The 72,089-nt window shown below is 45.0% G+C and overlaps 2 protein-coding genes and 1 long non-coding RNA gene across 4 annotated transcripts; 1 reads left to right on the forward strand and 2 right to left on the reverse strand.

Annotated features, from left to right (window-relative positions):
- The first annotated feature begins 13,181 nt into the window (after positions 1-13,181).
- LOC123136275 (polynucleotide 5'-hydroxyl-kinase NOL9) lies at positions 13,182-19,238 on the forward strand. The gene is made up of 9 exons (XM_044555618.1): positions 13,182-13,527; positions 14,739-14,836; positions 14,925-14,958; positions 15,431-15,600; positions 15,817-15,997; positions 16,086-16,266; positions 17,333-17,444; positions 17,527-17,654; positions 18,822-19,238. Exons 1-9 carry the CDS (start codon positions 13,328-13,330, stop codon positions 18,867-18,869), a joined length of 1,152 nt encoding a protein of 383 aa, XP_044411553.1. The 5' UTR covers positions 13,182-13,327; the 3' UTR covers positions 18,870-19,238.
- Positions 19,239-20,754: 1,516 nt separating this feature from the next.
- LOC123136276 (uncharacterized) lies at positions 20,755-21,722 on the reverse strand. The gene is made up of 2 exons (XR_006466736.1): positions 21,139-21,722; positions 20,755-21,062 (listed from the first exon to the last, which is right to left on the reverse strand). It is a non-coding gene; the product is annotated as an uncharacterized lncRNA (long non-coding RNA).
- Positions 21,723-22,129: 407 nt separating this feature from the next.
- LOC123136277 (uncharacterized) lies at positions 22,130-24,349 on the reverse strand. 2 transcript variants are annotated; one of them, XR_006466737.1, is made up of 5 exons: positions 24,199-24,349; positions 24,081-24,157; positions 23,939-24,006; positions 23,507-23,777; positions 22,130-22,418 (listed from the first exon to the last, which is right to left on the reverse strand). XR_006466737.1 is itself a non-coding variant. In XM_044555619.1 (5 exons), exons 1-4 carry the CDS (start codon positions 24,297-24,299, stop codon positions 23,559-23,561), a joined length of 465 nt encoding a protein of 154 aa, XP_044411554.1. In that variant the 5' UTR covers positions 24,300-24,345; the 3' UTR covers positions 22,130-22,418; positions 23,511-23,558. The 2 variants fall into 2 exon arrangements, 1 of the variants encoding a protein (XP_044411554.1); XM_044555619.1 differs by having other exon boundaries at positions 23,511-23,777; positions 24,199-24,345.
- Between the last annotated feature and the right edge of the window lie 47,740 nt (positions 24,350-72,089).

The following is a 72,089-nucleotide window of genomic DNA, read 5'->3' on the forward strand; positions in this document are numbered from 1 at the left end:
CTTAGAGGATTAGAGGGATGTCTTTCTAAGTGGGAGTTCTTAAGTAATATGATTAATTGAACTATAATTTATCATGAACTTAGTCCTGGTAGTATTTTGCAAATTATGTTGTAGATCAATAGCTTGCGTTGTTGCTTTCATATGTTTGTTTTTTATATGTTCCTAGAGGAAAAAAAACTATGTTGAAAGATGTTAGTAGCAATGATGCAGACTTGGTCCGTGATCTGAGGTTTATCCTCATTGCTGCACAGAAGAATTATGTCCTTTATGCACCGCTAGGTGACAAACCTATTGCAGGAGCAGAAGCAGACATTATGAATGTTTGGCTAGCTCAGTGTGATGACTACTTGATAGTTTAGTGCACCATGCTTAACAGCTTAGAATCGGGACTTCAAAGACGTTTTGAACGTCATGGACCATATGAGATGTTCCAGGAGTTGAAGTTAATATTTCAAGAAAATACCCGAGTTGAGAGATATGAAGTCTCCAACAAGTTCTACGCATAAAAAGATGGAGGACAATTTCTCAACTAGTGAGCAAGTGCTTAGATTGTCTGAGTACTAACAATCGCTTGAATCAAGTGGGAGTTAATCTTCCAGATAAGATAGTGATTGGCAGAGTTCTCTAGTCACCATCACCAAGTTACTGGAACTTTGTGATGAACTATAATGCAAGGGATGACGAAAATGATTCCCGAGCTCTTCGTGATGCTGAAATCGACGAAGGTAGAAATCAAGAAAAAAGCATCAAGTGTTGATGATTGACAAGACCACTAGTTTCAAGAAAAGGGCAAAGGAAAAGAAAGGGAACTTCAAGAAGAATAGCAAGCAAGTTGCCGCTCAAGAGAAGAAACCCAAAGCTGGACCAAAGCCTGAAACTGAGTGATTATACTACAAAGGAAATGGTCACTGGAAGCGGAAATGCCCTGAATATTTGGTGGATAAGAAGGATGGCAGAGTGAACAAGGGTATATTTGATATACAGGTTATTGATGTGTACCTTACTAGTGTTTATAGTAGCCCCTGAGTATTTGGTACTTGTTTGGTTGCTACAAATTAGTAACTCGAAACAGGAGTTACAAAATAAACAGAGACTAGTTGAGGGTGAAGTGACGATGTGTGTTGGAAGTGGTTCCAAGATTGATATGATCATCATCGCACACTCCCTATACTTTCGGGATTAGTGTTAAACCTAAATAAATGTTATTTGGCATTTGCGTTGAGCATGAATATGATTTGATCATGTTTATTGCAATACGGTTATTCATTTAAAGTCAGAGAATAATTGTTGTTCTGTTTACATGAATAAAACCTTCAATGGTCATACACCCAATGAAAATAGTTTGTTGGATCTCGATCGTAGTGATACACATATTCATAATATTGATGCCGAAAGATGCAAAGTTGATAATGATAGTGCAACATATTTGTGGAACTGTCGTTTAGGTCATATCGGTGTAAAGCGCATGAAGAAACTCCATAAAAATGGACTTTTGGAATCACTTGATGCTTGCGAACCATGCCTTTTGGGCAAGATGACTAAAACTCCGTTCTCCGGAACAATGGAACGAGCTAGTGACTAATTAGAAATAATACATACCGATGTATGCGGTCTAATGAGTGTTGATGCTCGTGGCAGGTATCGTTATTTTTCTGACCTTCACAAGATGATTTGAGTAGATATGAGTATATCTACTTAATGAAACACAAGTCTGAAACATTTGAAAAGTTCAAAGAATTTCAGAGGAAGGGGAGAATCATCATAACAAGAAAATAAAGTTTCTACGATCTGATCGTGGAGAAGAATATTTGAGTTACGAGTTTGGCCTTCATATAAAACAGTGTGGAATAGTTTCACAGCTCACGCCACATGGAACACCACAGCGTTATGGTGTGTCCGAACGTCATAACTGTACTTTATTGGATATAGTGCAATCTATGATGTCTCTTACCGATTTACCACTATCGTTTTGGGGTTATGCATTAGAGACAGCTGCATTCACTTTAAATAGGGCACCATCAAAATCCGTTTGGGACGACGCCTTATGAACTGTGGTTTGGCAAGAAACCAAAGTTGTCGATTCTTAAAGTTTGGGACTGCGATGCTTATGTGAACAAGTTTCAACCTGATAAGCTCGAACCCAAAACGGAGAAGTGCGTCTTCATAGAATACCCAAAGGAAACTATTGGGTACACCTTCTATCATAGATCCGAAAGCAAGATATTCATTGCTAAGATGGATCCTTTTTAGAGCAGGAGTTTCTCTCGAAAGAAGTGAGTGGGAGGAAAGTAGAACTTGATGAGGTAACTGTACCTTCTCCCTTATTGGAAAGTAGTTCATCACAGAAATCAGTTCCAGTGATTCCTACACCAATTAGTGAGGAAGTTAATGATGATGATCATGAAACTTCAGATCAAGTTGCTACCAAACCTCGTAGGTCTTCCAGGGTAAGATCCACACCAGAGTGGTACGGTAATCGTGTTCTGGAAGTCATGTTACTAGACCATGATGAACCTACGAACTATGAGGAAGCGATGATGAGCCCAGATTCCGCGAAATCAGTTCCAGTGATTCCTACACCAATTAGTGAGGAAGTTAATGATGATGATCATGAAACTTCAGATCAAGTTGCTACCAAACCTCGTAGGTCTTCCAGAGTAAGATCCGCACCAGAGTGGTACGGTAATCGTGTTCTGGAAGTCATGTTACTAGACCATGATGAACCTACGAACTATGAGGAAGCGATGATGAGCCCAGATTCTGCGAAATGGCTTAAGGCCATGAAATCCGAGATAGGATCCATGTATGAGAACAAAGTGTGGACTTTGGTTGTCTTGCCCGATGATCGGCAAGCCACAGAAAATAAATGGATCTTCAAGAGGAAGACGGACACTGATAGTAGTGTTACTATCTACAAAGCTCGACTTGTTGCGAAAGGTTTTCGACAAGTTCAAAGTGTTGAATATGATGAGACTTTCTCACTCGTAACAATGCTTAAGTCTGTACGAATCATGTTAGCAAATGCCACATTTTATGAAATCTGGCAAATGGATATCAAAATTGTGTTCCTGAATGGATTTCTGGAAGAAGAGTTGTATATGATGCAACCAGAAGGTTTTGTCGATCCGAAAGGTGCTAACAAAATGTGCAAGCTCCAGCGATCCATTAATGGACTGGTGCAAGCATCTCGGAGTTGGAATATACGCTTTGATGAGTTGATCAAAGCATATGGTTTTATACAGACTTTTGGAAAGGCCTGTATTTACAAGAAAGTAAGTGGGAGCGCTACAGCCTTTCTGATAAGTATATGTGAATGACATATTGTTGATCAGAAATGATGTAGAATTTTCTGGAAAGCATAAAGAAGTGTTTGAAAGGAGTTTTTCAAAGAAAGACCTCGATGAAGCTGCTTACACATTGAGCATCAAGATCTATAGAGATAGATCAAGACGCTTGATAAGATTTTTCAATGAGTACATACCTTGACAAGATTTTGAAGTAGTTCAAAATGGAACAGTCAAAGAAAGAGTTCTTGCCTGTGATACAAAGGTGTGATGTTGAGTAAGACTCAAAACCAGACCATGGCAGAAAATAGAAAGAGAATGAAAAGTCATTCCCTATGCCTTAGTCATAGGTTCTATAAAGTATGCTATGATGTGTACCAGACCTATTGTATACCTTGCTCTGAGTTTGGCAAAGGAATACAATTTTGATCTAAGAATAGATCACTGGACAGTAGTCAAGAATATCCTTAGTGAGGACTAAGGAGATGTTTCTCGATTATGGAGGTGATAAAAGAGCCCGTTGTGAAGAGTTACACCGGTGCAAGCTTTTACACCGATCCAGATGACTCTAAGTCTTAATCTGGATACATATTGAAAGTGGGAGGAATTAGCTAGAGTAGCGTCCTGCAAAGCATTGTAGACATAGAATATTTGCAAAATACATACGGCTCTGAATGTGACAGACCCGTTGACTAAACTTCTCTCACGAGCAAAACATGATCATACCTTAGTACTCTTTGGGTGTTAATCACATATCGATGTGAACTAGATTATTGACTCTAGTAAACCCTTTGTGTGTTGGTCACATGACGATGTGAACTATGGGTGTTAATCACATACAGATGTGAATATTGGTGTTAAAGCACATGGTGATGTGAACTAGATTATTGACTCTAGTGCAAGTGGGAGACTGAAGGAAATATGCCCTAGAGGCAATAATAAAGTTATCATTTATTTCCTTATATCATGATAAATGTTTATTATTCATGCTAGAATTGTATTAACTGGGAACATGATACTTGTGTGAATACATAGACAAACATAGTGTCACTAGTATGCCTCTACTTGACTAGCTCGTTGATCAAAGATGGTTATGTTTCCTAGCCATAGACATGTGTTGTCATTTGATTAACGGGATCACATCATTAGGAGAATGATGTGATTGACTTGACCCATTCCGTTAGCTTAGCACTCGATCGTTTAGTATGTTGCTAATGCTTTCTTCATGACTTATACATGTTCCTATAACTATGAGATTATGCAACTCCCGTTTACCGGAGGAACACTTTGTGTGCTACCAAACATCACAACGTAACTGGGTGATTATAAAGGTGCTCTATAGGTGTCTCCGAAGGTACATGTTGGGTTGACGTATTTCGAGATTAGGATTTGTCACTCCGATTGTCGGAGAGGTATCTCTGGGCCCTCTCGGTAATACGCATCACTTAAGCCTTGCAAGCATTGCAACTAATGAGTTAGTTGCAGGATGATGTATTACGGAACGAGTAAAGAGACTTGCCGGTAACGAGATTGAACTAGGTATTGAGATACCAACGATCAAATTTCGGGCAAGTAACATACCGATGACAAAGGGAACAACGTATGTTGTTATGCGGTCTAACCGATAAAGATCTTCGTACAATATGTGGGAGCCAATATGAGCATCCAGGTTCCGCTATTGGTTATTGACCAGAGATGTGTGTCGGTCATGTCTACATTGTTCTCGAACCCGTAGGGTCCACACGCTTTAAGGTTTCGATGATAGTTATATTATGAGTTTATGAGTTTTGATGTACCGAAGGAGTTCGGAGTCCCGGATGAGATCGGGGACATGACTAGGAGTCTCGAAATGGTCAAGACGTAAAGATCGATATATTGGATGACTATATTCGGACTTCGAAAAGGTTCCGAGTGATTCGGATATTTTTCGGAGTACCGGAGAGTTACGGGAATTCGCCGGGGAGTATATGGGCCTTATTGGGCCATACGGGAATAGAGGAGAGAGGCCAAAAGGAAGGAGGCGTGCAGCCCCCCTCTGGTCCGAATTGGACAAGGGGTGCAGCCCCCTTTTCCTTCCTCCTCTCCCCCTCTTTCCCCCCTTCTCCTACTCCAACAAGGAAGGAGGGAGTCCTACTCCCGGTGGGAGTAGGACTCCCCTTGGCGCGCCCCTCCTAGGCCGGCCGCCCCCTCCCCCCTTGCTCCTTTATATACGGGGGCAGGGGGCACCTCTAGGGAGAACAACAATTGATCCCTTGGATCTCTTAGCCGTGTGCGGTGCCCCCCTCCACCATAGTCCACCTCGATAATATCATAGCGGTGCTTAGGCGAAGCCCTGCGACGGTAGAACATCAAGATAGTCACCATATCGTCGTGCTGACGGAACTCTCCCTCGACACTCAGCTGGATCGGAGTCCGAGGGACGTCATCGAGTTGAACGTGTGCTAGAACTCGGAGGTGCCGTAGTTTCGGTGCTTGATCGGTCGGGCCGTGAAGACGTACGACTACATCAACCGCGTTGTGCTAACGCTTCCACTTACGGTCTACAAGGGTATGTAGACAACAGTCTTCCCTCTCGTTGCTATGCATCACCATGATCTTGCGTGTGCGTACGATTTTTTTTGAAATTACTACGTTCCCCAACAGTGGCATCCGAGCCAGGTTTTATGCGTAGATATCATATGCACGAGTAGAACACAAGTGAGTTGTGGGCAATATAAGTCATACTGCTTACCAGCATGTCATACTTTGGTTCAACGGTATTGTGAGATGAAGCGGCCCGGACCGACATTACGCGTACGCTTACGCGAGACTGGTTTCACCATCATGAGCACTAGTTGCTTAAAGGTGACCGGCGGGTGTCTGTCTCTCTCACTTTAGTTGAACCGAGTGTGGCTACGCCCGGTCCTTGCGAAGGTTAAAACAGCACCAACTTGTCAAACTATCGTTGTAGTTTTTGATGCGTAGGTAAGAACGGTTCTTGCTCAGCCCGTAGCAGCCACGTAAAATTTGCAACAACAAAATAGAGGACGTCTAAATTGTTTTTGCATGGCATGTTGTGATGTGATATGGTCAAGACATGATGCTAAATTTTATTGTATGAGATGATCATGTTTTGTAACCGAATTATCGGCAACTAGCAGGAGCCATATGGTTGTCTCTTTATTGTATGCAATGCAATCGCCCTGTAATGCTTTACTTTATCACTAAGCGATAGTGATAGTCATAGAAGCATAAGATTGGCGATACGACAACGATGCTACAATGGAGATCAAGGTGTCGCGCCGGTGACAATGGTGATCATGATGGTGCTTCGAAGATGGAGATCACAAGCACAAGATGATGATGGCCATAACATATCACTTATATTGATTGCATGTGATGTTTATCTTTTATTCATCTTATCTTGCTTTGATTGACGGTAGCATTATAAGATGATCCCTCACTAAATTATCATAGTAAAAGTGTTCTCCCTGAGTATGCACCGTTGCGAAAGTTCTTTGTGCTGAGACACCGCGTGATGATCGGGTGTGATAGGCTCTACGTTCAAATGCAACGGGTGCAAAACAGTTGCACACGTGGAATACTCAGGTTAAACTTGACGAGCCTAGCATGTAACAGATATGGCCTCGGAACTCGGAGACCGAAAGGTCGAGCGTGAATCATATAGTAGATATGATCAACATAGTGATGTTCACCATTGAAACTACTCCATCTCACATGATGATCGGACATGGTGTAGTTGATATGGATCACGTAATCACTTACAGGATTAGAAGGATGTCTTTCTAAGTAGGAGTTCTTAAGTAATATGATTAATTGAACTATAATTTATCATGAACTTAGTCCTGGTAGTATTTTGCAAATTATGTTGTAGATCAATAGCTTGCATTGTTGCTTTCATATGTTTGTTTTTTATATGTTCCTAGAGGAAAAAAAACTATGTTGAAATATGTTAGTAGCAATGATGCAGACTTGGTCCGTGATCTGAGGTTTATCCTCATTGCTGCACAGAAGAATTATGTCCTTTATGCACCGCTAGGTGACAAACCTATTGCAGGAGCAGATGCAGACGTTATGAATGTTTGGCTAGCTCAATGTGATGACTACTTGATAGTTTAGTGCACCATGCTTAACAGCTTAGAATCGGGACTTCAAAGATGTTTTGAACGTCATGGACCATATGAGATGTTCCAGGAGTTGAAGTTAATATTTCAAGCAAATACCCGAGTTGAGAGATATGAAGTCTCCAACAAGTTCTATACATAAAAAGATGGAGGAGAATTGCTCAACTAGTGAGCAAGTGCTTAGATTGTCTGAGTACTAACAATCGCTTGAATCAAGTGGGAGTTAATCTTCCAGATAAGATAGTGATTGGAAGAGTTCTCTAGTCACCATCACCAAGTTACTGGAACTTCGTGATGAACTATAATGCAAGGGATGACGAAAATGATTCCTGAGCTCTTCGTGATGCTGAAATCGACGAAGGTAGAAATCAAGAAAAGGGCATCAAGTGTTGATGATTGACAAGACCACTAGTTTCAAGAAAAGGGCAAAGGAAAAGAAAGGGAACTTCAAGAAGAACATCAAGCAAGTTGCCGCTCAAGAGAAGAAACCCAAAGCTGGACCAAAGCCTAAAACTGAGTGATTATACTGCAAAGGAAATGGTCACTGGAAGCGGAAATGCACTGAATATTTGGTGGATAAGAAGGATGGCAGAGTGAACAAGGGTATATTTGATATACAAGTTATTGATGTGTACCTTACTAGTGTTTATAGTAGCCCTTGAGTATTTGATACATGTTCGGTTGCTACAAATTAGTAACTCGAAACAGGAGTTACAGAATAAAGAGAGACTAGTTGAGGGTGAAGTGACGATGTGTGTTGGAAGTGGTTCCAAGATTGATATGATCATCATCGCACACTCCTTATACTTTCGGGATTAGTGTTAAACCTAAATAAATGTTATTTGGCGTTTGCGTTGAGCATGAATATGATTTGATCATGTTCATTGCAATACGGTTATTCATTTAAAGTCAGGGAATAATTGTTGTTCTGTTTACATGAATAAAACCTTCAATGGTCATACACCCAATGAAAATAGTTTGTTGGATCTCGATCGTAGTGATACACATATTCATAATATTGATGCCAAAAGATGCAAAGTTGATAATGATAGTGCAACATATTTGTGGCACTGCAGCCCCCTTTTCCTTCGTCCTCTCCCCCTCTTTCCCCCCTTCTCCTACTCCAACAAGGAAGGAGGGAGTCCTACTCCCGGTGGGAGTAGGACTCCCCTTGGCGCGCCCCTCCTAGGTCGGCCGCCCCCTCCCCCTTTCTCCTTTATATACGGGGGCAGGGGGGCACCTCTAGGGAGAACAACAATTGATCCCCTGGATCTCTTATCCGTGTGCGGTGCCCCCCTCCACCATAATCCACCTCGATAATATCATAGCGGTGCTTAGGCGAAGCCCTGCGACGGTAGAACATCAAGATCGTCACCACGCCGTCGTGCTGACGGAACTCTCCCTCGACACTCGGCTGGATCGGAGTCCGAGGGACGTCATCGAGCTGAACGTGTGCTGGAACTCGGAGGTGTCGTAGTTTCGGTGCTTGATCGACCGGGCCGTGAAGACATACGACTACATCAACCGCGTTGTGCTAACGCTTCCGCTTATGGTCTACAAGGCTATGTAGACAACAGTCTTCCCTCTCGTTGCTATGCATCACCATGATCTTGCGCGTGCGTAGGAATTTTTTTGAAATTACTACGTTCCCCAACAGGAGGTATTAGGTTCAATTTGTTTTTACATTTCTTTCTTTCATTTAGTTTGCGAGTCTCGTTCTCTTACATGCTAAAATCCACGTCTCCGTGGCGAAAGGTGTTTCTCAACAAAGCAAGAATAGACATTTTCATTGCAAAAACATTTAGATGTATTGTTTTTTAATAGAGTATAAATTATAAACTTGCATTTATGTGAACCTATAAATATGGTATACATAGATTTTGATAAATAAAGGCTTTTTTGTGTTGTCAGTTACAGTGAACGCGAGGGATTTTTTTTCCTCAACCAACCATGCATCATATGCAACATTAAAGCTAAAGGTCTTGTTTGCTGGATGAGAGGTGTTGGATTCCTCGAGGTTGTGAAGGCTCCATCTACTAAGTTTAATATGCATTGGAATTGGTTTATGCCTAGACCATAAAGTTAGAATGCAAGTATGATCTAAAACCAATTAAATGAAAGCCAATTTACATAAAATATTTAGAAGATAATGCATCAAGTTAGTTCTCTCTAAAGATATTCCATTTCTTAGGGGAGCATCCTAAGTGACAGTGCCTCGAGAGTTACCTAACATGCAACATATGTGTTGTCAATGTGTCCTTATAGATTTTTTTATAACTGTCCCTATTGAATATTGGTAACAAGTGTATAGTAGGTTATGGTTTAAGATAAAAATGAATGAGATCGTGTCCATCACAACTGGAGATTTGGGTGACTCCATTAAGTGATAGAGAATTTCATTTGCGATCTGCACGGGCCCTCCTGGTACCCTGTAATATAGCAACCATAGGCGAACATAGTGCACTGGGTTTGGGTGGCGGTGGGAGTCACCTTGAGCGGCCTATGAGGCACTAGGCTATCCCTGATGAGAATTTTTGTCTTCATTTTTAGAATGGTGGTTTATGGGTTTTTTTGGGGCTAGAAGGAGGGTTAAACCATGTGTTAATTCATCTCCTTGGATTCTTTTGTACTGAATCCTTTGATCGTTTGCTTACTCTCATGTTAGTGCCTACCACAAGCAGGGGCGAACCTACCATAATACATTGATATTCACATGAATACCCATTTTTTGCTGAAAAATTTAATGTGTGTACATCAGTTTAACATTAAATAATAATGGAATTACTAATTCTTGTAAAGGAAGGACATAGTGTATTCGGTAGGAGCATAAGGTGGGAGGTATTAGGTTCAAATTTTTTTACATTTCTTTCTTTCATTTAGTTTGTGATTCTCTTTTGCTTACATGCTAAAAACCACGTCTCCGTGGCGAAAGGTGTTTCTCAATAAGGCAAAAATAGACATTTTCATTGCAAAAACATTTAGATGTACTATTTTTAACGAAGTCTAAATTATGAACTTGCATTTGTGTTAACCAATAAATATGGTATACATAGATTTTGACAAATAAAGGTTTTTTTGTGTTGTGAGTTACAGTGAATGCGAGGGATTTTTTCCTCAACCAACCATGCATCGTGTGCAACCTTAAAGCCAAAGGTCTTGTTTGCTGGATGAGAGGGGTTGGATTCCTCAAGGTTGCGAAGGCTCCTTCTAGTAATCTTTAATATGCATTGGAATTGGTTTATGCCTAGACCATAAAGTTAGAATGCAAGTATGATCTAAAACCAATTAAATGAAAGCTAATTTACATAAAATACTTAGAAGATAATGCATCAAGTTAGTTTTCTCTAAAGATATTCCATTTCTTAGGAGAGCATCTTAAGTGACAGTGCCTCGAGAGTTACCTAACATGCAACATATGTGTTGTCAATGTGTCCTTATTGATTTTTTTTATAACTGTCCCTATTGAATATTGGTAACAAGTGTAGTAGGTTCTGGTTTAAGATAAAAATGGATGAGATCATGTCCATCACAACTGGCGATTTGGGTGGCCCCATTAAGTAATAAAGAATTTCATCCGCGATCTACCATTTCCACCAATATTTCATGGGACAAAAATGAATGAGATCGTGTCCATCACAACTGGAGATTTGGATGGCCACATTAAGTGATAGAGAATTTCATCCGCGATCTACCATTTCCACCAATATTTCATGGGACAAAATTGAATGAGATCGTGTCCATCACAACTAGAGATTTGGGTGGCCCCATTAAGTAATAGAGAATTTCATCCGAGATCTATCATTTCCACCAATATTTCATGGGAAAAAAATGAATGATATCGTGTCCATCACAACTGGAGATTTTTGGGTGTGGCCTCATTAAGTGATAGACAAGATTTGGGTGGCTCGATTAAGTGATAGAGAATTTCATCCGCGATCTACCATTTCCACAATATTTCATGGGATAAAAATGAATGAGATTGTGTCAATCACAACTGGAGATTTGGGTGGCCCCATTAAGCCATAGAGAATTTCATCCGCGATCTACCATTTCCACCAATATTTCATGGGACAAAAATGAATGAGATCATGTCCATCACAATTGGTAATTTGGGTGGCCCCATTAAGTGATAGAGAATTTCATCCGCGATCTACCATTTCCACCAATATTTCATGGGACAAAAATGAATGAGATCATGTCCGTCACAACTGGAGATTTGGGTGGCCCCATTAAGTGATAGAGAATTTCATTCACGATCTACCATTTCCACCAATATTTCATGGGACAAAAATGAATGAGATCGTGTCCATCACAATTGGAGATTTGGGTGGCCCCATTAAGTGATAGAGAATTTCATTCGCGATCTACCATTTCCACCAATATTTCATGGGACAAAAATGAATGAGATCGTGTCCATCACAACTAGAGATTTGGGTGGCCTCATTAAGTGATAGAGAATTTCATCCGCGGTCTACCACTTCCACCAATATTTCATGGGACAAAAATGAATTAGATCGTGTCCATCACAACTGGAGATTTGGGTGGCCCCATTAAGTGATAGAGAATTTCATCCGCGATCTACCATTTCCACCAATATTTCATGGGACAGAAATGAATGAGATCGTGTCCATCACAACTAGAGATTTGGGTGGCCTCATTAAGTGATAGAGAAGATTTGGGTGGCCTCATTAAGTGATAGGGAATTTCATCCGCGATCTACCATTTTCACCAATATTTCATGGGACAAAAATGAATGAGATCGTGTCCATCACAACTGGAGATTTGGGTGGCCCCATTTAGTGATAGAGAATTTCATCCGTGATCTACCATTTCCACCAAGATTTCATCGGACAAAAATGAATAAGATCGTATCCATCACAACGAGATTTGGGTGGCCTCATTAAGTTATAGTGAAGATTTGGGTGGCCTTATTAAATGACAGAGAATTTGATCCGCGATCTACCATTTCCACCAATATTTCATGGGACAAAAATGAATGAGATCGTGTCCATCACAACTGGAGATTTGGGTGGCCCCATTAAGTGATAGAGAATTTCATTCGCGACCTACCATTTTCACCAATATTTAATGGGACAAAAATGAATGAGATCGTGTCCATCACAACTGAAGATTTGGGTGGCCCCATTAAGTGATAGAGAATTTTATCTGCGGTCTACCATTTCCACCAATATTTAATGGATGGCAATTAGGGATGTAAGTGGACGATGTCCATGAGGAAACACACTAACCTTTGTTGCTTCGATAATCATGTTAGGCTTAATTCCCATATTGTGGACGTTCACGGCTCGCGGATGTCTTCCGCTTGTATGCCTAATGGCCACTCGCGTACCATCGTACCTCGGTCACCAATCACATTCAGAATTTTTATATCATATAAGACTCGATCTTTTTTTTCTCACCAAATCAGACGCAACTATAACTTAGAAAAAAAAATTGTCTGTGTACAATGCAAGGTGCTTACAGAAATAAACCGATTTTTCTTAAGTATCAGTGCTTATTTGTAGAGGATAGACTCTTAATTAGGCATCCCTCCGATAGAGATAAACACTGATGTTTAACGGAAACTCAGTTTATTTTACTAATCACCTTCCTAAGAACATGACACCTGTCATTACCAATCTCATTCATTAACATGACACCTGTGAACCTGTCATAACTCGAATTTAAAGCATTGTAAGGCCACAGAACATGACACATTTCATTACCAATCTCAACGTACCAGCAGCCTTCTTCTTCTTCCCATGCCGTACCCCCCTAACTAAAATCGTTCGACACCAAGTCGCGATACGCGTGACCGTCTTGGCTTATGAAATACCCGGTCGGAGACCGCAGAGCATCCAACGAGCGTCGAGTGCGAGTGTGTGAGTGAATTGTGGAGAGAGAGAGAGAGCGAGCGAGATGGAGAGAGGCGAGATGGGCGGCGGCGAGGGGTCGGAGGAGGCGAGGGGCAGGGAACGGGAGCGGGAGTGGGAGGAGGCGGCGGAGGCGGTGGCGTACGACTCGTGCACCTGGCCGCCGCCGGTGGTAGTGGTGTGCGGCCCCGGCAACAGCGGCAAGTCCGCGTTCGCCCGCCTCCTCCTCAACACCCTCCTCGCAAGGTGAAAATCACGGAGAATTCGCTGAACCGTTCCTTCTTCTCTGTACCCACCGTGCTGAAGAAGCCAACTGCATTTGCATTTTCCCTGCCCTCTCCTAGTCGCATTCTGCTCTGCTTCACTGCAAAGCAGCTGAATGTGCATACATTCGGAGAATTTCAGAGGTCGACTTCAAAATTCGAGTTATTCGTGTTCGGAGCTGGGATGTGTGGACGTGTGGTGTTCTACTACATTTAACCACGCTTCAAATTTACTTTATACGTTTCAAATTCAGTTGGCATACTATCCGTATTTGCTATTTATATTAGAAAAAAAGAATCTGTATTTGAAAAAGGGTAAGATGGAGTTAGTTACAGGAACAAGGAGTAGCTATGTACCAACAGTTCGTTTTTTAGATTGTCTTACTGGGAAATGCGAAAAATGCTAAACTAACGGGCTGATTACGGGGCTATTCCTTTAATCCCCCCCCCCCCCCCCCCCCCCCCCCGCCCCCTCCTCTGATTTTAAGCAATCACAATATGCCACCTCACAACCAGCCCGTAGTGAGGAAGTAATTTTCATGGGGTCAGCAGAAGTATGGTTGCCTGCTGTTAAAATGTAAGCACTAAATGTTTCTTCGAGTCGAACGTTGCTTCTTCTTCTGTACTTACGCGCCGAGTCGATCGTTGCTTCTTCTTCTGTGCATATGATCGAATAATTTTATAGGCAGACTTTAAATTCGAGTTATTCATGTTTGTAAACGGAACAATACCACTCTGCTAAATCTTCAAATTCAGTATTTCAGTTGACATGCTATCTGTATTTGATATTTATAGTGAGAAAGGAATCTGCATTTGAAAAGAGTAAACTAGAGTTAGTTAAAAAGACCATTGAGCTTTGATTTTATCGATTAAACAATTGCGAAGTAGCTATGTACCAATACTTTTTACTTTCTAGGTTGTTTTATGACTTTGGGAAGTATGAGAATGTAATAGTAGTAGTTTTTATGGGGTCAGCACTAGTCTGGTTGCATATAGTTAAAATGTGGTGCTAGCTGGTAAATTTGGTTGCACTAGTTTCATTTTTTTTATGGGAGAATAAACTAGTTCAACTGCTAGTTCACACAAGTTGCATAACTTGTTCAGCTCAGAATTTTTTGATTTGCTCTGTTTTATTTGTCATTAGCTTTCCTACTTTCAGATCAGTTCTTGTGATTCTTTCACTTTAATTAACAGGTATAAGAGGGTGGCGTACCTGGATACTGATGTTGGCCAGCCTGAGTTCACACCTCCAGGTTTTGTGTCACTTCATGTACTTGAGGAACAAGCTAAAGGTGCAGGCTCAGAGCCTTCAACTTTTAATTCCCCTTTAAAATGTTTTGATCACTGGCTGAACATTCTGTCATTTTTTTGATAATTCAGATTTGACAATGCTATACCTGCGGGCCCCAAAGAGGTAATTGTATTTCACAAGGCTTAGTTTTGTGCAGTCTTTTATTATTTCATATAGTATTTGCAATTTACTCATTGATTTGCCTTTTGGTGTTGCTAGGAACAATCCCGTGCTTAATTTAAAATAGATTACTGTATGTGAGAAAGCTATTTCATTTGTCAAGTTTTCCCTGAATTTCTTATTCCAATATTATTAACCGTTCAGGGGTCAAATTAATCTTTTGCTTTCTTCCAAGATATTATGAATACTCAAACATTATGAAGTTTGATTTTCTACCAATTCTGCAATAGCAAGATTTACCCGTTAAGAGTCTTATCATTAGCACAGTAGTTTAAGTGCCCATCACATAGAACTAATTAATAATATCTATATCATATACTTACTGAAATAAACATATGTACCAGTTGATATTTCATTGTGTTCTCATGTATGGTCTTCTGCAAGCTGTCTAATACATTTTCCCCACATATCCTAGGTGCTTCTTTTTTGGTGATGTTGCTGCACACAAGAACCCAAAACTTCTCTTGAGCTACATTTTTGGGCTTTATGATTATTTTCTTAAAGAACTCTATCACTTCAATGAGGCTGATAACCCTCACAAATCAGCTATACCGATTGTTATCAACACTTCAGGGTGGGTGAAAGGTGAGATTTCATTGATTGCATCAAGGTTTGTGCTGGTAATTCACATGGCTAATGTGGAAGGTTGGAGGGGGGAATATGATAAGATGAGTTTCAGATTTTGACTTGGATAATCGGACACTCACCTGTAATACTAATATCTTTTGTGACTAAATGACTGCATTTTCCCTTTCTTTTGTTGCAAACGTCCAGTTTCATATTGTACTGTGTGACTTTCAGGTATTGGACTTCATGTTCTGTCAGAGATATTGAGATACGTATCCCCAACTGACGTTATTCGGCTAAACACCACAGCAGAGGGTAAAAACTTACCAGGAGGTGCATTTTGGCTGGATGCACACGAGGGAAATTCACAAGTTAATCTTGTTGAAATTCGCGCAGTGCAGAACTCTCCTCGGCAGTAAGTCTTGACTATTTTGAGTAATTCATTTTCATGAAATGATATAGCATCAAAATTATTTTAATGACTTATGCCTATGTCACTGCAGTCTGTTAGTGAAGAAAGAGGCGCGAATTATTCGTGATCTCAGGCTGATTGCTTACTTCAGGCAGTGCTTGCCGAGGGACTTCCCAATTTTCTCTTCTGAAGATTTAGTTCAAGGAATTGCTGCTATAGACCCTTTTCAGCTCCCTCTTTCAAAAATACAGGTTATTGATCTACACAGCCAGGTGACCGCCTCCACCTCTTTATTCTGATCATATAGCAGTCAAGGTTGTTCTGAATATATGACGAAGTGATGATTGTCGTCATGTCATGATAGTTTCCTCCTTTTCTGTACTCCACGTACCAAACCGTATTTCGTAACTACAAAACAAATTACCATGCATACTTTCTGAATATTGAGCTTTTAACAACGCTGGGTTTGCATTCTCCTTTGATACTAGTGCTAACAAAGAGCCACAAAAGGTATGTATAGTAAATATCAACAAGGGTATTAAAATTTCCGATGTGTTCATTAATGGATGATATCTTGGATTAGTAACTGGAGGCTCCTTTGAAGCTTCTATACTGAGCTAACTCATCAAAATTAATTGGATTGTGAGTCTTTGGGTCAAAGGGTCGAGGAGAACTCAATTATGGTTACAATCTACTCCCTCCGTTCCTAAATGTAAGTCTTTGTAGAGATTTCACTGTAAACCACATACGGATGTATATAGATGCATTTTAAGTTTAGATTCATTCATTTTGCTTCGTATGTAGTCCATCTAGTGGAATCTCTACAAAGACTTATATTTAGGAACGGAGGGAGTAAATGAGTAAAACTGTAGGGCCCTCCCCCCTACGGTTGTTTTGCCAACAAAATATCTACGTACATAGGGTCACGCGTGGTAGGGTAGTAATGTGCACAAATCTTATCTTAGTTGTACCTATAATTTTTCTCATTTGTATGCAGAGAACTTTATGTTTACGCTATTACTTTTACATAAATATGATAAACTCTTGACCAAAATGGTAATGAATATGTACCGCTTGTCTAATACAACAGAATGGTAAAAAAAAGAAAAAAATTACAACAGAATGGTAACAAGTTGTAAACGAATAGAATAATTTACTACTTACAGAATGATAGTTTAGCAACTTCTTACAGTTCCAAATGGTATAAAACAGTGTGGGCAAATTAACCCGTAATGGCAGTGCATCGTGTGTAGATAAAACTTATTTCGTACGGACTATCAATGCTGAGAACATTGATTTTGGGGTCTGTCTATTAACATAGTTTCTACGGGCGTATAGATTTCCGGTGATTCGGTATATGACTTCTTGGCCGGTACTATCGTCGGTATTGGATCAAGTTCATCTGTCCCTTTGTCAACTGAATGCTCCTCTCCTTGGTGCATGGGACTTGGTATGTGCCTTGTTTAGTGTTTTTGTTGAAGTAAACTGATAATACTTGCTAATTTCTTGTATGGTATTGGTCTTGATTTTAGGTTTTATCAAGGCCATTGATATTCCAGGAGACTGCATTCATCTGATAACACCTGTTTCTCATCAGCTTTTAGAAAATGTTGACATCATTTTTCCAAGTTGTATTGCAGTGCCTGACGGCCTCTTTCAGGTAATAAACAGTCGTCAGAATTATACTTCTTTGTTTTTTCTTTGCAAGCACAGCCTGCTGTTTTAATTTCCTTATGATTGTATATTAATCACCACAGTGGAAATAAATTACTACTCCCACTGTACAGAAATATAAGAGTGTTTTAGATTACTAAAGTAGTGATCTAAACGCTCTTATATTAGCCAAATTCTTGGCTAGTGCATGTTTTCTTCTCAAGAATTACCATTGCCTACAATTGAATATATATTTCCTGAAATTCCCCAGCTCAATATTTCCGAGGCTTTTAAATTGTGCATATTTCCCACCCAGGCACATTTTAGCCTGTTTTAATTGATCGTTGAACCATGTTCTGAGAACTCTAACCACATAATCCTGCTCAGTACTGTTGTGTAACACATATGCCTTTGATGCAATGTCCCTCCTCTCCATTTGATCATGACAAAGTATCTGTAGTTCCAATATTTCAACCTGCTTCCATAAGCATCAGGAAGGAATTGATGGGAAGCATTATCCTTTCCCTCGCACTGACATTCAGTCCATCGCTAGGACCGTATGGTCAGCTAGAATGGTACTCGACCTATGAAAAGATCTCCACCGAGTTCACAGTAGTTGCTTGTACAATTAAAAAACCAAGACAAAACTATACTAGAACATGATATGGTACATGTACATATACATTTTGTGCCAAAATTTTCTTGCACTGAACATGATCATGTTTTTTGACCAAACATAAGATGCATGTTTCGCTAAGTTTTAGTAACATAATTGTTTTAGGATTTTTCGAATTGCACATATGTACTAACCTTCATCATGCGTTGAGATCTTCAGGCTGGAGAACTTCCACTCCCTTTTCATAATATTGTTACTCTGTTCTCAACTACAAGGCATTTGCAGTTACATGCACAATCACACCGTAAACACCCACGTGAACACATCCCCTAATTACATGCTTAGAATTGATAGGTAAATGAGAGCATGTCACTGAATTTGTACCAAAATGCACTTGCGTACATGCAATTTGAGCACTTGGATTCGAACCGTGTGGGTGGAGTTATTCCCTCACAACTTGATGTGCTGAACTTGTGCTTGTATGTGTGGAGTACGATAGATCGGTTATTCCATCGATGCGTCTCATGATCTGTTCTCACTCGAACCTTGTACCTGCAGGTGCCAGACACAGTGGATGATATAACTGCCAGGCTGAGAGATCTGTAGAGATCTGCAGATGTCTACAAACAATTACGACCGTCCAGTATAGGCAACTTCACAGCTCTCAGTTGCCATGAACAACCAACCTACTATGAAAAACCATCACTATACCTTTGACATGTACGGAATGAGAACTTCATAGCAGTGTCATTTCTGCCAAACTGGCCTTAAACAACCTGATTAGGTTACACAAATTGATGGCTAGGGCAAAGACATGTACTGTATTTTAAGCTCGCCCCGTTTCTGAACTTGTAATTTCGTTTCAGTATGTACAATATAGTGCCGTATGACAGACTACATTACATGTCCTGGAAATAGGTGTACCTATCCTTGTTGCCCACATTAGTAGAGTCCTCCAAGCAATCTTAATTCTCCCATCTTTCTCCAGAGTTGCTATCCATGCAGCGGATTGTATGAGCAGCTCTTGATAATCATAAATTAAAGAGGGGAAAAGAACATAACATGACTCCTTATTATGCAGTCGCACATATTTTTAGAGAACTATAATGTAAAAAGTAAAAAAAAATGTTTACATGACTATACGGAACAGAAGAATTGTAGAAAGAAAGGAGAGAAAAACATCATCTAGAATCTGTCACTACAGGTAACGGCCGACGTCATTCAGCTGAACACGAATGGAGGTTTATGGACTATGTACATTATAATGCGGTGTATCCATGGACGGATTCGTCAAAAAACTATCTGCAACAACAATTAAGTCGTCAGATCAAGTGATGAAAAGCATAAGAAGCAACAGGGCAAACATAATATAACTATTAAAACAAGCAAATCCTATTCCAATCTGAAAGAAGTTATTAATCAGGCAAGCAGACTGAAATTAACTGAAAATGTCATTATGGCTCCAAACCAGAAACATAAGCCATGAACTTGGGCAGCTTAAGAATGATGCATGAAGCAATGGCATGAAACTGTTCTCCCCACTTGACAACAGAAAGGGAATTAAAGTAAGGTTGAAAACATGAGCAGGTACATTTTGGAACAATCTACACAAGTAAATTGTTTCATCTGCTTGGGAAGAATAATTATAACATTTATCATAAGCCTACACAAAGGTTGCTTTAAGAGGGCAGGCCTGGCGCAGTGGTGAAGTCCTCCCCACTTGTGCCAAGAGGTCCTGGGTTCGAACCAGCCTCTCTGCATTGCACTTTGCAGGGGTAAGACTAGGTTCCTATAATCCCTCCCCAGACCCCACCTTGTGTGGGAGCTTCTATGCACTGGGTCTGTCCTTCTACACAAAGGTTGCTTTAGATACACGCGGTTCCAAATTAATGCCAGAAAGAAGCATTTTGGGTATAGTTTTCCTTGTGAAGGCCTAGGGCATGGCCGTATTTGTGATATTTCTGCTTGGGACACATTTTATTTGGCAGTTTGCTGATTGAAGCTAACGCTCTTTAGGAATAGCTATTCCAGCTGGTGATCAGGGCTGAGTATATATGGCAATGCCCTTTAGTTTTAGCACAGTAGATTAGCTATTACCTCCTGACAATTGTACCAGAAATTAATAAGCCACGACTAGCTAATGGAATCAAAATGTCAGAATCCATCATCTATGTAATGCCTAAAAGATTGAAACAAGGGTATGTCTGACAGGACTGACAGAAATGACTTGGGAAAATGTAGCAGTTCTCCCTAATACATCATAACTGATCCAGGTAAAACTAGTCTGTATAAAGTCTCTCATTAGGCTCTTGTTAGGTACGTGCTAGAATAGATTTGCCAAACACAAATCTCAGAGCAAATTAACACATAGCCGGGTGTTTCAGGATACAGAGCAGGGAGGGTAATCGCTTGATATCCCAAAATGTGCAAGAAAAAGAGGCATGGAAATATAGAGAGAAACTGGAGCAGAAGATTCAGAGCAGAGCACCTGCATGAAGGAATGAATCAGAAGTGATGAGCCGAAACGAGATTTTTTCACCCCACAACGAAGGGGCCGATCTCCCCGGCACGCATGCCGCGGGCGATCTCGTTGGCGACCAGCAGGCACGCCGACACCCACCCGGCGAGCACCGCCCACACCATGTCCACCATGTACGCCGCCAGCCCCCGCGGCATGGTCGTCCTTCCCTTGCTGCTCCCCCTAGCCTTAGCCTTCCTTGCTCCGCTGGCGCTGCCACTGCCGCTGCCGCTGCAGTTGCAAAGGAGGCAGGCAGGCAGGCAATTCCACAAACACCTAGCCTGCAGCTTTGAAGAGACGAAATGATGGCCGGGAACCGAATCAAAGAGGGGATGAGCGAGTAAATTGCCCCTTCACCTTGGTGATGGACCCCCAAGCAGCACGCAACCGACGCCGGAATCTTGAACGGGGCACGGAGACCGAGTGTTGGCCTTCGCTTTAAGCACCACCTGACGTTGACGTAGGGCAGCGGCACTCGGCGGCTCCTCCATCCACCATCGGCTCCTTGATCAAGAGGCAACTCGGTGGGTGGATATTTTCTTCTTGCCAGCCTTGCATTCCATGTCCGCATCGCCTCACAGGGGCAAACGGGGGATCGCCACGTGGTACCCAATCATTTATCGTTAGATTTGGTGGTACCAGATTAGAGAGGAAGGAGGATTTGGATTTGGACAAGTGCGTCACAAGTGATTAGCAAGAGCCCATCATTGCGTACAAGCGAGGGGATCTTGACACTGACAACGACATTGCCAGTGGTTTTACCAAAACCACAGGCTCAGTCAGCTGCAAATCCTAGCAAGGTTCCGACGGTGCCATGGTTTATGGGACCATGTCAATGTTTAGATTTCGGTCAAGCTTTAATGGCACACATGGTGCATGAGGCTGCTCATAGAGCATACCCTCTGTGGTGCACAATATCGTATATTATACTCCCTTCATTTTAAAATAAGTGTCTCAACCTTAATATAACTTTGTACTAAAGTTAGTATATAAAGTTGAGACACTTATTTTGGGACAGAGAAAGTATCATCTATAGCCAGACTCCTCAAACCTCTCATGTAAGTCCGGGCAGACGCCCCGTCAGTGAAGAAAATGCGACCCACCCACACCCCCATCCCTCAAATCGGCCCTAAACTTGGGTTGTTTGGGCTTGTTGAGCCCCCAAGTCCTTCAAGGGTTTGTGATTCTGCTGAAAGAATCGACTGCAAAAGTCATTGGGTCGCCTATGGAAAGGCCTTGATGAACACAAACACTGTGATACCCAATTCGCCCGTCTGAGTAGCAGTTGTCCTCAAGAGGAACGTTCTTTCGGTCTTCACCTTCGGAACCAAGTCTCCGGACTAGGGCATTCATAATGTAAAAGAACATAACATGAAGTTGCACATATGTTTATGACCCATTCTTAAGCAGATGCACATATCTTTAGAGAACTATAATGTAAAAGGAAAAATAAATTCTTCACAATACTAATACAGAACAGAAGAATTGTGGAAAGGAAGGAGAGAAGAAAGCATCATCTAGAATCTCTGTCACTTCTATTAATGGCCAAGCCATTCAGCTCAACACTAATGGAGATTTAGGGACTTTGTACAGTATAATGCAATGTGTATCCATGGATGGATCCGCCAAAAAACTATCTGCAATAACAATGAAGTCGTCAGATCAAGTGATGAAAAGCATAAGAAGCAACAGGGCAAACATAACTATTAAAACAAGCAAATCCTATTTCAGTCTGAAAGAAGTTATTAATCAGGCAAGCTGACTGAAATTAACTGAAAATGTCATTATGGCTCCAAACCAGAAACATAACTGCATAAGCGGTTAAATTGGGCAGCTTAAGAATGATATCAAGCAATGGGCATGAAACCTTTCTTCCCAGTTGATGACAGAAAGGGAATTAAAGTAAGGTTAAAAAAATGACCAAGCACATTTGCAACAATCTACACAAGTAAATTGTTTCATTTGATTCGGAAGAATAATAAAAATGTTGATCATATATAAGCCTACACAAGCTAATTAATGATCTTCGTGAGTAGCTATTCCAGCTGGTGCCACTGAGACGGTGAAGATTTCAAAAGCATCACAGGGAAAGTTTCATTCAGGATTCAGGCTGATCGAGGCTGGGTATGGCCATACCATTCAATTTTAGTACAATACAGACCTACAGAATGACACCCTTTAAAATGGAAACAATAAAACTTTGAACGCAGAAAATTCTTTGAAAAGTTGTAACATTTATAGCCATGGAAGTAACTATTACCTCTTCAAAATTGTATCAGAAATTAATAAACCATGACTAATGGAAACAAAATGTCAGAATCCATCATCTATGTAATGCCTAAAAGATTGAACCGCAGAAACAAGGGCACGTCTATGTCTGACAGGACTAATATAAGCGACTTTGGAAAATGTATGAGTTCTCCCCAATACACCATAACTGATCCATGTAAAACTACTCCGCATAAAGTCTCTCATTAGCTTCTTGTTAGGTACTACTAGAATAGATTTTCCAAACGTAAATGTCCGAGTAAACTAACACATAGCCTGTTATTTCAAGATACAGAGCAGATACTGCTAATCAACAAAGGTATCCACGATCGCTTGGTATCACAAATTGTGCAAGAAAAAACAAGACATAATATGACACCATAGTTCTCTCTTAGAGAGGAAGCACCGAGTTATTACTAGCAAAGAAACTAAGAGCAGAAGGTTGAGAGCAGAGCACCAGCCTGAAGGAAGGAGTCAGAAGGGAGGGAGGATTTCCCCAGGAGTGAGATTCAGCCCACGACGAAGGGGCCGATCTCCCCGGCCCGCATGCCGCGGGCGATCTCGTTGGCGACCAGCAGGCACGCCGACACCCACCCGGCGAGCACCGCCCACACCATGTCCACCATGTACGCCGACAGCCCCCGCGGCATGCCCATCCTTTCCTCGCTCTCCCTCTTCCTAGCAGCCTTTCCTTGCAAAGGAGGCGGGGAATTCCACAAACACCTAGCCTGCAGCTTTGAAGAGACCAAATGAGATGTCACCGCAGAAAATCTCGAGCGAGCCGCCGGCAAGATCCCGCGACGACGACCGAAGGCTGGGTCTTGCCAACGGTGTTTGCTTCGATTTCATCAAATGAAAGAGAGAATGAGTAAAGCAATTGCCTTTTTACCTTGGCGGTGATGAACCGGAGCAATCTCCAACCAGCACGCACGGGCACCCTGCAGCCGACGCCGGAATCTTGAACGGAGAAGGTTGCTGTGGGCGTGTGGTATGGAAAGATAAATATGAGGCAATCGAGACCGAGAGTTCACCTTCACCTTCGCTTTTGCTTTGCTCTCGGATGGATAACAGCCGGCACAACACAACTCTGCCACTTGATGCTCGTCCCCTCGCCACGCGACTGAATATACAGACAACAATGCTCGTCCCCTCGCCACGCGACTGAATATACTAAGCAGACAACAACCTAGAATTAGAATTAGTGGGGAAGCACGCACAGCTGTGCCACCTGACGTAGGGCAGCTCCACATCCATCCACCACCGGTTCCTTGATCAAGAGGCAACTGGGCGGATGTCTTGCTCTTGCTTTTGCCCACCTCCCGTTCCATTCGCCTCTCGCTGTCGGGTCCTCGCGACGACGAACCGGAGGCCGCCGCGTGGGTACGGCCGGAAAAGCGGAAGCTTTATCGGTTGGATTTAGAGGTGCTTGGATTGGATTAGTACCATATTAGAGAGGCAGGACAGGCGGATTTGGATTTGGGCAAGTGCGTCACACGGTGATTAGCAGGATTCCAATTCCATGATTGCGTTGCGTGCAAGCAGAGGGGATGTTGACAAGGACGTGCCGGCGGGTTTAGCAAGGCCGCGAAAAATCGAGTCAGCGGCGGAGAGGAGCGTGCGTGGGTGCATGTTCTAGCGAGGTTTCATCGGCGCCCCGCTTGATTTATTTATCACACGTCGCTGTGAGATCTCTCGGTCAAGATTTGATGACATGCCTGATGCATGATCCGTATGCGGCTAGCTGTTTGGCTGACACGATGGATGCTCCTAGCATTCTTTTGGGCAAACATTTGCATTGTTCCTAGAACGGTCTATTTTTACTGACAAATGGTTAAGGATTCTCACAAATAAATCACAGTTTGAAGCGTAAAAACTGAAGAAAAATAATCGATAAGGGATGCTTTATTGCTTAAAAGATTTACGTAAAGAAACTAAAATAGCGTGAAAAAAGAATCGGGCAACAAATGTCTCAGGCGCATCTTTGTGTTAAGCGTGCTTGCACATTGGATGTGATTGACAGTTGACTCCACCGGACTCCATCTTTCTAATGTCTAGCCTATTGACTGATTGTACTAGGAATGGCTTTTCTTTCCAGTTAATTTCATTTTTACCCTCAAAATTCACCAAATTGCCATGAATTACCTTACTTGAGAAAAGTCTCAATTTAAACTCCTAATTTAAATATTTCGTCCCACATTTTTACCCCCATTCAACTTTTTTCCAAATGAGTCCGGACTAGGCAAGCCACGCAGGCTGTTTTTGTTTTGTTCTTGGTTGAGTTTGGTTTCTTTTGTGTGTGCCAAAACTGGTTTAGGGCGGCCCACGCCGCACATGGTCTGGCCCTCTCTCCCGTGGAACCCAAATCACCTTGCTCACTCTCCCGCAACTCACTATCTCCCTGCTTCGTCGCCGCGGTTCTTGCTTGTCGACATTGACCTATGCTGTCATGGAGGGAAGGGAAGAGAGCACGGACGACGACGTGTCCATGGTTGGCATGGAGATTTGGCTATTGTGCTCCTATTTAACCCCTGATTTTTCTTCAATGCTTGCAGGAAACCCTGACATGTAGCGGATCCATCTTTTTTGTGGCTCGGTGTTGGGATCCGAGCCAAAGTGGATGGTCAGAAGGCCGAAGACGATGGTTTCTTTTGAAGGGAGTTTAACCGGTAGGAGATTTCTAGGATGCGTTGTGCAGCTTTGTGAAGAACTTGTAATCTTTAGCTCTATTTGCAGGTTTCTGTGTTGTGTTGTGCTCTGTTCTGCTATAACTAAATGTGGAATGTCAGTATTAGATGTTTACACTGAATGCCAGTATAATTTTTATAAACAGTTAAGTTAACTAAATATTGTATGTCAAGTTAACTTTGAGTGAGTGTGGCGGATCATGTTACTGATAGTGTGCCCTGTCATTGCTTGGTTTGTGTTTAACTGCAAGTACATTATGACTGTCAGGCCATTTGCATGTCCTAAGAGCAACTTGAACGGGCTGACCCAAACGAACGGCGATTGAGGGAGTCCTGAATTCGGGGATCCTCAGGTGTCCTGCATGGGAGTATGGGCCGGGCTGGATGGGCCTATTGACTGATTGTACTAGGAATAGCTTTTCTTTCCAGTTAATTTCATTTTTACCCTCAAGATTCACCAAATTGTCATGAATTACCTTTTTTGAGAAAAGTCTTAAGTTAAACTCCTAATTTAAATATTTTGTTCCACATTTTTACCTCCATTCAATTTTTTCCCCAAATGAGTCCGGACTAGGCAAGCCACATAGGCTGTTTTTGTTTTGTTCTTGGTTGAGTTTTTTTTCTGTGTGCCAAAATTGGTTTAGGCCGGCCCGCGCCGCGCATGGTCTGGCCCTCCCTCCCGTGGAACCCAATCACCTTGCTCACTCTCTCGCAGCTCACTATCTCCCTGCTTCATCGCCGCGGTTCCTGCTTGTCGACATTGACCTATGCCGTTATGGAAGGAAGGGAGGAGAGCACATACCACGACGTGTCCATGGTTGGCATGGAGATGGAGCTCTTTGTAAGCCAAATTCATCTCTAGGGTTAGGTCTTGTGTAATCTGGGATTTTTCGGTTTGAGCTCCGATTTGGCTATTGTGCTCCTATTTAACCCCTGATTTGTCTTCAATGCTTGCAGGAAAACCTGACATGTGGTGGATCCATCTTTTTTGTGGCTCGGTGTTGGGATCCGAGCCAGAGTGGATGCTCCATGGTCAGAGGGCGAAGACGATGGTTTCTTTTGAAGGGAGTTTAACTGGTAGGAGATTTCTAGGATGTATTATGCAGCTTTGTGAAGAACTTGTAGTCTTTAGCTATACTTTGCAGGTTTTTGTGTTGTGTTGTGCTCTGTTCTGCTATAATTAAATGTGGAATGTCAATATTGGATGTTTACACTGAATACCAGTATATTTTTTGTAAACAATTAAGTTAACTGAATATTGCATGTCAAGTTAACTTTGAGAGAGTGTGGTGGATCATGTTACTGATAGTGTGCCCTGTCATTGCTAGGTTTGTGTTTAACTGCAAGTGCTTTATGACTGTCAGGCCATTTGCATGTCACTAAGCATGTAAATGAAACTGATTGTCAGAGGAAAAATTCATTTTAAATGCTTGAAGAATCGGCCTATCCGTTGCACTAGTCAAATGAACTGAATTCTGCTTGTCCCTGTTAAACTAATCACTAGTAGAAAAAAGGTCAAATGTGAAGCACATTAGTGTCGGTTTGATTTTGAGTCGGCACTAATGTGTCCATTAGTGCCGGTTCCAACGGCTAGCCGGCTGCTCTCATTAGTACCGGTTCGTGGCGAACCTTTAGTACCGGTTCGTGCCACGAACCGGTACTAAAGGGAGTGGTGGCAGGATGTTGTCAGTCTGGGGCCCCTCCAGCACCTTTAGTACCGGTTCGTGCCACGAACCGGTACTAAAGGTCATCCTACATAAACCCTTCGTCCACCCGAGCTCGCTCTGTTCTTCCCCTTTCCCCTCTCCTCCTCTGTTCTTCCCCTCTCTTCCTCAAGCTCATCACACATTTTTCCCAAAATCTGTCAAGATTTGAAGGCCATCATCCATTCAAATGATCACAAAGGTTAGCAACTTTGTCCTTTCATCTCTCATTGCTAGATTAGCTCTTGCAATGCTTTGTATAGTGATTAATTTGTGAGTTTAGTAATTTGGGAGGAATTATATGTGCTAGTATTTGATTTATATGCAATTTGAGGTCAAAAATAACACTTAGTTTGCATATGTAGGTGTGGTTTACTTAGTGCCTTCTAAATCTCTGTCGTAACCACCGTCGATCGCCCGCACCGTCCCGTCGCCGGCACCACCTTGTGGTGAGGCTCTTGTTCATGAATGTTTTACATTACCAAATTGATGTTTGTGTGATTTGGATATATAGTTACTCGTATAATTAGCTTACCCATACGTTGTTTGTTATACATAATGCCATGGTTTTGATATCCGTCCCCGTCGGCCCTTGTCCTTGTTATGATTCGGATGTGGTATATTCTCTTTTAAAACTAGTTGTTGCATTTCATGTTTATGACAAATTTGCCCATCAAGTTGACATAGATATTTTTATCTAGGAGGTAGTGAACCGGGAATTCCAACCGACCCTATTGTCGAGAGGTTAAATTTAGTTGAAAGAGAAAATGAGTATTTGAAAGAAAAACTGAAAAGAATTGAGGGGGAGAAGATGGAATTGGAGTTGCATGTTGCCGATGTCGTCAATGATCACAAGATCAAGATGGAGAAAATGCGGTTGAAGATTAGAAAGATTAGAAAATATGCTATTGATAGTGTGGCTTGGTATCATTATGCTGTTGGATCAATTGTTACCTTAGTTGCGATCTTGATCGCATTTGTTGTTGCATTTAAATTCTTTAGCTAGAGAGTTATTTGTATGTTGCATTTAATTAAGTGTTGTATATGAACTTTATGTATGAACTTTATGTATGAACTTGTATTAATTTGGTCTATTCGGTGTTGTGTAATGAAGATGAGCCGACAATGAATGTATGATGACCGATGCTCTCCCAAGTTCATTAATGGCGTGCATACTTTTCTGCTTGCCGCTGAGGCAAACAAGCGGGCGGATGGTTTTATGCCTTGTCCATGTGCTGGCTGTAAGAATGTTCACAATTACTCTACGTCAAGAACCATTCACGTCCACCTATTTGAGTCTGGTTTCATGCCCCACTATAATGTTTGGACCAAGCACAGATAAAGAGGGGTTATGATGGAAGACAATGAAGAAGAAGAGGACGCCGACAGCTATCCTGGCCATGGGTTCCCTGGATACGATGATACAACAATGGGGGAAGAAGCTGAGCTGGCAATGCGGGAAGAAGCTGAAGAAGAGGCATCATATGAGCCCGCTGATGATCTAGGTCGGGCCATTGCCGATGCAAATAGAAAATGCGCAAGTGATTTGGAGAATAAGAAGTTGCAGCGCATGTTAGAGGATCACAAGAAATTTTTGTACCCGAATTGCGAAGCTGACAAAAAAAATTGGGCACCACACTGGAATTGCTGCAATGGAAGGCAGAGAATGGTGTATCTGACAAGGGATTTAGAAAGTTGCTGGTAATGATAAAGAATATGCTTCCAAAGGACAACGAATTGCCCGAGAGTACGTATGAAGCAAAGAAGGTTGTCTGCCCTCTAGGGTTAGAGGTGCAGAAGACACATGCATGCCCTAATGACTGCATCCTCTACCGCGGTGAGTACGAGGATTTGAACGCTTGCCCGGTATGCGTTGCATTGCGTTATAAGATCAGTCACGATGACCCTGGTGATGTCGAGGGCAAGCGCCCCAGGAAGAAGATTCCTGCCAAGGTGATGTGGTATGCTCCTATAATACCACGGTTGAAACGTTTGTTCCAAAACAAAGAGCATGCGAAGGCGATGCGGTGGCACGGAGAAGACCGTAAGAAAGACGGAAAGTTGAGAGTACCCGCTGACGGTTCGTAGTGGAGAAAAATCGAGAGAAAGTACAGGGAGGAGTTTGCAGGTGACCCAAGGAACGTATGGTTTGGTCTAAGCGCAGATGGCATTAATCCTTTTGGGGAGCAGAGCAGCAACCATAGCACCTAGCCTGTGACTCTATGTTTGTATAACCTTCCTCCTTGGTTGTGCATGAAGTGGAAGTTCATTATGATGCCAGTGCTCATCCAAGGCCCTAAGCAACCCGGCAACGACATTGATGTGTACCTAAGGCCATTAGTTGAAGAACTATTACAGTTGTGCAATGGAACAGGTGTACGTGCGTGGGATGAGCATGGACATGAAGAATTTGACCTAAAGGCGTTGCTATTCATGACCATCAATGATTGGCTTGCTCTCAGTAACCTTTCAGGACAGACAAACAAGGGATATCGTGGATGCACGCACTGTTTGGATGATACCGATAGTATATATTTGGATAGTTGTAGGAAGATTGTGTACCTGGGACATTGTCGATTTCTTCCGAGCAGGCATCCCGTAAGAAAGAAAGGCAAGAATTTCAAAGGTGAGGCGGATCACCGGACAAAGCCTCGCCACCGAACTGGTGCTGTTGTACATGATATGGTCAAGGATTTGAAGGTAATCTTTGGAAAGGGTCCTGGCGGACAACCTGTTGCGAAGGACGCTGACGGACGCGCACCCATGTGGAAGAAGAAATCTATATTTTGGGACCTGCCATATTGGAAAGACCTAGAGGTCCGCTCCGCAATCGACATGATGCACGTGACAAAGAATCTTTGCGTGACCCTGCTTGGCTTCTTGGGCGTGTATGGGAAGACAAAAGATACACCTGAGGCACGGGAGGACCAGCAACGTATGCACGGAAAAGACGGCATACATCAGGGTCAGGCCAGCTACGCTCTTACCAAAGAAGAGAAGGAAATATTCTTTGAATGCCTGCTCAGCATGAAGGTACCGTCTGGCTTCTCGTCGAATATAAAGGGAATCATAAATATGGCAGAGAAAAAGTTCCAGAACCTAAAGTCTCATGACTGCCACGTGATTATGACGCAACTGCTTCCGGTTGCATTGAGGGGGCTTCTACCAGAAAACGTTTGATTAGCCATTGTGAAGCTATGTGCATTCCTCAATGCAATCTCTCAGAAGGTAATTGATCCAGAAATCATACCAAGGTTACAGAATAATTTGGTGCAATGTCCTGTCAGTTTCGAGTTGGTGTTCCCACCATCCTTCTTCAACATCATGATGCATGTCCTAGTTCACCTTTGCGAAGAGATTAACGTTTTGGGTCCTGTATTTCTACACAATATGTTCCCGTTTGAGAGGTTCATGGGAGTCTTGAAGAAATATGTTCATAACCGTGCTAGGCCAAAAGGAAGCATCTCGAAGGGCCATGAAAATGAGGAGGTCATTGAGTTTTGTATTGACTTTATTCCTGACCTTAAGCCGATTGGTGTTCCTGAATCGCGACATAAGGGCGGACTGGATGGAAAAGGCATGCTAGGAGGGGATCAAATAATATGTATGGACAGACATTCTCTCACTGAAGCGCACTACACAATTCTACAGAATTCCACCTTGGTTGCTCCGTATATGGAGGAACACAAGAATTTTCTACACTCCAAACACCCGGAGAAGTCTGATGACTGGATTACACGTGAACAAACAAGGACTTTCGCCGGTTGGTTGCAGAAACGTTTCATGCATGATGGCGATATTGAAGATGACATGTACTCGCTGTCCTAGTTACCATCTTCGAATATAATGACTTTCAAAGGGTACCAGATAAATGGGAATACATTTTACACGATCGCCCAAGATAAGAAGAGCACCAACCAAAACAGTGGTGTCCGCTTTGATGCAACAACCAACTGAAGGGGATCGTAGCAGAAATTTAAAATGTTCTACGCATCACCAAGATCAACCTATGGAGTCATCTAGCAACGAGAGAGAGAGAGGAGTGCATCTACATACCCTTGTAGATCGCGAGCGAAAGCATTCAAGAGAACGGAGTTGATGGAGTCATACTCGTCGTGATCCAAATCATCGATGATCCAAGCGGCAAACGGACGGCACCTCCGCGTTCAACACACGTACGGAGAGGAGAGGTCTCCTCCTTCTTGATCCAGCAAGGGGGAAGGAGAGGTTGAGGAAGAGGGCTCCAACAGCAGCACGGCGGCGTGATGGTGATGGAGAGGCAGTACTCCGGCTGGGCTTCGCCAAGCTCTTACGGAGGAGGAGAGGTGTTGGGGAGGGGAGGGGCTGCGCCTTGGATGTGGTTCTGCAGCCCTTCCCTCGCCCCTCTATTTATAGGAGGAGGGGGAAGGGGGCCGGCCCCCTCTAGATGAGATCTAGACGGGGGGCGGCGGCCAAGGGGAGGGGGCTTGCCCCCAAGCAAGGGGGGCGCCCCCTTTAGGGTCCCCCCCCAACCCTAGGCACATGGGCCCAAGGGGGGATGCGCCCAGCCCTCCAAGGGCTGGTTACCTTCCCACTATGGCCCTTGAGGCCCTCCGAGAGAGGTGGCCCCTCCCGGTGGACCCCCGGAACCCCTCCGGTGGCCCCGATACAATACCGGTATGCCCCCGAACTTTTTCGGTGACCGTATGACAACTTCCCATATATAAATCTTCACCTCCGGACCATTCTGGAACTCCTCATGACGTCCGGGATCTCATCCGGGACTCTGAAGAACATTCGCTAATCACTTACAAGTCTTCCTAATAACCCTAGCGTCATCGAACCTTAAGTGTGTAGACCCTACGAGTTCAGGAGGCATGTAGACATGACCGAGACAGCTCTCCGGCCAATAACCAACAGCGGGATCTGGATACCCATGTTGGCTCCCACATGTTCCACGATGATCTCATCGTATGAACCACGATGTCAAGGATTCAAGCAATCCCGTAAACAATTCCCTTTATCAATCGGTATGTTACTTGCCCGAGATTCGATCGTCGGTATCCCAATACCCCATTCAATCTCGTTACAGGCAAGTCACTTTACTCGTTACATAATGCATGATCCCGTGACTAACCACTTAGTCACATTGAGCTCATTATGATGATGCATTATCGAGTGGGCCCAGAGATACCTCTCCGTCATAAGGAGTGACAAATCCCAGTCTCGATTTGTGCCGACCCAACAGACACTTCAGAGATACCTGTAGTGCACCTTTATAGTCACCCAGTTACATTGTGACGTTTGGTACACCCAAAGCACTCCTACGGTATCCGGGAGTTACACAATCTCATGGTCTAAGGAACTGATACTTGACATTAGAAAAGCTTTAGCAAACGAACTACATGATCTTGTGTTGTGCTTAGGATTGGGTCTTGTCCATCACATCATTCTCCTAATGATGTGATCCCATTATCAATGACATCCAATGTCCATAGTCAGGAAACCATGACCATCTGTTGATCAACGAGCTAGTCAACTAGAGGCTCACTAGGGACATGTTATGGTCTATGTATTCACACATGTATTACGGTTTTCGATCAATACAATTATAGCATGAACAATAGACAACTATCATGAACAAGGAAATATAATAATAACCATTTTATTATTGCCTCTAGGGCATATTTCCAACAGTCTCCCACTTGCACTAGAGTCAATAATCTAGTTACATTGTGATGAATCGAACACCCATAGAGTTCTGGTGTTGATCATGTTTTGCTCGCGGAAGAGGTTTAGTCAACGGATCTGCGACATTCAGATCCCTATGCACTTTACAAATATCTATGTCTCCATCTTGAAAATTTTCGCGAATGGAGTTGAAGCGACGCTTGATGTGTCTGGCCTTCTTGTGAAACCTGGGCTCCTTGGCAAGGGCAATAGCTCCAGTGTTGTCACAGAAGAGAGTCATCGGGCCCGACGCATTGGGAATAACTCCTAGGTCAGTAATGAACTCCTTCATCCAGATTGCTTCATGTGCTGCCTCCGAGGCTACCATGTACTCCGCTTCACATGTAGATCCCGTCACGACGCTTTTCTTGCAGCTGCACCAGCTTACTGCCCCTCTGAGGGAGTTCCGGACTAGGGGGTGTCCGGATAGCCGAACTGTCATCATCGGCCGGACTCCAAGACTATGAAGATACAAGATTGAAGACTTCGTCCCGTGTCCGGATGGGACTTTCCTTAGCGTGGAAGGCAAGCTTGGCGATACGGATATGTAGATTTCCTACCATTGTAACCGACTCTGTGTAACCCTAGCCCTCTCCGGTGTCTATATAAACCGGATGGCTTTAGTCCATAGGACGGACAACAATCATACCATAGGCTAGCTTCTAGGGTTTAGCCTCCTTGATCTCGTGGTAGATCCACTCTTGTAACACACATCGTCAATATTAATCAAGCAGGACATAGGGTTTTACCTCCATCAAGAGGGCCCGAACCTAGGTAAAACATCATGTCCCTTGTCTCCTGTTACCATCCGCCTAGACGCACAGTTCGGGACCCCCTACCCGAGATCCGCCGGTTTTGACACCGACGTTGGTGCTTTCATTGAGAGTTCCTCTGTGTCGTCACCAATAGGCTCGATGGCTTCTTCGATCATCATCAACGACGCAGTCCAGGGTGAGACCTTTCTCCCCCGACAGATCTTCGTATTCGGCGGCTTTGCACTGCGGGCCAATTCACTTGGCCATCTGGAGCAGATCGAAAGCTACGCCCCTGGCCGTCAGGTCAGATTTGGAAGTTTGAACTTCACGGCTGACATCCGCGGGGACTTAACCCTCGATGGATTCGAGCCACAGCTGAGCATGCCGCACTGTCACGACGGGCATGATTTAGCTCTGCGGCCGGACAGTAACCTGGAGGCCGCACTCGAACCCGCTCTGATCTTCAATTCGGAGCCGGCCGCGCAGATCGAGGACGGATGGCTAGACACCGCCTCGGGGGCTGCAACCTCTGCGGCGATAGAGCCGAACACTGACCTTGTCCCTCATAAAGCTCGTGACTCCCAGGTGCCGGACTCCTTGCCGGACTCCGAACCTCCCGCGCCCCCTCCGATCGAATCCGATCAGGCGCCGATCATGGAGTTCACCGCAGCGGACATCTTTCAACTCTCACCTTTCGACGACATCTTGAGTTCGCTAAGGTATCTCTCGTTATCAGGAGAGCCCTGGCTGGACTGCGGTCAGGACGGTTGGGATGCGGACGACGAAGAAATTCAAAGCCCACCGACCACCCACTTGGTAGCCGCTGTCGACAATCTAACCGACATGCTAAACTATGACTCTGAAGACATAGACGGTATGGACGACGATGCCGGAGACGACCAAGAACCAGCGCCTAAAGGGCACGGGAAAGCCACCCCAACTCATGACGTATACATGGTGGATATACCAAAAGGAAGCGATAATGAGGAAAAACGGGACGTGGCGAAGGACAACTCCCCCAATAAACAACCAAAGCAGCGACGCAAGCGCCGCCCGAAGACCGACATCGATAAAAACGGCACCTGTACGGACCCGGCCCTAGAGCAGGGCGAAGCAGTGGACGACGCACATGTCAACAAGCAGCCAGCCGAACAGGAACTGGACAAGCAACCCATCCCCGGCGAAGATGATCTCACATCACCAGAGCATATGAATCTTCATAAACGGCTCGTCGCCACTGCAAGAAGTTTGAAGAAGCAAAAGCGGAAGCTCAAAACAGCGGAGGACGCACTCAGAATGAGATGGAGCAAAGTACTCAACAGCGCAGATAAACATGGCGCTAGTCACCAGATAAAGAGCTACCCGAAGCGCAAGCTGTTGCCCGAATTTGACGAGGAGGCCTTAGAGCCCCCGCAGTCAAAAAAGAAAGAAGCCGCCTGGCCGGATAGACGACCAGATGACAGGCCAAGAGCAACAAGGGGCGCCGCACACAAGCCGGCACACGATCAGCATAAAGATCCTCGAAAAAGGGACGACCCAGTCAGATCTATTTATGGGCCAAAAAAGAAGACTCCAGGAAGCAACATAACCCGCCGAGCATTCAAAGACAACGGCACACCCAAATACAGGGGCGCCGCACACCCACTATGTTTCACCGATGAGGTACTGGATCATGGATTTCCAGCGGGATTCAAACCCGTAAACATAGAAGCATATGACGGAACAACAGACCCCGGAGTCTGGATTGAGGATTACATCCTACACATACATATGGCCAGAGGAGACGATCTCCATGCCATAAAATACCTACCCCTCAAGCTCAAAGGGCCAGCTCGGCATTGGCTTAAAAGCCTCCCAGAAAATACCATTGGAAGTTGGGAAGAGCTTGAGGATGCGTTTCGAGCAAACTTTCAGGGGACCTATGTCCGCCCTCCGGATGCAGACGATTTAAGTCACATAACTCAACAGCCCGGAGAGTCAGCACGCAAATTCTGGAACAGGTTCCTCACTAAAAAGAACCAAATAGTAGACTGTCCGGACGCTGAAGCCTTAGCAGCCTTTAAACACAACGTCCGAGACGAATGGCTTGCCAGACACCTCGGCCAGGAAAAACCAAGAACAATGGCCGCACTAACAAGCCTCATGACCCGCTTTTGCGCGGGGGAAGACAGCTGGCTGGCTAGGTGCAGCACCAGCGACCCGAGTACATCCGAAGTTAGGGATGGAAATGGGAAATCACGACGCAGAAAAGATCAGCGCCGGAATAAGGAAAAAGGCCCGAATAGTACGGCGGTCAACGCCGGATTCAAAAGCTCTCGGCCGAACAACAAAACACTGCCCCTCAAGGACAACAGTGACGAGCTATCCAACCTAAATAAGATTCTGGACAGACTATGTCAAATACATGGTACCCCCGGGAAGCCTGCAAACCATACCCACAGAGATTGTTGGGTGTTCAAACAGTCCGGCCAACTTAATGCCGAACACAAGGGGCTCGACACACCAAGCGAAAGTGACGAAACCCAAAAGCAGCACTCCGGAAAACAGAAGACTTTCCCACTAGAAGTAAAAACAGTGAACTCACTTCATGTGATAACACGAAAAGACAGCGCGGCACCTGCAATACCAGGACACCGGCCGTAGAATGGGGATAGACCATACCAAAATTCGCCATAGCAGCACTTCCTTTAAAGGAGTGACGCCAGGCCTTTAAGCCAATTATACAGGCTTTGTACCACTAGAGGTTGTGTTCGGTTCATCCGACAACCTCCATCGTGAAAAGCTCACTACCCATCGCCCCATTCAAACAGTAGCCCTTAAGCACTACTGGGGCACGCAGCTTTCGCCAGCCCTAACGCAATACCACATTATGCGTTTTTTACGCTTAAAAATGCCCGGTCAACGTGGCATAATTTCATTAAAAAGTAACTCCGAGTGTTCCTCGACCACGGAGAAATGTGAGACTGCCTCGACAGCCACACACTAATCAGACCTTGCGGGTCAAAGCCCCTAAAAACAGGTCATTCAGACCTCGGACATGGTTAGGCGAGTCCGGCAAGGGGCTTCCCAGCCGCATATCCCCTTTATAAGGGGCTGCGTGTATAAATGATGAGAGCCAATAAAGCTCAATTTTCTTCCTTTTATTCTATTTTTATACAACCTCTGCACGATATTTCTTGGAAACTAAGTCCTTCTCTTTTACAGATGAAGCACGTGCTACACCCGTCCAGGATACAGCACAACGGAGACACAGGCGCAGACGTGCAGCAGGGACCCGTTGCAAGGATTCTTTTCAGATTAAGACCCTGCGTCAACCTTTCTTACTGTCTCTTGTTGATACACATCCCCCGGTTTCAAACCATAACCGAGGAGGAGGCTGGCGTTTTGGCATCGGCCGCGTCAGAAGTTCCCGCCTGAACCTGGACACTAGGGGCTTAGGGCATCGTTCTGCCCGGTATCATAAAGACCGAACACCTCAGGGAGTGTTCGGCGTCTCGAGTTAGGCCTTATATGCATCAGCTCCGAATCATGTCTTTGGTCAAATGTTGGGTTTGCCCGGCTCCTGTGTTTTGCTGCCTTACGTTCCGTATCATCGGCTAACGCGGCACCAGGAGAACTACTGCGATTGTGCCCCGGTTCGGCCGGGCGAGCACCTCAGTAGAGAAAGCCGAAAACTGACTGTCATGATATAGCGAGAGACTGGTCAACCACTCGATCGACCATTGGAATGTTTAGAATTCCTCCGCTTTGACGAAGGACCGCTTCCCGGTCAGGCACATACGCGCCCCGAAGTTCGGAGAGGAGCGGTGCCGCTAGGGGCTATATAGTAGCCCCACATTCGAGCTCCTATGGCTAAGTGAAAGTAATAAAGCATTATAGTCCGGTTGCCTAGTTTGCTACGCTATCACCTCCCTACAAGGACCAAGACGTTGGATTAAGTGTGAAAAAGCGCTTTTCTTTTTGCAAACACCCCCGCACCATGTGCGTGGGGGCTGAAGCCAAAGACTGCAACTTTCAGGTTATTCATACATATACGGCCGCACAGGAGATAGTTCAATACTTGAACACACAAGTATAAAAGGTTATTGCATTATAAACATGATCTCAGAAATCATACATGTCATTCAAACATAACATCTTTCGAGCACTGCGACTCTATTATACGAGCGCCCTGCAGGACTTCCTCAAAATAGTGCTCGGTGGGGAATCGACCTTTGTCCGAACCCCAGGATGCAACAGCGGTGGCATCCATCTCCGCCCAGTATGTCTTACCACGGGCGAGAGCCATCCGTGCACCTTCTATGCATGCCGACCGCTTCATCGCCCCAATATGCGGCACCGCCCCAAGGAATTGCTGCAACAAGCCAAAATAACTCTTCGGCTTGGGCCTTTTCGGCCACAGATGAGCGACCACATCCGTCATGGCTAGTCCGGACAATCTATTCAGCTCAGCCCACTCAACCAGCCGATCACTCAACGGAAGTGGACGCTCCGGACTATGGAATTGAGACCAGAAAAGCTCTTCCATTTCATGATCCTCCTGGCTTCGAAAGTGCACGACTGCGTCTGCCGCACTCGCCGCCAAGTCCAGATAAGGATCCTCCGCACCGTACAATCGGCCCAGCTGAGCATACTTCGGATCCGTGAACTTCCTACGCAGCATAAAGGGCTTTCCAGCCACAATGTCTTCGACCTGACGCAGTTCCTCCTTCATAGCCCGCATCGCACTACGGGCATCCTTGGCTTCGGCGTCGGCCTTCTTCAGGTCCTCTTGCTCCGCTCGGCGTTCTCCTTCAAGAACCTCCAGGCGGTCGGTAGCAACTTTTAATTTCGTGGCCATTCCGGCCATCTCCTCCCTGCTTCGGCAGTGAGCAGCCTTCTCGGCTTCTAGCTCTTCCGCTGCCTTCGAGGCAGCCGCCTCGCTTTTTCTGGCTTGCTCCTTGGCCCGAGCAAGTTCTGCTCGAAGGTATTCCACAGCAGCAGCACCATCTGCATCAAGCATACAAATTGTAAGGAATGGGCGTCAGCTCCCTTACTAGGCGACCGCGGAGCAACCACTTACCTTGTGACTCATCAAGTCGTTTATTAACCAGCGAGATGTCCGCATCCGCAACGTCGAGTTGCCTCTTCAGTTTGGCAACTCCATTAGTCTGGCTGGCCACTGAACGTTCCGCCACCTGCATAGGAAAGGCGACAATCTATAACTGAGATTATGATCCTCGGCACGCTGTCGCTTTCGACAGCATACCAAGTCTCAGGGGCTACTACCTATATAGGGCGCACTTCATGTGCAAAACTGTCAAACGGTATGTCATTTTTTGCGTACCTCAAATCCCGTCAGCAAGCTTCCGACGGCCTCATACAACCCGCTCTCGGCGGACGAGATCCTTTCAATAACTGTACTCATTAATGTGCGGTGATCTTCCGAGATGGACGTCCTCCTAAGTAAATCCTGCAGCCCCACCGGCCGTATTCCAATGGGTGCCGAACTCTCTGGCCCCGCCGGACTCAAGGAGACCCTCCGCGACGACACCTCAGGGTCGTCCGCCCCGCATGATGGGGCGGCAGATGGAGGCGTTTCACTCTCCATCATCTCCGGACGAAGGTCTCCCGAAGATGAGCTGTGCTGAGACGGGCTGAGATCCGAACTACAAGATGAAAACTTCGGTTACCCTTAAAAATTAAGCAGGGGTATCCACTATTACAAAATTCCCCCTTTTCTACTTACGGCTCACTGGAGGGCTGATTCCTCCGAGGAGACAGTGCGGCCGGGACTCTCCCCGACACAGGACCCTCCGGTGCAGATTTCTTTCCCCGCTTCGAGGCCTTGGCTTCCGGGTCTCCGGAAGCTATCCTCTTCTCCCCCTGGAAGGAGGGACTCTTCACTCCTCCCTTACTGAAAGCCTCCTTGGCAGAGGTGGTAGTTCCCCTGTGCCCCCCTTCGCTCTCCTCCGAGGGTGCAACCTCCAATATTTTAATTAGCACGGGATCCTGCGTGGTCTCAGGGAGGGGGGCCGGACATCGTATCAGTTTCGCTAGCGCTATCCACTCTTGTCCAAGGGATAGCTGGTTAAAAGGCAAACCCATGATAAATAAGTGGACAGTGTGTCCGGACACAGGGCTACTTACTTGAGAATCTGGGCGATTGCAGCTTAGGTCAGCATCCTCGGTCAAGACCGGACGCATCTCTTCCGATCCGAAGAACAGTTTGTACATCTCCATGGGTGTCAAACCCATGAAGTGTTGAAGAGCTCGTGGCCCCTCCGGATTAAATTCCCATAGGCGGAGGGGGCGACGTTTGCAGGGCAGTAGGCGCCGGATCAGCATAACCTGTACTACTGCGACCAGATTGATCTCCCTTTCTTGGAGGCCTCGAATCCGGTCCTGCAAAAGGGGTACGTCTTTAGGCGGCTCCCAGTCACGCCCCTTGTTGACCCATGACGTCAACTGTTGTGGAGGGCCCGAGCGGAAGACGGGCGGCGGCCTCTGCCTGCTGCCCCTGGGAGTGGTGATATAGAACCACTCCTGTTGCCACACGCCGAGCTCCTCTTGAAAAGAGCCCTCAGGCCATGGAGCATCGGCCCTCTTGCTTATAACTGCCCCGCCGCACTCTGCCTGGCGCCCCTCGATCATCTTCGGCTCCACGTCGGAGGTTTTGAGCCACAAGCCGAAGTGAGGGGTAGTGTGGAGGAAGGCTTCGCAGACGACAATGAATGATGAGATGTGGAGGATAGACTCCGGAGCCAGGTCATGGAATTCCAGCCCATAGTAAAACATGAGCCCCCTCACGAAGGGATCCGTCGGGAAGCTTAAACCCCGACAGAGGTGAGACACGAACACGACGCTCTCACCAGGCTCGGGAGTAGGAATAACTTGCCCTCGGGCAGGCAGCCTATGCGAAATCTCGTAGGTTAAATACCTGGCGTCTCTTAGCTTTAGCACGTCCTCTTCCGTGACGGAGGAGGGCATCCACCGGCCTCGTAGGTCGGGGCCGGACATTGTCGAAGATCGAAGGTACCCAAATATGGAACCCTGGGTGCTGGAACTCGGGGCGAGGGGCGGATTCGATAGAGGATTGAAGAAAAAGAACGGGCCTTGGTCTCATTATAAAGAGGGAGAATACCAAGAGCCGTCCGCGTGACCACTTGGAACCCGCCTTCGATGGAGGGGGCATGGCAACGGGCGCGGTTGGGTTACCCACGTCCGTATTGATGAGAATCCTGGAATAAGGGGAACACGAGCTCTGCTTCGACAAGACGTGCCAAGGAAACCGCCTCGCTAAACGCGCGGAGGTGGAACAATAAAAACAATTCGAGTAAAGGCTTGGTAATGGTGTGACTCACGCCACAAAATACGCCAGCAGATTGAACTTGTGTAATATTATTCTCTCTACAGTGGTACGTGGAATTTATTTTGCAGAGCCGGACACTATCCTGGTGTTCACAATCTTCTATAAATTATTCAGAGGAAGAAACCGCCTTGCAATGCCGAAGACAACATGCGTGCCAGACTCGTCATTATTCAGAGGGAGTTCTGGACTAGGGGGTGTCCGGATAGCCGAACTGTCATCATCGGCCGGACTCCAAGACTATGAAAATACAAGATTGAAGACTTCGTCCCGTGTCCGGATGGGACTTTCCTTGGCGTGGAAGGTAAGCTTGGCGATACGGATATGTAGAGTTCCTACCATTGTAACCGACTCTATGTAACCCTAGCCCTCTCTGGTGCCTATATAAACCGGATGGCTTTAGTCCATAGGACGGACAACAATCATACCATAGGCTAGCTTCTAGGGTTTAGCCTCCTTGATCTCGTGGTAGATCCACTCTTGTAACACACATCGTCAATATTAATCAAGCAGGACGTAGGGTTTTACCTCCATCAAGAGGGCCCGAACCTGGGTAAAACATCGTGTCCCTTGTCTCCTATTACCATCCGCCTAGACGCACAGTTCGGGACCCCCTACCCGAGATCCGTCGGTTTTGACACCGACACCCTCCATTCAAAATATACACGTATCCGGTTTGTGACTTGGAGTCATCCAGATCTGTGTCGAAGCTAGCATCGACGTAACCCTTTACGACGAGCTCTTCTTCACCTCCATAAACGAGAAACATATCTTTAGTCCTTTTCAGGTACTTTAGGATATTCTTGACCACTGTCCAGTGTTCCATGCTGGGATTACTTTGGTACCTTCCTACCAAACTTACGGCAAGGTTTACATCAGGTCTGGTACATAGCATGGCATACATAATAGACCCTATGGCTGAGGCATAGGGGATGACACTCATCTTTTCTCTATCTTCTGCCGTGGTCGGGCTTTGAGCTGAGCTCAATTTCACACCTTGCAACACAGGAAAGAACCCCTTCTTAGACTGATCCATATTGAACTTCTTCAATATCTTGTCAAGGTATGTGCTTTGTGAAAGACCTATGAGGCGTCTCGATCTATCTCTATAGATCTTGATGCCTAATATATAAGAAACTTCTCCAAGGTCCTTCATTGAAAAACACTTGTTCAAGTAGGACTTTATGCTGTCCAAAAGTTCTATATCATTTCCCGTCAAAAGTATGCCATCCACATATAATATGAGAAATGCTATAGAGCTCCCACTCACTTTCTTGTAAACGTAGGCTTCTCCATAAGTCTGCATAAACCCAAACGCTTTGATCATTTCATCAAAGCAAATGTTCCAACTCCGAGATGCTTGCACCAGCCCATAAATGGATCACTGGAGCTTGCATACCTTATTAGCATTCTTAGGATCGACAAAACCTTCCGGCTGCATCATATACAATTCTTCCTTAAGATAGCCGTTAAGGAATGCCGTTTTGATGTCCATTTGCCATATCTCATAATCATAGTATGCGGCAATTGCTAACATGATTCGGACGGACTTTAGCTTCGCTACGGGAGACAAAGTCTCATCATAGTCAACCCCTTGAACTTGTCGATAACCCTTAGCGACAAGTCGAGCCTTATAGATGGTAACATTACCATCCATGTCCGTCTTCTTTTTAAAGATTCATTTGTTTTCTATTGCTCGCCGATCATCGGGAAAGTCTGTCAAAGTCCATACTTTGTTTTCATACATGGATCCTATCTCGGATTGCATGGCTTCTTGTCATTTGTTGGAATCTGGGCCCGCCATCGCTTCTTCATAGTTCAAAGGTTCACCATTGTCTAACAACATGATTTCCAGGACAGGGTTGCCATACCATTCTGGTGTGGAACGTGTCCTTGTGGACCTACGAAGTTCAGTAGTAACTTGATCCGAAGTACCTTGATCATCATCATTAACTTCCTCTCTAGTCGGTGTAGGCACCACGGGAACATCTTCCTGAGCTGCGCTACTTACCGGTTCAAGAGGTAGTACTTCATCAAGTTCCACCTTCCTCCCACTTACTTCTTTTGAGAGAAACTCTTTCTCCAGAAAGGACCCATTCTTGGCAACAAAGATCTTGCCTTCGGATCTGAGGTAGAAGGTATACCCAATTGTTTCCTTAGGGTATCCTATGAAGACGCATTTTTCTGACTTGGGTTCGAGCTTTTCAGGTTGAAGTTTCTTGACATAAGCATCGCATCCCCAAACTTTTAGAAATGACAGCTTAGGTTTCTTTCCAAACCATAATTCATACGGTGTCGTCTCAACGGATTTAGACGGTGCCCTATTTACAGTCAATGTAGCTGTCTCTAAAGCGTATCCCCAAAATGATAATGGTAAATCAGTAAGAGACATCATAGACCGCACCATATCCAATAGAGTGTGATTACGACGTTCAGACACACCGTTACGCTGAGGTGTTCCAGGCGGCGTGAGTTGTGAAACGATTCCACATTTCCTTAAGTGCGTACCAAACTCGTGACATAAATATTCTCCCCCACGATCGGATCGTAAGAACTTTATTTTTCTGTCACGTTGATTTTCTACCTCATTCTGAAATTCCTTGAACTTTTCAAAGGTCTCAGACTTGTGTTTCATTAAGTAGACATACCCATATCTACTTAAGTCATCAGTGAGGGTGAGAACGTAATGATAGGCACCGCGAGCCTCAATGCTCATTGGACCGACACATCAGTATGTATAATTTCCAATAAGTTTGTTGCTCGCTCCATTGTTCCGGAGAACGGAGTCTTGGTCATTTTGCCCATGAGGCATGGTTCGCACGTGTCAAATGATTCGAAATCAAGAGACTCTAAAAGTCCATCCTCATGGAGCTTCTTCATGCGTTTAACACCAATGTGACCAAGGCGGCAGTGCCACAGATATATGGGACTATCACTATCAATCTTACATCTTTTGGTATTCACACTATGAATATGTGTAACATCACGTTCGAGATTCATTAAGAATAAACCATTTACCAGCGGGGCATGACCATAAAACATATCTCTCATGTAAATAGAACAACCATTATTCTCGGATTTAAATGAGTAGCCATCTCGTATTAAACGAGATCCAGATACAATGTTCATGCTCAAAGCTGGCACTAAATAACAATTATTGAGGTTTAAAACTAACCTCGTAGGTAAATGTAGAGGTAGCGTGCCGACGGTGATCACATCGACCTTGGAACCATTCCCGACGCGCATCGTCACCTCGTCCTTCGCCAGTCTCCGCTTATTCCGCAGCTCCTGTTTTGAGTTACAAATATGAGAAACCGCACCGGTATCAAATACCCAGGAGCTACTACTAGTACTGGTAAGGTACACATCAATTACATGTATATCACATATACCTTTGGTGTTGCCGGCCTTCTTGTCCGCTAAGTACTTGGGGCAGTTCCGCTTCTAGTGTCCGCTTCCCTTGCAATAAAAGCACCCAGTCTTAGGTTTGGGTCCATGCTTTGGATTCTTCCCGACAACTAGCTTACCGGGCGCGGCAACTCCCTTGCCGTCCTTCTTGAAGTTCTTCTTACCCTTGCCTTTCTTGAAACTAGTGGTTTTATTGACCATCAACACTTGTTGTTCCTTTTTGATTTCTACATCCGCTGATTTCAGCATTGAAAATACCTCAGGAATAGTTTTCACCATCCCCTGCATATTGTAGTTCATCACAAAGCTCTTGTAGCTAGGTGGGAGCGACTGAAGGATTTTGTCAATGACTGCGTCATCCGGGAGGTTAACTCCTAGCTGAGACAAGCGGTTGTGCAACCCAAACATTTTGAGCATGTGCTCGCTGACAGAACTATTCTCCTCCATCTTACAACTGTAGAACTTGTCGGAGACTTCATATCTCTCGACCCGAGCATGAGCTTGGAAAACCATTTTCAGCTATTGGAACATCTCATATGCTCCGTGCTACTCAAAACGCTTTTGGAGCCCCGATTCTAACCTGTAAATCATGCCGCACTGAACCAGGGAGTAATCATCACTACGCGACTGACAGGCGTTCATAACGTCTTGAGTTGCTGGGAAAACAGGTGCTTCACGTAGCGGTGCATCTAGGACATATGCTCTTTTAGCAGCTATGAGGATGATCCTCAAGTTCCGGACCCAGTTCGTATAGTTACTGTCATCGTCTTTCAGCTTGGTTTTCTCTAGGAACGCATTGAAGTTGAGGGCAACATTAGTGTGGGCCATTTGATCTACAAGACATATTGCAAACGTTTTAGACTGAGTTCATGATAATTAAGTTCATCTAATAAAATTATTTAATGAACTCCCACTCAGATAGACATCCCTGTAGTCATCTAAGTGATCCATGATCCGAGTCAACTAGGCCGTGTCCGATCATCACATGAGACGGACTAGTCATCATCGGTGAACATCTTCATGTTGATCGTATCTTCTATATGACTCATGTTCGACCTTTCGGTCTCTTGTGTTCCGAGGCCATGTCTGTACATGCTAGGCTCATCAAGTCAACCTAAGTGTTTTTGCATGTGTAAATCTGTCTTACACCCGTTGTATGTGAACGTTAGAATCTATCACACCCGATCATCACGTGGTGCTTCGAAACAACGAACTTTCGCAATGGCGCACAGTTAGGGGGGACACTTTCTTGAAATTATTATGAGGGGTCATCTTATTTACTACCGTCGTTCTAAGCAAATAAGATGCAAAAACATGATAAACATCACATGCAATCAAATAGTGTCATGATATGGCCAATATCATTTTACTCCTTTTGGTCTCCATCTTCGGGGCGCCATGATCATCATCGTCACCGGCATGACACCATGATCTCCATCATCATGATCTCCATCATCGTGTCTTCATGAAGTTGTCACGCCAACGATTACTTCTACTACTATGGCTAACGGTTTAGCAATAAAGTAAAGTAATTACATGGCGTTATTCAATGACACGTAGGTCATACAATAATTAAGACAACTCCTATGGCTCCTGTCGATTGTCATACTCATCGACATGCAAGTCGTGATTTCTATTACAAGAACCTGATCAATCTCATACATCACATATATATCATTCATCACATCCTTTTAGCCATATCACATCACAAGGCATATGCTGCAAAAACAAGTTAGACGTCCTCTAATTGTTGTTGCATATTTTTTACGTGGTTGCCAAGGGTTCTAGCAAGAACGTTTCTTACCTACGTCAAAACCACAACGTGATATGCCAATTTCTATTTACCCTTCATAAGGACCCTTTTCATCGAATCCGATCCGACTAAGGTGGGAGAGACGGACACCCGCTAGACACCTTATGCAACTAGTGCATGTCAGTCGGTGGAACCTGTCTCACGTAAGCGTATGTTTAAGGTCGGTCCGGGCCACTTCATCCCACGATGCCGCCGAAACTAGATAAGACTAGTAGTGGCAAGTAAATTGACAAAATCTACGCCCACAACAAAATTGTGTTCTACTCGTGCATAGAAACTACGCATAGACCTAGCTCTTGATGCCACTATTGGGGATCATAGCAGAAATTTAAAATTTTCTACGCATCACCAAGATCAATCTATGGAGTCATCTAGCAACGAGAGAGAGAGAGAGTAGTGCATCTACATACCCTTGTAGATCGCGAGCGGAAGCGTTCAAGAGAACGGGGTTGATGGAGTCATACTCGTCGTGGTCCAAATCATCGATGATCCAAGCGGCGAACGGGCGGCACCTCTGCGTTCAACACAGTACGGAGCAGGGACGTCTCCTCCTTCTTGATCCAGCAAGGGGGAAGGAGAGGTTGAGGAAGAGGGCTCCAACAACAGCACGACGGCGTGATGGTGATGGAGAGGCAGTATTCCGGCAGGGCTTCGCCAAGCTCTTACGGAGGAGGAGAGGTGTTGGGGAGGGGAGGGGCTGCGCCTTGGATGTGGTGCTGCAGCCCTCCCCTCGCCCCTCTTTTTATAGGAGGAGGGGGAAGGGGGCCGGCCCCCTCTAGATGAGATCTAGAGGGGGAGGCGGCGGCCAAGGGGAGGGGGCTTGCCCCCAAAGCAAGGGGGGCACCCCCTTTAGGGCCCCCCCCAACCCTAGGTGCATGGGCCCAAGGGGGGTGCGCTCAGCCCTCCAAGGGCTGGTTCCCTTCCCACTACGGACCATGAGGCCCTCTGAGAGAGGTGGCCCCTCCCGGTGGACCCCCGGAACCCCTCCGGTGGCCCCGATACAATACCGGTATGCCCCCGAACTTTTCCGGTGACCATATGACAACTTACCATATATAAATCTTCACCTCCGGACCATTCCGGAACTCCTCGTGGCGTCTGGGATGTCATTCGGGACTCCGAACAACATTCGGTAATAACTTACAAGTCTTCCTAATAACCCTAGCGTCATCGAACCTGAAGTGTGTAGACCCTACGGGTTCAGGAGGCATGTAGACATGACCGAGACAGCTCTCCGGCCAATAACCAACAGCGGGATCTGAATACCCATGTTGGCTCCCACATGTTCCACGATGATCTCATCGGATGAACCACGATGTCAAGGATTCAAGCAATCCCGTAAACAATTCCCTTTATCAATCGGTACGTTACTTGCCCGAGATTCGATCGTCGGTATCCCAATACCTCGTTCAATCTCGTTACAGGCAAGTCACTTTACTCATTACATAATGCATGATCCCGTGACTAACCACTTAGTCACATTGAGCTCATTATGATGATGCATTACCGAGTGGGCCCAGAGATACCTCTCTGTCATACGGAGTGACAAATCCCAGTCTCGATTCGTGCCAACCCAACAGACACCTTCGGAGATACCTGTAGTGCACCTTTATAGTCATCCAGTTACGTTGTGACGTTTGGTACACCCAAAGCACTCCTACGGTATCCGGGAGTTACACAATCTCATAGTCTAAGGAACTGATACTTGACATTAGAAAAGCTTTAGCAAATGAACTACACGATCTTGTGCTATGCTTAGGATTGGGTCTTGTCCATCACATCATTCTCCTAATGATGTGATCCCGTTATCAATGACATCCAATGTCCATAGTCAGGAAACCATGACCATCTGTTGATCAACGAGCTAGTCAACTAGAGGCTCACTAGGGACATGTTATGGTCTATGTATTCACACATGTATTACAGTTTTCGATCAATACAATTATAGCATGAACAATAGACAACTATCATGAACAAGGAAATATAATAATAATCATTTTATTATTGCCTCTAGGGCATATTTCCAACACCAACACGGGAAAGGAAACTGTTGGGGAACGTAGTAATTTAAAAAATTTCCTACGCACACACGCAAGATCATGGTAATGCATAGCAACGAGACGGGAGAGTATTGTCCACGTACCCTCGTAGACCGAAAGCGGAAGCATTATAACAACGCGCTTGATGTAGTCGTACGTCTTCACGATCCGAATGATCCAAGTACCGAACGTACGGCACCTCCGAGTTCAGCACACGTTCAGCTCGATGATGATCCCCGGACTCCGATCCAGCAGGGTGTCGGGGATGAGTTCCGTCAGCACGACGGCATGGTGACGATGATGATGTTCTACCGACACAGGGCTTCGCCTAAGCACCGCTACGATATGACCGAGGTGGAATATGGTGGAGGGGGGCACCGCACACGGCTAAGGAACGATCACGAAGATCAACTTGTGTGTCCTGAGGTGTACCCCTACCCCCTATATAAAGGAGGGAGGGGGAAGGTGCGGTCGGCCTAGGAGGGGGCGCGCCAAGGGGAGTCCTACTCCCACCGGGAGTAGGACTCCCTCCTTCCTTGTTGGAGTAGAAGGGGAAAGAGGGGGAGAGGGAAAAGGAAAAGGGGGCTGCGCCCCTTGTCCAATTCGGACCAGAGGGGGGGCGCAGGCCTCCTTCCTTTTGGCCTCTCTCCTCTATTCCCGTATGGCCCAATAAGACCCATATACTCCCCGGCGAATTCCCGTAACTCTTCGGTACTCCGAAAAATACCCGAATCGCTCGGAACCTTTCCGAAGTCCGAATATAGTCGTCCAATATATCGATCTTTATGTCTCGACCATTTCGAGACTCCTCGTCATGTCCCCGAACTCCTTCGGTACATAAAAACTCATAAACTCATAATATAACTATCATCGAAACCTTAAGCATGCGGACCCTACGGGTTCGAGAACTATGTAGACATGACCGAGACACGTCTCCGGTCAATAACCAATAGCGGAACCTGGATGCTCATATTGGCTCCTACATATTCTACGAAGATCTTTATCGGTCAAACCGCATAACAACATACGTTGTTCCCTTTGTCATCGGTATGTTACTTGCCCGAGATTCGATTGTCGGTATCTCAATACCTAGTTCAATCTCGTTACCGGCAAGTCTCTTTACTCGTTACGTAATGCATCATTCCGTAACTAACTCATTAGCTACATTGCTTGCAAGGCTTATAGTGACGTGCATTACCGAGAGGGCCCAGAGATACCTCTCCGACAATCGGAGTGACAAATCCTAATCTCGAAATACACCAACCCAACATGTATCTTCAGAGACACCTGTAGAGCTCCTTTATAATCACCCAGTTACGTTGTGACGTTTGGTAGCACACAAAGTGTTCCTCCGGTAAACGGGAGTTGCATAATCTCATAGTTATAGGAACATGTATAAGTCATGAAGAAAGCAATAGCAACATACTAAACGATCAAGTGCTAAGCTAACGGAATGGGTCAAGTCAATCACATAATTCTCCTAATGATGTGATCCCATTAATCAAATGACAACTCTTTTGTCCATGGCTAGGAAACATAACCATCTTTGATTAATGAGCTAGTCAAGTAGAGGCATACTAGTGACACTCAGTTTGTCTATGTATTCACACATGTATCATGTTTCCGGTTGATACAATTCTAGCATCAATAATAAACATTTATCATAAAATAAGGAAATAAATAATAACTTTATTATTGTCTCTAGGGCATATTTCCTTCAGTCTCCCACTTGCACTAGAGTCAATAATCTAGTTCACATCACCATGTGATTTGACACAAATATTCACATATGTATGTGATTAACCCATAGCTCACATCGTCATGTGACCGACACCCAAAGGGTTTACTAGAGTCAATAATCTAGTTCACATCGCTATGTGATTAACACCCAAAGAGTACTAAGGTATGATCATGTTTTGCTCGCGAGAGAAGTTTAGTCAACGGGTCTGTCACATACAGAGCCGTATGTATTTCACAAATATTCTATGTCTTCAATGCTCTACACAGAGCTACTCTAGCTAATTGCTCCCACTTTCAATATGTATCCATATTGAGACTTAGAGTCATCTGGATCAGTGTAAAAGTTTGCACCGATGTAACTTTTACGACGAACTCTTTTATCACCTCCATAATCGAGAAACATATCCTTAGTCCTCACTAAGGATATTCTTGACCGTTATCTGGTGATCTACTATTAGATCAAAATTGTATTCCTTTGCCAAACTCAGAGCAAGGTATACAATAGGTCTGGTACACATCATAGCATACTTTATAGAACCTATGACTGAGGCATAGGGAATGACTTCTCATTCTCTTTCTATTTTCTGCCATGGTCGGGTTTTGAGTCTTACTCAACTTCACACCTTGCAACACAGGCTAGAACTCCTTCTTTGACTGTTTCATTTTGAACTACTTCAAAATCTTATCAAGGTATGTACTCATTGAAAAATCTTATCAAGCATCTTGATCTATCTCTATAGATCTTGATGCTCAATGTGTAAGCAGCTTCACTGAGGTCTTTCTTTGAAAAACTCCTTTCAAACACTCCTTTATGCTTTCTAGAAAATTCTACATCATTTTCGATCAACAATATGTCATTCACATATACTTATCAGAAAGGTTGTAGTGCTCCCACTCACTTTCTTGTAAATACACGCCTTTCCAAAAGTCTGTATAGAACCATATGCTTTGATCAACTCATCAAAGCGTATATTCCACCTCCGAGATGCTTGCACCAGTCCATTGATGGATTGCCGGAGCTTGCACATTTTGTTAGCACCTTTAGGATTTACAAAACCTTTCTGGTTGTATCATATACAACACTTCTTTCAGAAATATCCATTTAAGGAATGCAGTTTTGTCATCCATTTCCCAGATTTCAAAAAATGTGGCAATTGCTAACATGGTTCTGATAGACTTAAGCATCGTTACGAGTGAGAAAATCTCATTGTATTCAACACCCTGAACTTGTCGAAAACCTTTCGCAACAAGTCGAGCTTAGTAGATAGTAACACTACTATCAGTGTCTGTCTTCCTCTTGAAGATCCATTTATTTAACATGGCTTGCTGATCATCGAGCAAGTCAATCAAAGTCCATACTTTGTTCTCATACATGGATCATATCTCAGATTTTATGGCCTCAAGCCATTTCGTGGAATCTGGGCTCATCATTGCTTCCTCATAGTTCGTAGGTTCATCATGGTCTAATAACATGACTTCCAGAACATGATTACCGTACCACTCTAGTGCGGATCTTACTCTGGAAGACCTACGAGGTTTGGTAGCAACTTGATCTGAAGTTTCATGATCATCATCATTAACTTCCTCACTAATTGGTGTAGGAATCACTGAAACTGATTTCTGTGATGAACTACTTTCCAATAAGGGAGAAGGTACAATTACCTCATCAAGTTCTACTTTCCTCCCACTGACTTCTTTCGAGAGAAACTTCTTCTCTAGAAAGGATCCATCTTAGCAACGAATAACTTGCCTTCGGATCTGTGCTAGAAGGTGTACCCAATAGTTACCTTTGGGTATTCTATGAAGACACACTTCTCCGATTTGGGTTCGAGCTTATCAGGTTGAAACTTTTTCACATAAGCATCGCAGCCCCAAACTTTAAGAAACGACAACTTTGGTTTCTTGCCAAACCACAGTTCATAAGGCGTCGTGTCAACGGATTTTCATGGTGCCCTATTTAAAGTGAATGCAGCTGTCTCTAATGCATAACCCCATAATGATAGTGGTAAATTGATAAGAAACATCGTAGATCGCACCATATCCAATAAAGTGCGGTTACGACATTCGGACACACCATAACGATGTGGTGTTCCATGTGGCGTGAGCTGTGAAACTATTCCACATTGTTTTATATGAAGGCCAAACTTGTAACTCAAATATTCTTCTCCATGATCAGATCGTAGAAACTTTATTTTCTTGTTACGATGATTCTTCACTTCACTCTGAATTTCTTTGAACATTAAATGTTTCAGACTTGTGTTTTATTAAGTAGATATACCCATATCTGCTCAAATCATCTGTGAAGGTCAGAAAATAACGATACTCGCCACGAGCATCAACACTCATTGGATCGCATACATCGGTATGTATTATTTCCAATAAATCAGTAGCTCGTTCCATTGTTCCGAAGAATGGAGTTTTAGTCATCTTGCCCAAAAGGCACGGTTCGCAAGTACCAAATGATTCACAATCAAGTGATTCCAGAATCCCATCAGTATGGAGTTTCTTCATGCGCTTTACACCAATATGACCCAAACGGCAGTGCCACAAATAAGTTGCACTATCATTATCAACTTTGCATCTTTTGGCATCAATATTATGAATATGTGTATCACTATGATCGAGATCCGACAAACTATTTTCATTGGGTGTATGACCATTGAAGGCTTTATTCATGTAAACAGAACAACAATTATTCTCTGACTTTAAATGAATAACCGTATTACAATAAACATGATCAAATCATATTCATGCTCAACGCAAACGCCAAATAACATTTATTTAGGTTCTACACTAATCTCGAAAGTGTAGGGAGAGTGTGATGATGATCATATCAATCTTGGAACTACTTCCAACACACATCGTCAATTCACCCTCAACTAGTCTCTGTTTATTCTGTAACTCATGTTTCGAGTTACTAATTTTTAGCAACCGAACAAGTATCAAATACTCAGGGGCTACTATAAACACTAGTAAGGTGCACATCAATAACCTGTATATCAAATATACCCTTGTTCACTTTCCATCTTACTTATCCACCAAATATCTAGGGCATTTCCGCTTCTAGTGACCATTTCCTTTGCAGTGTAAGCACTCAGTTTCAGGCTTTGGTCCAGCTTTGGGCTTATTCGCGGGAGTGACAACTTGGTTGCCATTCTACTTGAAGTTCCCTTTCTTTTCCTTTACCATTTTCTTGAAACTAGTGGTCTTGTCAATCATCAACACTTGATGCTCTTTTCTTGATTTCTACCTTCGTCGATTTCAGCATCACGAAGAGCTCGGGAATCATTTTTGTCATCCCTTGCATTATAGTTCATCACGAAGTTCCAGTAACTTGGTGATGGTGACTAGAGAACTCTGCCAATCACTATCTTATCTAGAAGATTAACTCCTATTTGATTCAAGGGATTGTAGTACTCAGACAATCTAAGTACTTGCTCACTAGTTGAGCAATTCTCCTCCATCTTTTAGGCGAAGTATTTGTCAAAGGTCTCATACCTCTTGACACGGGCATGAGTCTGAAATACCAATTTCATCTCTTGAAACATCTTATATGTTCCATGACGTTTCAAAAATGTTTTTGTAGTCCCGGTTCTAAGCCATAAAGCATGCTGCACAAAACTATCAAGTAGTCATCATATTGAGCTAGCCAAACGTTCATAACGTCTGCATCTGCTCCTGCAATAGGTCTGTCACCTAGCGGTGCATCAAGGACATAATTCTTCTGTGCAGCAATGAGGATAAACCTCAGATCACGGACCAAGTCCGCATCATTGCTACTAACATTTTTAAACTTAGTTTTCTCTAGGAACACATATAAAAACATAGGGAAGCAAAAACATAGGGAAGCAACAATGCGAGCTATTGATCTACAACATAATTTGCAAAAATACTACCAGGACTAAGTTCATGATAAATTTAAGTTCAATTAATTGTATTACTAAAGAACTCCCACTTAGACAGACATCTCTCTAGTCATCTAAGTGATCACCTGATCCAAATCAACTAAACCATGTCCGATCATCACGTGAGATGGAGTAGTTTTCAATGGTGAACATCACTATGTTGATCATATCTACTATATCATTCATGTTCGACCTTTCGTTCTCCGTGTTCCGAGGCCATATCTACATATGCTAGGCTCGTCAAGTTTAACCTGAGTATTCCGCGTGTGCAACTGTTTTGCACCCGTTGTATTTGAACGTAGAGCCTATCACACCCGATCATCACGTGGTGTCTCAACACGAAGAACTTTCGCAACGGTGCATACTCAGGGAGAACACTTCTTGATAATTAGTGAGAGATCATCTTAAAATGCTACCGTCAATCAAAGCAAGATAAGATGCATAAAGGATAAACATCACATGCAATCAATATAAGTGATATGATATGGCCATCATCATTTTGTGCTTGTGATCTCCATCTTCGAAGCACTGTCCTGATCACCATCGTCACCGGTGCGACACCTTGATCTCCATCGTAGCATCGTTGTCGTTTTGCCATCTATTGCTTCTACGACTATCGCTACCACTTAGAGATAAAGTAAAGCAATTATAGGGCACTTGCATTTCATACAATAAAGCGACAACCATATGGCTCCTGCCAGTTGCCGATAACTCGGTTACAAAACATGATCATCTCATACAATAAAATATAGCATCACGTCTTGACCATATCACATCACAACATGCCCTGCAAAAACAAGTTAGACGTCCTCTACTTTGTTGTTGCAAGTTTTACGTGGCTGCTACGGGCTGAGCAAGAACCGTTCTTACCTACGCATCAAAACCACAACGATAGTTCGTCAAGTTAGTGTTGTTTTAACCTTCTCAAGGACCGGGTGTAGCCACACTTGGTTCAACTAAAGTTGGAGAAACTGACACCCGCCAGCCACCTATGTGCAAAGCACGTCAGTAGAACCAGTCTCGCGTAAGCGTACGCGTAATGTCGGTCCGGGCCGCTTCATCCAACAATACCGCCGAACCAAAGTATGACATGCTGGTAAGCAGTATGACTTGTATCGCCCACAACTCACTTGTGTTCTACTCGTGCATATAACATCTAGGCATAAAACCAGGCTCGGATGCCACTATTGGGGAACATAGTAATTTCAAAAATTTCCTACGCACACGTAAGATCATGGTGATGCATAGCAACGAGAAGGGAGAGTATTGTCCATGTACCCTCGTAGACCGAAAGCGGAAGCATTATAACAACGCGGTTGATGTAGTCGTACGTCTTCACGATCCGACCGATCCAAGTACCGAACGTACGGCACCTCCGAGTTCAGCACATGTTCAGCTCGATGACGATCCCCGGACTCCGATCCAGCAGGGTGTCGGGGATGAGTCCCGTCAGCACGACGGCGTGGTGACGATGATGATGTTCTACCGTCGCAGGGCTTCGCCTAAGCACCGCTACGATATGACCGAGGTGGAATATGGTGGAGGGGGGCACCGCGCATGGCTAAGGAACGATCACGAAGATCAACTTGTGTGTCCTGAGGTGCCCCCTGCCCCCGTATATAAAGGAGGGAGGGGGAAGGTGCGGCCGGCCTAGGAGGGGGCGTGCCAAGGGGAGTCCTACTCCCACCGGGAGTAGGACTCACTCCTTCCTTGTTGGAGTAGAAGGGGAAAGAGGGGGAGAGGGAAAAGGAAAAGGGGGCTGCGCCCCTTGTCCAATTCGGACCAAAGGGGGGGGGGCGCAGGCCTCCTTCCTTTTGGCCTCTCTCCTCTATTCCCGTATGGCCCAATAAGGCCCATATACTCCCCGGCGAATTCCCGTAACTCTTCGGTACTCCGAAAAATACCCGAATCACTCGGAACCTTTCCGAAGTCCGAATATAGTCGTCCAATATATCGATCTTTACGTCTCGACCATTTAGAGACTCCTTGTCATGTCCCCGATCTCATTCTGGACTCCGGACTCCTTCGGTACATAAAAACTCATAAACTCATAATATAACTGTCATCGAAACCTTAAGCATGCGGACCCTACGGGTTCAAGAACTATGTAGACATGACCGAGACACGTTTCCGGTCAATAACCAATAGCGGAACCTGGATGCTCATATTGGCTCCTACATATTCTACAAAGATCTTTATCGGTAAAATCGCATAACAATATACGTTGTTCCCTTTGTCATCGGTATGTTACTTGCCCGAGATTCGATCGTTAGTATCTCAATACCTAGTTCAATCTCGTTACTGGCAAGTCTCTTTACTCGTTACGTAATGCATCATTCTGTAACTAACTCATTAGCTACATTGCTTGCAATGCTTATAGTGATGTGCATTACCGAGAGGGCCCAGAGATACCTCTCCGACAATCGGAGTGACAAATCCTAATCTCGAAATACGCCAACCCAACATGTATCTTCGGAGACACCTGTAGAGCTCCTTTATAATCACCCAGTTACGTTGTGACGTTTGGTAGCACACAAAGTGTTCCTCCGGTAAACGGGAGTTGCATAATTTCATAGTTATAGGAACATGTATAAGTCATGAAGAAAGCAACAACAACATACTAAATGATCAAGTGCTAAGCTAACGGAATGGGTCAAGTCAATGACATCATTCTCCTAATGATGTGATCCCATTAATCAAATGACAACTCTTTTTTCCATGGCTAGGAAACATAACCATCTTTGATTAATGAGCTAGTCAAGTAGAGGCATACTAGTGACACTCAGTTTGTCTATGTATTCACACATGTATCATGTTTCCGGTTGATACAATTCTAGCATGAATAATAAACATTTATCATGAAATAAGGAAATAAATAATAACTTTATTATTGCCTCTTGGGCATATTTCCTTCAGAAACATATTATGGTTACATAGAGGACATATGGGAACTTAACTATGGAGGTGGTTTGAAGGTCCCTTTGTTTCGATGCAAATGAGTCAATATGACACGAGGCGGGGTAACGGAAGATCCACAGAACGGAATGACAACAGTGGATCTCAACAATCTTGTGTATGCAGACGAACCATTCGTCCTAGCCAATGATGTGGCGCAGGTTTTTTATGTGAAAGACATTTCTACCAGGCCGAGAAAAAGAAAAGATAAGGAAGCGAATGGATCATACGACGAGCCAAAGCGCCACATAGTTCTTTTAGGGAAAAGAAACATCGTGGGAGTGGATGACAAGACAGACATGTCAGAAGATTATGAAAAGTTTGATGAAATTGCTCCATTCACAGTGAATATTGACCCGAGCATCCAGTTAAATGATGAAGATTTTCCATGGCTACGGCGCAAAGGGACACACGCGAAGAAAAAGTTTCACACCCAAAGATCTGGGATGTGATCGGCTTCACTATCATCACTTTCTTTTGTGTTTCACACCCAGGAGGAAATCTCTGTAATAGTTAGGGTAGTTATGTGTTTTGGCATTTGAAACGCGAAGAAATTTTATGTGCAAACAAATTCTTTCATGCATTTACTGATTTTTTCAGCTAAATGACCCTGAAATTGAAAAGCATTTCAAATGAACTCAGAAAAGGTTGAAAGTTGGCATGGTATCATAATTTCACCCACATAGCATGTGCAAAAAAGTAGAGAAGGTTACGGAAAAAACTGGATGCACTTCGTGTACAAAATGGACAATCTCTTTTGAAGTATCAGGGTTTCAGACTAAAACTCATCTGTTACAAAGGCATTTCATTTTTCAAATAACCTAAGCATTACCAAATTCAATATAATGATAAAACACACTAATATTAAACATAAGAAAAAAGAATCACTGAAAAATCTATTTTCAAAGTTAAGTTATTCACAAACTAGTGATTCACACAAATTTTAAATAATTCAAATTTTAAACTATTCAAATTTGAAAACTACCGGCACCAACAGAAAGTTTGTAATTTTTTATACCTAAAGCAAAAATATTCACCAAAGAAACTCTAAATACAACAAAAAACAACTCAAAAATAAATAAAGCAAAAAAATTAAAGCAAAAAAAAATTAAGAAAATAAAAAAGCCCGCCTACTGGGCCAGAGCGGCCTGCATACGACTAGAAACACAATGTTTTGTTGGGCCAGGATGCAGTCCCGCAAAGGCCCAGTAGGCCCACAGGGCAGCAGAGAACATGTAGGCCTAGTAGGCCTGCTTTGGAGAGGAGCTCGAGAGAGCCTCCTGTTACCATTAGCCTTAGACGCACAGTTCGGGACCCCCTACCCGAGATCCACCGGTTTTGACACCGATATTGGTGCTTTCATTGAGAGTTCCACTGTGTCATCACCACAAGGCTTGATGGCTCCTTCAATCATCAACAACAACATGACCCAGGGTGAGACTTTTCTCCCCGGTCAGATCTTCATGTTCAGCGGCTTCGTACTGCAGGCCAACTCGCTTGGCCACCTGGAGCAGATCGACAGCTATGCCCCTGGCCATCAGGTCAGGTTTGGAAACTTGAATTACACACCGACATCCACGGAGACTTGATCTTCGACGAATTCGGGCCTTCGTCGGGAGCGTCGAACGGCCATGACGAGCACGACTTGGATCTGCCGTCGGACAGTATTCGGGATATCGCACCTGCAACAGCCCCGATCCTAAATCCGGGACAGAGCGCGTCGTCCGAGGACGGGTGGATGGACCCCGCCATGGAGGCCGCATACTCATCGACGTTGGAGCCGAACACAAACTCCACCTCTAAGGAAATCTGTGTCGCCGGACCCCCAGACTTGTTTCCGGCTGAAGGTCCAGGACCGCGCGCATCCGTGCCCATCGAAGCTGATTGGACACCAATCATGGAGTTCACCGCCGCAGATATCTTTCAGCACCCACCCTTTGGCGATGTGCTAAACTATTTAAGGTCTCTCTCTTTGTCAGAGGGCTCTTGGCCGAACTATGTCCGGCTCGAGGGGGATTCAGACGACGAAGAAAATCTCCGCCCACCCACCACCCACTTAATAGCCACTGTCGATGACGTAACAGACATGCTTGACTTCGACTCCGACAACACCGACGGTATGGACGTCGGCGCAGGAGACGATTTGGAACCAACCTCATCATATGATATATACATGGTGGACACGCCTAAGGAGGACAACAGCGACAAAAAGGATACAACGGAGGATAAACCCCCAGGACAAAAGCCAAAACGATGGCGCAGGCGCCGCTCTAAGTGCAGCCACAGTAAAAATAGCGATAACAATGCTAGAAAAATCGACACCCCAGTCAACTCAAAGGCAACAACGACCATATGGACCCTGCGATGGAGCAGGATAAGCCAGGTCACGCCGAACACAGCCGGAGCAAACACCCGATCAAAGCGATCCCGAGGGCCGAACTCATCAACCTGCCCCTGGAGAAGAGTACAGTCCGGACGACGATGCATTCATCATCCCGGAAAAACGTTTGGAGCGAGATAACCTCCATAGAAGGCTTATGGCCACAGCGAGAAGCCTAAAAGAAGCAAAGGCTTCAAGCTGTGCAGGATACGCTCAACCGCAGATGGAATAAAGTGCTAGACACTAAAGAAAAATATGGCGACGATCTCCACACAAAGAGCTACCCAAAGCGCAAGCTGCTGCCTGAATTCGACGATGAAGCCATTCCGCCAAAGAACAATACGGCCAATCGACTGGACCAACCACTTCATGACCACAATAGAGGAGCTACTGACGCCGCACACGATTTACGTGAGCTCCTGGACAAGAAGGCCGGCGCGGCCAGGTCCATCTATGGATCTAGAGGACATGCTCCGGTGCAGGATTACCTGTCACCAAAACGATCAGACTGATCGAATACCAGTTCGGAATCAACACCGGACACAACAACAGTCGACAGCATGCCACAACATGTCCAGATACAGAGGGGCTTCACACCCTCTGTGCTTCACCGAAGAGGTACTGGATCACGAATTTCCACAAGGATTCTAACCCGTGAACATAGAGGCATACGACGAAACGACAGACCCTGGGGTCTGGATTGAGGATTTTATCCTTCATATCCACATGGCTCGTGGGGATGACCTCCATGCCATCAAATACCTTCCCCTCAAATTAAAGGGGCCAGCTCGGCACTGGTTGAAAAGCCTCCCCGAATATTCAATCGGAAGTTGGGAGGAACTTGAGGACGCTTTCAGGGCCAATTTTCAAGGGACCTATCTCCGACCTCCGGACGCAGATGATTTAAGTCACATAATACAACAGCCCGGAGAGTCCGCCCATAAGCTTTGGAACAGATTTCTCACTAAGAAGAATCAAATTTTCGATTATCCGGATGCCGAAGCCCTAGCAGCCTTCAAGCACAGTATCCGAGACGAGTGGCTCGCCAGACACCTCAGCCAAGAAAAGCCGAGGATAATGGCGGCCTAACAAGCCTTATGACCCGCTTCTGCGTGGGTGAAGACAACTGATTGGCCCATAGAGGCACCAGTGACCCGGGCACATCCGAGATTAGGGATGGCAACAGGAAGCCACGGCGCAATAAAAACAAGCGTCGGAACAAGGAAGAAAGTCGGATAACACGGCAGTTAACGCCGGATTCAGCAGCCCTTGACCCGGTCAATGAAAGAAGCCGTTTAAAGGCAGCAAAGAGGGACCATACGGCCTGAACAAAGTCCTGGACAGATTGTGCCAAATTCATGGCACCCCCGAAAAACCTGCGAACCACACTCACAGAGAATGTTGGGTCTTCAAGCAGGCCAGAAAGTTAAATGCCGAACACAAAGGAAGAGAAACACCAAGTGAAGACGAGGATGAGCCTCATCAGCTGAACACTGGGGGACAGAAAAAATTCCCACCAGAAGTTAAAACAGTAAACATGATCTACGCGACTCACATACCAAAGAGAAGGCGCAAACGCACGCTCGGAGACGTATACGCTGTAGAGCTCGTCGCCCCCAAATTCAACCCCTGGTCGGCCTGCCCGATCATTTTTTATCACAAGGACCACCCGACTAGTATCCGGCACGGAGGATCGGCTGCCTTGGTGCTCGACCCAATAATCGATGGATACCACCTCACTCGTGTCCTCATAGACGGCGGCAGTAGTCTCAATCCGATATATCAGGACACTGTCCGCAAAATGGGGATAGACCCATCCAGAATCAGCAAAAGTAACACCACCTTTAAAGGAGTGATACCAGGCGTTGAGGCCCGCTGCAGGGGCTCCCTCATATTAGAGGTGACATTTGGTTCTCCCGACAACTTCAGAAGCGAAGAATTACTCTTCGACATCGCTCCCTTCCGAAGCGGTTATCATGCATTACTCGGAAGAATGGCCTTCGCTCGCTTCAACGCAGTACCGCACTACGCCTACCTTAAACTCAAGATGCCCGGTCCACGTGGCATCATCACCGTTGGTGGAAACACAGAGCGTTCCTTACGTGCGGAAGAGTATGTGGCAGCTCTAGCATCCGGACACTAAGCGGCCTCTCTATCAGAATGCATGATCGGTCATTAAGACCACAAACACGGGTAGATGAGTCTGGTGCACTACCATGTGTAACAGCCCAGACAAACCTGAGCTGGGTGCTATACATGTACCCGCATAGAGGGCATTAGGGGCTGCAACCATGTAATAAAGCCCACCATTTGGCTTGACCTTATTAACATGCCAATGTCTCACACTTCTACTATCCATTGATAATAACCAACTTTTCGCACGCTTACGCCATACTCTTTCACATGAGTTTTTCTTTTTTACAGACGCCATTCGTGTGACACCCTTCCAGGACACGGCACAACAGAGATAAAGGCGCCGACGTGCAGCAGGGCCCCGCTCAAAGGTTTCTCTTTAGATTAAGCCCCTGTGTAAACCTTCTTTACTATCTCTTGTTGCTTGACATCCCATGGGTATTCAATACACCCACGGGGGATACTGGCGTTATTGGCATTTCGCCACGACAGATTAATGCACGCACCTGGAAATACAGGGTTCATAATCAAGGGCGCTATTCAGCCCAGTATATGTTATAAAGTCCGAATACCTTCGGGAGTGTTCGGCGTCGCGAGTTTGGCCTTATATGCATCAGCTCAGAATCATGTCTTTGGACAAATGTTGGGTTTGCCCGGCTCCTGGGTTTGCTGCCTTATGTTCCATTCTAATCGTCTAAGGCGGCCAAAGGAGAACTACTGCGATTGTGCCCTGGTTATTTCGGATGAGCACCTCAGTAGAGAAAGCCGAAAACTGACTGTCATGATACAGCGAAAGACTGGTCAACCACTCGAGGACTCATCGGAATCTTCGGGATTCCTCCACATTAACGAAGGGCCATTTCCTGGTCATGTACATACGCGCCTGTATCCGGATGCACACGAAGGTACCAGGGGCTACATAGTAGCCCCACCGTCAAACTCCTATGGCTAAGTGAAAGTGTTAAAGCTATATAGTCCGGTTGCCTAGTTCGACGTGTGATGACCTCCTTAATGGACCAAGACGTTGGATCAAGTGTGAATTATGCACATTTTTGCGAACACCCCCGCATTATATGCATGGGGGCTGAAGCCAACGACTGCTAACTTTCAGAATATATATGTACATCAAACAGCCGCACAGGAGACACAATAACACTTTCGGTCGAAAGTATAAACATAGCCTTTATAATTAAAGTAGAATTGTTTTTACAATTGAACGACTTGTCACTCAAACATGACACTCTTCGAGCACTGAGCCTCCATTAAACGAGCACCTTCTGTTACCTGCTCAAAATAGTGCTCGGCTGGGTCCTGGCTTCCCGCCGGATTCTGGGTTGCAATGATGGTGGCCTCCATATCCGCCCAATATGTTTTAACACGGGCAAGAGCCATCCGCGCACCCTCTATGCACGCCGACCTCTTCATGGCATGGATTCGTGATACGACGCCAAGGAATTGTTGCACTAAACCAAAATAATTGTCCAGCCTCGGTCCCTTCGGCCATAGATGATCTATTACAGACCTCATTGCAAGACCGGACAACCTATGAAGCTCGGCCACAGCGGCCATCCTCTCACTCAATGGCAACGGGCCCGTTGGAGCACTGAATTGCGACCAGAACAGCCTTTCTACTTCACTATCTTTTTGACCCTTGAAGAACTTGGTCGCATCAGCCGTACTTTTTGCCTGATCCACATACGCGTCTGCAGCGCTCCAGAGCCGATCCACAGGAGTGTATTTTGGATCTAGGAACTTCATCCGCAACAAATAGGGGCTTCCAGCTGCGATTTCTCCGGCCTGTCGAAGCTCCTCCCACGCATCCCTAATTTCGAAACGCGTCTCCTTGGCTGCATCAAGGGCCTTCTTCAGGTCAGCCGACTTTGCTTGATTCTCCTTTTCAAGGAGCTCATACCGGCCGGCGGCGTCTCTTAACTCCACAGCCATCTCGGCTATTTTATCTTCGCTTCGGCGATGAGCAGCATGTTCGGCTCTCAAATCTTCGGCAGCCTTTAGGGCAGCCGCATTGCTAGCCCGGGCTTGTTCCTTGGCTAGGGCAAGTTCCACCCTCAGGGCCTCCACGGCAGCAGCTCCGCCTGCAGCCAAAGCATATCACATTAACATTATGCTCCTCTTAATATTTCCTATAACAAATGAGGAAAAAAGAGCACATACTCTGTGACTCGTTAAGCCGCTCGTTTACAAGTGTGATGTCGGCATCCACCACATCAATTTGTTGCCTCAGTTCGGCGAATTCAGCGGTCCGGTCTATCGCTGGACCCTTAGCCACCTGCGCATGAATGTAGTGTGATCATTACTTGCAAGTGTGATCCTCCGTTTGCCGCCTAGGCTGGCAACCAGAGTCTCAGGGGCTCCTATCTATACGGAGCACACCTAGCGCGTGTGGTACAACTGAAAAATTACGTATTTCATTATGTACCTCAAAGCTTTTGAGCAGGCTCCTAAAAGCTTCATTCAACCCGCTTGTGGCGGTTGAAATCTTTTGAAACACCATACCCATTAACGCACGGTGATCCTCCAAGAGAACAGCTTGCTCCAGAAGGACCGTCAGCGTGTCCGGCCGGTCGCCGGACTGTGCCGGACCCTTCTTACTGCCCCCCATGGGAGCTGAACACTCCGGGCTCAGGGCGGCCGAAGTGTTAGCTTCTGGCCTCGGTGAATCTGGACTCCTCCGTGACGACACCTCGGGGTCGCCCTCCCCATGGGGTAGAGAGGCAGGTGGAGTTTCACTCTCCATCATCTCCGGAAGAAGATCCCCCGAAGATGAACTCTGACGAGAAGAGCTACTAGCCGGACTGCAAAGGATGGATCCTGTTATTGTTCTCGGAGGAGGAAGCAGTAGCTTCGTATTTACGATTAACTTACAACTCGATGGAGGGCTGGCCCGTTTGTGGGCATGGCGCGGTGAGGACGCCCTCCGGGGCAGGGCCCCTTGGTGAAGTTTTCTTCCCTTGTCTAGGCACCTCCGCTTCTAAGTCTTCGGAGGTGGCCCTCTTCTTCCCGCGGGGGGAGGCAACATTAGATTCCCCTCCCCGACTACCCTCCTTCGTGGAGACAGTAATTCCCCCGGTTTGGATGTGCAATGTGTGAAGCTCTGCTTCTCTGTTCTTCCCTTCGTCTTTCCCCGAGGGCACTTGACTTAGCGCACGTCTAAGTATCCTGGCTATTGCAGGACTAGGCGAGCCTTCGGGAAGTGGTGCCGGACACCTGATTCTCTCCGCCTTGCTGAGCCAATCCTGGCCGCGGATGGTTTTCAGAATAATGTTGTGATAAATATAAATGAAGTGTTCGATTTCAGGGTTACTTACTTGGGTATCTGGGCGGTTGCAGCTTAGCCCCGCATGCTCGGTGGTGTCCGGACACTTTACTTGTGGTCCAAAGAATAACCTATACATCCCTTTGAGCGTCATGCCGAAGAAGTGCTGAATAGTCTGCGGACCTTCTGGGTTGAACTCCCACATCCGGAGAGGTTGACGCTTGCACAGCAAGATCTGTCGGACTAGCATTACGTGAATTATGCTGACAAGACTGATGTCCCTCTCAAGAAGCTCCCGAATGCGGCTCTGCAATGTTGGTGCGTCATTAGCAGGCCCCCAGTCAAGTCCCACATTGGCCCACGACACCAGTTGAGGTGGAGGGCCTGAGCGGAAGTCGGGGGCAGCCGCCCACTTTGTGCCTCTAGGAGCCGTGACGTAGAACCACCTCCGCTACCATAGATCGGACACCTCTGGGAAGAAGCTCTCTAGCCATGGGGCATCGGCGTTTCTGCTTATTACAGCGCCTCCGCACTCTGTGTGTCGCCCCTAGACCACCTTTGGCTTCACATTGAAGGTCTTGAGCCATAAGCCGAAGTGCGGGGTGATGTGGAGGAAGGCTTCGCACACGACGATGAACGACGAGATGTGAAAGATGGAGTACGGAGCTAGATCATGAAAATCTAGCCCGTAATAGAACATGAGCCCTCTCACGAAGGGATCGAGGGTTAAGCCTAAGCCTCGGAGGAAGTGAGAAAAAAATACGATGCTCTCGTTGGGATCAGGAGTGGGGATGACCTGCCCTGGAGCAGGAACCTTGAGCTCGATGTCGGCGGTCAGATATCTAGCCTCCCTAAGCTTCGCAATGTCCTCCTTTGTGCTAGAGGAGGCCATCCACCGGCCTTGAAGGTTGAATCCGGACATGATTGAAGATCCGAAGTGCCTAAGCTTGAGCTTTGGGTGTTGGAACTCGAGATGCGGAAAGGCGCAAGCGAGGTAAGAGAGAGGGATAGGCCTCGGCCCCTCTATAAAGGGGGTGAATATCAAGCGTCCTCGGCGTAACCGTTTGGGACTTGCCTAAAAACACGGAGTCATACCAACAGGCATAGTGGGGTTGCCCGCACCCGTATTGATGAGAATCCCGCAATATGGCAGACACGATCTCTGCTCGACAAGGCGTGCCAATAAAACCGCCTTGCAGTGCGTGTCGTGGCAGGCTGAGAAAAACCAGTTTGTATTAAGCCGGCCCGCGGCGTAAGGGCACTCCGTGAAAAATTGTCAGCAGATTAGATTTGTAAAGTGTTGTGCTCTCTACGGTGGTGTGTGGAGATTATCTTGCAGAGCCGGACACGATCCTTAATCTACCTTGGAGTATTCGGAGATGGAACCCGCCTTGCAATGCCGAAGACAATCTGCGTGCCGGACTCATCGTCATTGAAGCCTGGTTCAGGGGCTACTGAGGGAGTCATAGATTAGGGGGTATCGGGACAGCCGGACTATATACTTTGGCCGGACTATTGGACTATGAAGATACAAGATTCAAGACTTTGTCCCGTGTCCGGATGGGACTCTCCTTTGCGTGGAAGGCAAGCTTGGCGATTTAGAGGTTAGATCTCCTTCTTTGTAACCGACTCTATGTAACCCTAGCCTCCTCCGGAGTCTATATAAGCCGGAGGGTTTAGTCTGTAGGACAAGAACAATCATAATCATAGGCTAGCTCCTAGAGTTTAGCCTCTACGATCTCGTGGTAGATCAACTCTTGTAATACTCATATCATCACCATCAATCAAGTAGGAAGTAGGGTATTACCTCCATCGAGAGGGCCCGAACCTGGGTAAAACATCGTGTCCCCTGCCTCCTGTTACCATTAGCCTTAGACACACAGTTCGGGACCCCCTACCCGAGATCCGCCGGTTTTGACACCGACAGCCATCACCGCGGCCCGCCCCATCGCCGTGCCCCACCCCGTCGTCGCCGCCCCACCCCGTCATCGCCGCCCCATCTCGTCGCCCCGTCGTCGCCTCGCCGGTGAGCTCATGCCCCGGCCGCCATGTCCACACACACACACACACACATTAGTTTTTTTGTTATAAATTTTAGTTATAGAAATTTTTCTGTTTTTTAGTTATATAAATATCTATAGAAATGTTAGAAATTTTTCTATTTTTTAGTTATAGAAATATTAGAAATATTAGTTATATAGAAATGTTATAATTTTTTTCTGTTTTTAGTTATAGAAATATTTATAGAAATGTTAGCAATTTTTCTGTTTTTTAGTTATAGAAATGTTAGAAATGTTATAGAAATATTAGTTATATAATCAGAAATGTTAGATATTTTAGAATTAGTTTTAGTTAGATGAATTAGATTAATGTAAAATTGTTAGAATTTGCATATAAAATTTTAGTTATCACAATCCAATCATTTAAAAAATGTTACTTTTTACGGGCATATAGTATTTGTTCTCGATGATATGCCCGGCCCGCATCCTCGCCGTCGACCCGTTCGCGATGACGTCCTTCTTTAGAGGACCCATGTCCAGGACTGGGCTCTGCCGGGCTGGCACTGGGAGGTGCTACCTGGAGGTGCGCGCCGTTGGTGAGGAACCCGGCCTCGGGTCCCGCCGTCGACCCTGATCTCCTTTGGTGGCGTTCACGTGGGCCACATTCGGTGCAGAGGGAGCCGGCCATGCCGGAGGTGGTGCGTCGCCGTGTCAGGGAGGAGGACGAGCACATCCATCACTACATGGCTGCTATGGACGTCAGGTTCTCCAATACTTGGCAGGTTCTTTAGGCAGATGACCGGAGATATGATCCTGTGATGGTTCCTTCTCTTTAGGTGTCCACCGCCCGCGCCCGAGGAACCACGAGTGGCCTAGATTCTTCTGTAGTACTCGATCTTTATTAGGTACCTAGCCAGTGATGTATTCGATATATAATATTCGAGAGTTGTATTCGAGATTATATATATTATTCGAGACGATGATGTATTCGAGATTATATATTAATCGAGACGATGCATATATTATGTACTATATGATTCAGTTTTTCCTTATGGATTGCATCCATGCATTGTAATTTGAATACTAAATTGTTTTATATTTCTTCTGTATTAGTTAAGTAAAAGCTAGATGATCTGAATGAAGCAGATGACGGCTCCCAATATCTGAACAATACCGGAGAGGGTGATGAAAAGATATTCGATCTCGACGACCGAGCTGATGAAGTCATGAACTATGATTATGATTATGATGACATAGACAATGTTTATGATGACACAGACAGTGCTGATCTTAAAATAACAAAGACTACCGGCAAGGTATATTTATATAAGCAGGCATCTGGTGATCATCACATGTTTTTTTATTTGAAGATATATTAACGAATCGATCTTTCTTCTTTCAGCCCTCCGGATCGAGAAAATCTGCTTCTACAGACAGCGGGACAAAGCGAGGCCCGGGCAGAAAGTTGAAGGAGGGTGTAAAGTACAACATCGACTTCGTCAAACCTAGTGGCGAACCCCTCCTGCTTCAAGTCCGGCACAGCGTCAGCCACGTCAGCCGTCTCCGCCGTCTTAGCAATCGCAGAAGAGACACGCCGCAGCTATGGTGCGTAGCGATACGAGTCGAGGTAGTACAGGAAGTACAGGCGGAGACAAGCGATATAAATATGGTCCAAGCCTCGCTCCTCTTCCTTAGAGGCCTTACGACATGACCGAGGAGCAAAACACAGCCATAGTGCAGGCCCAAGTGGACGCTCATTTTGAACCGAAACCGGCACCGCCGCCAAGGGAGAAAGTGTCCGAGGAAAAGATTGACCACTTCATTTGTATGGATAGATCACCAGCTCCCAAGCCTGTTGACTCAGACTATGAGCGCCAAATCAGGAAGCTACATCGAGCACGGCTATAGAAGGAAGCGAACTCGAGCTCGAGCCAACAAGCAGCTGGCAAAAAATGCGGGAAAATCTTTCCCTAGCTGGGAGAACAGGCGGCGCAATCGATCCCCCGTTTGTTGTGCCAACAACACATGAGAGTACGCGCGCCCAATATTATTGTGGGCAAATCGTTAACGTTCCCCAGCTGGGCGATGTGGTAATAACCGAGGAGCATATAATGCAGGCTGAAATGCTCAAGATCACTGTTGGACAACTCCTCGAAATCGAGCCCATGCCTCCGCTTAGAGAGGATGAAATAAAACGGAAATATGTCCGGGGCCAATCTTTGGTCGAGCCATACAAGGTCAAGAACCTCCCAACAAAATGTATGAATTACAATAATGGTACATGAACATTACCAAGATTTCCAATCGAGTGTCCCTCATGGTGAATGTCAAGGAGGAGCATTACTTCCATGAGAAAGCTCTGTCCGTTGAGTATCCAAACTATTTCAGTTATACAATCAAGACGCACTCGATAAATCTATCGTCAGTTGCTATTGTCTGTAAGTGATTTCTTTCTATAATTTAAGTCTCAAGCTAGCTGTAGTGATCATTTTGATCAATCATTACATGTAATTATCCTCACTATATTCTTTTGTGTGGTATTATATGCAGGATGAGGATGTATGAAATGAAAAAATTTGGACGCTATGGCATTGGGTTCATTGACCCAAATAGCATTAATGAGTACACATGGAATCTTCCAGTTTATCAAGCAAGTGTAGAGGAAAGCATGCTAGAGTTCTTCAAGCGCCTCAATACCAATGAAGATATACTACTTCCTTACAACTTCCTGTGAGTCACACTATCTTGTACTACAAATTCTGTTTTTGCTTACTAGCTAGCTAGATGCTAATAATTAAGTGTATAGGGTTTACGGTAGTTGCTTCGTGTTATGCACATGCCCGCTTAATTAAGACATGCAAATGTGTGCGCATGCAGTTTCCACTGAATCTTGTTAGACATTAAAGTTGACAAAGGAACAGTTGAAGTACTGGACTCACTACTTAAAAAAGAAAAAGACTACACCATCGTGAAGGGGATAGTCAACAGGTAATTTCAATCATTATTAACTATATCTCGGCCTATTTAGTTTGTCATTTCCTGATATGAACTATTTAATAACCTCTTTATTAATTTTCTTTGCCGGCGGGCAAGGCTTGGGCAAAATTCATGAAGGTGACTCCAAGCAAATGAGCAAAAAAACTATTTTGGTATCGACCAAAGGTAAGTAATTAAGTAGTACTAGCTAGCTAGCTACCATCTCTTTAATTCTTGTTTCAATACCATTAATTAATTATCATGCTTGATTAATCATTATCTGATTCAATTCCATTCTCGTAAAGGCCCTGAAGCAGGCGCAGGGGAATGGTCTGTGTGCATTCTACGTTTGTGAGAACATTCGCATGATGGCGTCTGAAAGGAGCAGATCTCAAAGACAGAATGGGTACGTTTGTCAGAACACTAGTCACACCATTATCGATATCTAGTCACACAACTAATACACATGCATATTGATCTTCTTCTTAAAAGTTCAGAGAGGTGCGGGAGCAGCTCCTACCAGCGGACCGCATACTAGCCCTTCAAGAGGAAATAGCGGATTTTGCTCGACTAGGTCATAGATCCCAAAGAAGAATACTATTATCTGCTACCGCCCCCATGAACCACTTGTCATCGTGCTCCGAAGGCACCAAGGCAACATGTAGGAGAAATTGTATATGTATATACATGTGTGTGTGAATAATTAATGGTGTTGGTTGTGAGACATTCGATGATTTATATTTTTATATATATGCGGTTCTACGTACGAGAAAATCTATTTATATATATGCATAACGTGTACAATTTGTAGTACCGTAAAATACCAGCAAACAAAAAAAATTAAATGAAAAATAAAACCAAAACCCCCCAAACATTAGTACCAGTTGGTGTTACCAACCTGTACTAATGGTGTACCAGCACCCGGGCCTGGCCCGTGCCACGTGTTGGCACTTTAGCGCCGGTTCGTGACGAACCGGTATTAAAGGGGGGAGGGGGGCCTTTAGTCTCCACTCTTTAGTGCCGGTTATAGAACCGACACTAAAGGCCCTTACGAACCGGCGCTAAAGCCCGGTTCTGCACTAATGAATTAGTGTTTTTCTCTAACTGCCCTACGTTGGCAGTGCTTTTTCTGCATAAAGCTGTTGTACTCCTCCAATACTTGTCCTCAGCTTCTGCTTGTGCTCCTCCCAGTCGATGAGTTTGCCAGGGTCTGGCACGGTGATATCCACCACGATGATCTGCACAAACAAATTCCTCGGAGGCGGCGACATGCATACGTGAGCGGTACATGAACTAGCGCGCCCTGAACCGGAACAGGGGAGTTCATGGGCTCGCGCATATGCCCCACTGTAGTTAGCTATAGATGGGACAGAAGAGATTGCCGAACCGCATTTGGAAGAGCGGTTTGACCAAAGAACCAAGCCATCAGCACATATGAAAAAGACAGAAGAGACAGCTTTGGTCACACTGTTGAAGATCTTGGTGTTTCGACGCTTGCACCTGTTCCATAGTGCACAAATGAACAGGGAGGAAAATCTTTACGGGAAGGGAAGTTAGCATAGAAAGAAGGAAAGTAAGGATAGCTTCTCTAACTTTTCTTCTAATGTTAGAGGATCCAGTTCCGTCTACGTAAAGGTCCACGTAAAACTGTCAGTTTGACGCGGCAGCAATCTGAAAAAACTGAGGTAATCTAAAAGATACTAACAATAGCTGCTTCAATTATCACTACTATGTTAATTGCAGTCCAGTTTATTCTTTGCAACTGATTGAGATGCCATCCAAAGCTAAGGATGATTGGAGTACCACTTGAGCGACTTTGTCAAATGCACCTTCAGAAATCTCTCTCTATCCTCTCTCCTCAATTCTCTAAAATACATGTGCACCATCCAAAAGCACTCATTGCACGAAATTTCACAATTTTTTCTGATTTTTAAAAATTCACTGTTCATGAGGATGTAGGGACACCCGGGAGTTGAAAAACCACTCTCTTGCATGATTCTGTGTTCCGAAATCATGTAGGATTCCAAGGTATGTGACATATCTCACATTTTTCTTATCGTATGTTTTCATATTCCCACAATCCAAAGAGGCCCTTACATACCCTGCAAAAAAGAAAGACACAAAGAGGCCCTTACGTGAAAGGCAACACCAAAGACAAAAGGCTGGGATGTGCGTTGTGATTGTCACAATATATTCACACACCCGCTCCACCTACCTT

This window comes from Triticum aestivum, chromosome 6B, assembly GCF_018294505.1.
Source record: "Triticum aestivum cultivar Chinese Spring chromosome 6B, IWGSC CS RefSeq v2.1, whole genome shotgun sequence".
NCBI lineage: Eukaryota > Viridiplantae > Streptophyta > Magnoliopsida > Poales > Poaceae > Triticum > Triticum aestivum.

Coding starts and splice junctions, on each gene's coding strand:
- LOC123136275 (XM_044555618.1), top strand. CDS start 13,328: ATGGAGAGAGGCGAGATGGGCGGCGGCGAGGGGTCGGAGGAGGCGAGG. Junction 13,528..14,738: donor CTCAACACCCTCCTCGCAAG/GTGAAAATCACG, acceptor TTTAATTAACAG/GTATAAGAGGGTGGCGTACC. Junction 14,959..15,430: donor TACCTGCGGGCCCCAAAGAG/GTAATTGTATTT, acceptor CACATATCCTAG/GTGCTTCTTTTTTGGTGATG.
- LOC123136277 (XM_044555619.1), bottom strand. CDS start 24,299: ATGTGGAGCTGCCCTACGTCAGGTGGCACAGCTGTGCGTGCTTCCCCA. Junction 24,158..24,198: donor ATATTCAGTCGCGTGGCGAG/GGGACGAGCATT, acceptor TCGCGTGGCGAG/GGGACGAGCATCAAGTGGCA. Junction 24,007..24,080: donor AAGCAAAAGCGAAGGTGAAG/GTGAACTCTCGG, acceptor TCTCCGTTCAAG/ATTCCGGCGTCGGCTGCAGG.